We start from the raw sequence: 56,076 nt of genomic DNA on the forward strand, positions 1-56,076 counted from the left end.
GGCATTCTCAGTCAAACAGCATTGATTGATCTTTCATTCAACAGCGCAACAAAAACACGTCCGACCCAAACGGCATTCGGGCGAGAATTACTGACTACAAACTGTCAAATGATTTTACAATATCTTTCGCAGTATGCGAGAGTTAATGAATATGAACTAGCAGAACTATACAGTTTGCCTGAAGTTGGAGAAGACATGCCGATATTTTGATAATATTGAAGGAACACATTATTTTTGATACTGTGTTATCAGAGAAAAATAGATTTCAGCAGGAAATCGCAAAACCTTTTGGTTAGGGAAAGTGGAATAATTAGGTGGATATGAAAATGTCGACCCATTTTCCCGTCTACATAATTGTCACTTTTATACCACGGTATGTCTATTTTACTATACCGTATTATATATATCTAAATTGCTAGTAATATTCACCTCAAAACAATATTGTAAGAACGGTATCGGCTATTTTATGGTGAGTGGGCTTTGTTGGGAATTATATTAGCAAATTTTAGCAATGCGTCGTTTGGAAAGAATGACTTCGTCTGGTCATTGGGCCCCGAAGCTCAAGGTAGTCCGGAATACGGAGAGAAATTAAACAAGTCAAATGTTCCGTTTTATACTGCGAGGTTGAGGCATGTGCTAAGGCCATTGATATGTGATTAACTCCAGCACGATATTTACGAGATTTTTGAAAAATTCAATAGCAGGCCATGTATTTTAGATCTGGCGAGTCCGAAGACGTCTTTCAGTATTTACAAATGTGAAACAAGTCAGTGTAAAAGTTCGATATACTGTCAATATCTGGTTCAGCATACAGAATTAAATCGGCCAATTCGAATCTTGAAGTTATCATAATGGCCGAAACTCAATTGATAAAACTGTAGTTAAAGACAATATTATAGAATATTATAGCGTAGAATATCAGTATAAAGAAAATGCAAACAAAATCTAATGTTCTTAAATTGTTGTAGGCCTGGATTCTGGAGCCAGGTTCATATTAGGTTTTTCATTTATTTTAACGTCATGTATGGAGGTATATGCAAAGAGATCGAATCAAAGGTGTAACTAAAATTTGAAATTTTAGCCTAAGCAACGGAACCAACTTAATATTGCTAAATAGTTTTTCAATATTTCTATTTAAATGTAAATTGACCTATTAATTGCATCCGTCTCTACCGAGAATATTTATGCAATTTATTTGCTAAACTTTTTTAAATCGATTTATATTTTCACCTAAAATAGGTAAACATATGAACTTGAGATATGAAAAACAATGACGAATATCAAATGGAAAGTAATTGTCCCGACAATCTGATCGGAATAAATAGAAAATATCCAAATTATGATTTTGACACAGTTTTATCTGGAATTGGATCTATGGGAAAATATCAAATATTTTTAGTACTCGCTGTTTATTACATCACCATACCATCAGCTATGAATCAAGTCGGGAGTGTTTTCCTTTCTGCAATTCCGGATTACAGGTGTTATATACAAGAAGTTGACAACAAATTGTTTGTAAACCAAATCAACTGGAATGAAACTGTTTTGGATATGTCCACTTCGTTTGACTCCAATACTAAAGTGAGAGCTAAGTCTGCGGTATGCGTGGAATGCAAAGTATTTTGCCCCCATATACAAAAGGGTGTTTTATTTAGTTTAAAATGCAGTCATGTTCTAAACTATTCAGCTCCACTGTTGCGACTTGAAATATACCCAATTATGTTGTATTCATACTATAACAGTTGCCAAGAGTATTATTGATCTGCAATTGCATTGCCTTTGGTTGTAGGTGGAGACGAATTTCATTTCAATTTGAACACTTGTTTTGATTACCTACCTGAAGTTGACGAAATATAATAATCACATATTATTTTTTATTAAATAATATATACAGAAACATGATGGATGCAAGCAGTATTCATATAGAACAAATTGCACCCTGCCTATTTTAGAAGAATGCTTTACCAATGAAACAAGTTCGTGCATGAATGGACATGTTTTTGACAAGAGTGGTTACGAAAGTACAACGACGACTGAGGTATGTTTTCGTATACGCAATGGATCAACATCATAATTACGGTTCTAAGATCCATTTGTTTCTTGCCATTTTAAGTTAGTTAAGATTATTCACGTCTATCTTTGCGTATTTGGAGAATTATTCATATATAAACCAACAGATTTGGCTATATTCTGATAGTCACGAAAAAACAACACAAAGTCAGGGTGTATATGCATTGTAACCATGATTTGTCTTCCAAAATATTCATCTAAAGTAAAACTTTTTTTGATTTTTGAGAAAAAAGAAGCAAATCAAAAATGAAATATTGTTTTTATAGTGGGATCTTGTATGTGATCGATTGTATCTTACAACACTTGCATCAGTTGCTTATTTTGTTGGTGTTTTCTTTGGCGTGATTCTTGGTGGAAATCTAGGTGACAGGTCAGTGATTTTAAATTTTGTTCACGATTCACTAAGGCAAACTGTATGCACATACTAACGCCATTTTATTAGTTTAATTTGCAAAACTATTTGAAATATATTGTTTGTCATGGCAGGCGGCATTTTTATTGCACATGAAATGCACACTCCGATTTTTTTTATTCTTGAGTTTTCCCCATATGCATTCAACAGTTTGCAATCAATTGCAGTAGCAAGTCTGCATAATTCCTCATCGCACTGCCTCTATAACTTTTGCTTCTTTTATGTATATGAAGAGCACTTCATTGTGAAAGTGCATAAACGTTCATTTTGTTGTGTATATAGTATGAAGTAAGTACTATTTTGCTATCAATTTCTAAAACCAATTCCCTGTATATGAAATGCGATGAAAAAAATGCAATTTACTGGCTCAATAAAAGCTAATCCATATCATTTTGCCTATTATCGATATGCAAACTTATTCTTATGATTGGATCTTGCGCGAATGCTGCCAGATTCAATATGGTAAACGTGGCCCATTTAAGAAGAAGCCGTATATAAATGATGATAAATGGACAACTTTTTTCTGCAAAATAAACGATTCAAATGAATACAAATCTAGCATCGTACCTCCTAAATGCTCCTAAAACTTTATACTCGTTTGCTAATAAGTGTAGAATATTTGCTATGGTGTTCTCAATAACAAAATAATAAAATTTATGAATAGTAAAAATCCAACACACAGTTTTTGCACAATGGTCCTTAAATTTTATGATATGCCGTCGTCTACTTCATACATGAGGACACAGAACGACATTGAATAACGACCTCTAAAATATTACCAAGTCAATATTCATTATCAAATTTTACAGGAAATTTTTTTTTTCAGTTTCTGTATATTTCTTATATGAATCACAGGACTACGTTGAGATGTATACTTGTATAAAAACGTTAAAGCAAAAAACATATATTAAGTAGTATCAATACCTTTCCATATAACATATGTACGTTTCAAACCTTACTCGAGGTTTTGTTTGCTCTCCCGATTTTATAATCCATTTTATTTGCTTTTATCAATTACTTTATCGTCTATTATGCTGATTATGAAGTCGAAATAAACTTATATTTAGATACTTATACTTATTATCTGAAATATGGCGGTTTGTTGTTATAACCTAAAAATCAGCCAATTTACTATAGACCGTGCCAAAGTCGTAGTCCGTCATTATCTATTCCGGCTATAAAACCTATAAATACTGATATTCCATAGACGACTTGTTTGCTTTCAGATAGTCATCGCATTCATATCCAGAAAAGCACTTTGATGCAATTTTTCATCACAAATCATGTATATATTACAGCTATTCCACTTCTGTGCACTATTTGTAGTCTACGAAGCCTTACAATGGCACTACAAAACGATCTCGTGGTTCTCGTTGATAATTAGATTACTATTCCGACCCAATTAATAGCATTTCATTCATTTTTCGCACGTTGGAAAATAATTTTCACGCTCCATATATGAGGATATACATAAGACTTCTACCATAGCAAACGCTGTATTCAAGGTATATCAAATACAATGAATAAATATATAAAATAGTATAATATTATGACTTAAAGACAATTCGTTCATTGTTGCTCGTTCCGAGCTAATTAAAAAAACCTAATTTAGCTCGTTCATTTTATTTGGAATGGAAACAAATTATTTTATCAAATAAGCTATTATTATGTTTATGTGAGTTAACCACGGTTTATTTGATTCAGGTTTGGACGAACTCGTGTACTTATAATCGGACAGATTTTTGCGTTTACATTTGGCGTTGGTTGCGCGTTTTCACCTAACTTAGCAACATTTGCTGCAACAAGATTTTTTATTGCAATATTTTGCCTAGCGTCCGGTCCACCTTCATTTGTTTATGGTAAGCATTTAGGCATTATACCACCATAAAACAGTATAATTTTGCATAATTGTGCCTCACAATATAACTAATACATAATTCTTCTTAATTAGTTATATTAAGGGGGTTCTCAAACCTTTCTACCCATGCAGGCTGGCAGCATCAAATAAAATGAGCTCGCGGACCCGCAACAAAAAATTGGAATATATATTAAATCATTCCAAAATATATCGGGTCTTACGTGTTTTCACTATCAATTTGATAGTTCTGAAACGATATTTGTGAAATATTAGGCTCATCAGCTATCAAAAGAAAGAAAAACAGACACATAAAAAAAAGCAAGCACATAAGTAGCGTAGTTATGTATCGACCGATGTTTTGAAATTTGCGCGCTTCTACGCCTGCCAATTTTTACGCTTTACGCATCGCGAACGCACACGAACTGACCATTTCCTTCCTTCTTGACTTTGTGGGAGCCATCATTGTTTCTTTGTATAATGCCCCTTTTCCCGTATTTTACCGAGTGTTTGATTGAAATTCTCATTTTTGAATGTAATGCGTTATTTGCGGTTTTGTAATGTATTAAAAAAACCATGAATTTTCCATGTAATGTACCATATGACAATGCTCGGATTAAATTTGTAGAAAATGAACCTTGATGTTATTAGCCTTTGTTCGTATTTAATGAAAACGTAGTTTACTTTGTCCCAAGCGCAAATCCGGGTCAAACTTTTAAGTTGTCAAATATATATTCCAATTTAAATGTAAATCAAAAACATGTTCCATATTTTTGCTTCTTTTTTTAAGAATTGTTGATTTTGCTGTTTAAATACGATAATACTCGTATAAAATTATTCACCTTCGTGTTGGGCTGATGTGGACTAAAACTAGATTTTAGAGACCTGCGATAATTAACAAATCGCTTTCGATGCGTGTGATTTTCAATACAACTAAGCGTTTACGAAGGCAGAAAAATAACACAACAATAAAGGTTCTTGCGGACTGGCGAATAAACTTCGTCGATCGGCAAAGCGGTTGTGAAATACTGGGTTAGAATATTCTGCATTAGATGACCCTGAAACCTTTATTGTGCAGAGGTGTTATTCTTTAGTTGTCGGTAAGACACAGTCGGATTTTGAGTCCGAACTATGCAAACTCTTTCCCATCAGAGAATCACGATTGACTGTGAGCTTTCGCCCATTTAATCTTATTGGACACGAAATGGACCTATAGATCGTTTTGAAACTACTTTTTTTTAGAATTCCTTGTCATGTTTTTATTCTATTCAATTAAAGAGTCCTGCTGCACACTAACACAAATCTATTTCTGTAACGTTTCGTCCGACCAGAGTCAGACTTCCTCAGACAAGCAGTTTACAACAATCAATATATAAAGAAAATGCAAACAAAATCTAATGTTCTTAAATTGTTGTAGGCCTGGATTCTGGATCCAGGTTCATATTAGGTTTTTCATTTATTTTAACGTCATGTATGGAGGTATATGCAAAGAGATCGAATCAAAGGTGTAACTAAAATTTGAAATTTTTAGCCTAAGCAACGGAACCAACTTAATATTGCTAAATAGTTTTTCAATATTTCTATTCAAATGTAAAATGACCTATTAATTGCATCCGTCTCTACCGAGAATATTTATGCAATTTATTTGATAAACTTTTTTAAATCGATTTATATTTTCACCTAAAATAGGTAAACATATGAACTTGAGATATGAAACATTGTTGTAAACTGCTTGTCTGAGGAAGTCTGACTTTGGTCGGACGAAACGTTACAGAAATACATTTGTGTTAGTGTGCAGCAGGGCTCTTTAATTGAATAGAATAGTCATATTTATTCCAGCTACAGCATCCTTGCAGTATGCGCATACGGATCCACTAGCATAAAGGCATAGAGAAAAGATAGGAAGTTAGTCTCGCACAACCCAACTCAAATTCATGTTTTTATTGTTATGAAAATATCACTTCTTTCCTTAACTACTGGACCAATTGTTTTGAAGTTTCCAGTGGTTGAAAATTTATACTAAATTTTTTATGAGATCTTATATTTCATCCAAAATTTCACTGTATTATTTTCATTTAGGGAAACACGATTTTCAATCCGCAGAGCTTGACGACTGTCTTCCTCTTTGATTTGCGAAATGTTGCTTTGCAAAATTTTTTCGGTACCGGTGACGCACTGTCGATTAGGTATGGTAAGAAAGGTAAAGTACTGTGAATGATTTGATACTACAGTTGTGAGTCGAATCATTCAGCATTTTAATTCACGTTGGCACAGGGCGCACGAATCATCATTGTCACAGAACCTGGTCAGGCTATCATTAATATGACAGTGCGGGTACCGGTACCGGCTCGGCGGTGTGGCTCGTGTTAACCGTTAGGAATACGCTCGCCACCGCACCTCTGATTACTCTGCCTGGGTTCGCAACTTCGAATCCTATGCGGGGATGGTTATGTGCGAGAGGATTGCTGGACTCCTCGCCGCCGTGGGTTGGTTCAAGTAACCGCTGGTTGGTAACGGCTTCCTCCACCAGTCGGTCCGGGCTTTCAAAAAAACAAATAACTAACTAACCCCATGGAATGATAACCGGACGAGAGGCCGTGGTTTGCCGTCATATCGGGTTTCCTCTCCCCCGGGATAAACATGTAAATCCTATCCTAATGAGTTACGATGGTCCACAGTTTCAGCTTCGTCCAAGATATAATTTTTGCGTAAATTGTGAGTAAAATTTCCCGTTTTGGGCTCTGAATCCATATATTTGAGCATTGTCTTGTTTTGTTAGTCCCCATTTCGAGCAAACCTATTAAATTATCACACATGGCTGCTAGATAACACAATTCACCATTTCTCAAATTTTATTTTATAGCTATTGAAATCGTTGGTAGTGAATGGAGAACGTTCGTTGGAATCAGTATGCAGATAATTTTTTCAATTGGGTATATGATCCTATCAGGACTTTCATACAAATGGAGAAATTGGCGCCATCTTCAACTTTCTATCGCCATGTTTTCTGCAGTTTATTTCATCATATGGTTTTTTGTTCCAGAATCACCAAGGTATTACAAACCGGTTTTTATTTTGACTTTGTACTTTCATCAACCTTTTTATATTCAATCTGCTGTGATTCGAATTACTTGGAATGCCGCTGAATAATTTCTTGAATAAATTTTGCAGTAAAGCCAGTTATAAACACTTCGACATAAGTCATTAAATTAGGTGTAATTAAGGATATGGGAAAAGTTTCAATATATTAATGCTGAGTATAGTTTGAATTAATATGGTTTTAGATGGCTATTGTCAAGAGGTCAAGTCAAGAAAGCGAGAAAGATTTCTGATAAACTTGCTGAAAAGAACGGGCGAAAACTATCATCGGATATTTGGGAAAAAGCTGTTATCGATAATGAGGTCAGATATATTACAATTTATAAGAGATTACTTCTGAACCGACAAGCTTTGTTTAAATGATGCAAGATTGAAAAAATGAAATCAAGCACTAGGCTTGCACGTAATTGACAAAAATCAATTCCGTAATTACGGCAAAATCAATTACGTAATGACCCCGTAATTGTGATATTTTTCCACGCATTTAAACCTATCATAACAACCAATTGAATCCACTTCTTTTCCGAATGGGACATTGAAGTTGGGTTTTCATATTCTTGGCAGTACTACACGCCATCGGCAGATGTTAAAGACAAATATCAAGGAGTGAATTCAAATTAATTTTATTCTGATTTTTATCTTTTGTGTTAGCTTTGATTTCCTTTATCACCTTCGCAAATTAACCGTCCCATTTTTATGCGATCAATTTTATTTTATCATTACCGACACTGGTATACGGATATTTATGGAAACGATAGTTTTTTAAAACCACCTTAGTACTGAATAAAAATTAAGGGTTTCTAATTTATTAACCAACGACGAGCGTATTCACTCATTTGATTATACTTGCGATTTCCTCGCGACGAAGACTTGTTTTTGCAGCGTCTTCTGCATTATCCGACATTACTGCCTTGTTAGCATTTTATAATAATAATTATTGATGTCGACTTATTGACGATATTCTGATTACCATGCTTCATTTTACATTTAATCATTTCGCGGACTGAATGTTTAAAACATTATTTGCGATAAATTTAGATTAAATATTATTTATTTGAGTATATTTTAAATATCGAACTTATATGATATGCCTTCTCCGAAAATACAAAAGTTATATCGCAAAACAATGCATTTTGTGACATTTATTTTACACTCACGACATTAATTTGCTAACTCAAGTCGGCGATCCTATCGGCCAAGATTGACACAAGTTTGGTCGAGTGCCGGTGGTATTCAAGTAGACGATAAATCAAAATAAGTTGCCGCATTTGGTAAGACAGTTAATCATACATGGCCGAAATATTGAAAGGAATTGTGAAAAACATCATGCGCAAGGCCAAGTCCGGACTGATATATAACGATAAAACCGTTAACAGAACATCAAGATTTTGTAATAGAAAATGGATCTCGCACAGAATAAACACACTGGCTCATATTTGATTATATATGATAGCAGTTAAATTTTTTTGCGGTCCGCGAGGAATCCGTCGTTTTGCTGTTTCTCTGCCGTCTCAATCGCTTTACCGATGCCGAGAAGACGAAGTTGCGTTGGTTCATTACGCAATCTCTCTTTTGTCGTCATATTGCTATTTGATAAGCGCGACATTAATTATCACGGCGAGGTATTGGCGCGAGTGATCAATCGCTCTTTTGGCTTATTTGGTTCCAATTCGTCGCGAAAGCTCTTCGTTAAATTTCACAAAATCGTCGTGTTGAAAGGTTATGGATATTTTCCTGTTTATACCCTAAGTATGAAATAAAACAGCCAAAAACAGTATGATATTCCATGTTCATATATCAAGTGTTGATATTAACATTAAAGAATGATTAAGCATTGCTAATCCACACTTGGTGGGGAATTCCCACTATTTAAACGCGTGACTATAAAATAAAATGAGATAGAAACGGAACATATATACCATAAGTAACGGAAAACTGGAACAAGTAAATAATAAATAAAAGTAAAATGGATACAAATGTTTGATAGACCATGTTTGAAAGATTGATCTCCTGCGTTCATTAGTCATTTCACCCGAAGAAGTTGAAACCGGGCGTGTTAGCGTCCATCGGTCTTAACATAATTCTTCCCCCTATCTACGGTTATTATGTACATTGGCCATGGCCATGCTAGATAAGATGCGAGAGAAGTTGAAACCAGGTGTGTTGGCGTCAATCGGTCTTAACGCAATTCTATCCCTTATCTACGGTTAAGTTACGGGAGAAGTTAAAACCAGGTGTGTTGGCGTCAAACGGTCTTAACGCAATTCTATCCCTTATCTACGGTTAAGTTACGGGAGAAGTTAAAACCAGGTGTGTTAGCGTCAATCAGTCTCAACGCAATTCTATCTCTTATCTACGGTTAAGTTACGGGAGAAGTTAAAACCAGGTGTGTTGGCGTCAAACGGTCTTAACGCAATTCTATCCCTTATCTACGGTTAAGTTACGGGAGAAGTTAAAACCAGGTGTGTTAGCGTCAATCAGTCTCAACGCAATTCTATCTCTTATCTACGGTTAAGTTACGGGAGAAGTTAAAACCAGGTGTGTTGGCGTCAAACGGCCCTACTCAGTTCTTCCCCCTTAACTACGTTAATAATTTACATTGGCCATGCCAGAGAAGTTGATAATAGGTTAGTGAATGGCAACGCGTCATGCCCTCCTTCACCTACGTAACAAGAGAGAGAAAAACGGCTGCGAATACCGGAACTCTAACTTCTACTTGTTGAGCTTTCATTTTTCGCAATCGACGAAATTGACTGCTTTGAAGAAAGCTCGTTTCAATGCAATAATTACGACTTTACGGAATTCGTAACTTCCCTTCCGTAACTCAAAATAATTACGTAATTCCGTAAATCCGTAAATTACGTGCAAGCCTATCAAGCAATGGAAAACCACACTCTATAATATAAGTCCATGGATGTTTCCCCAAGCATCGACATTCGACATCATTGTTATTTCCGTGAAAATGGTCAAACAGGAACCGCTCAGAAACCCTTTACTCAGACAAAACATTGTGATCGTTTGTTGTTACGTTTCCAAATTTTTACTATAATACCAATCAAAAGACTGTACAAAAAAACGATATATACAGGCATTTCGCAATTTTAATGTATTTATTGAAACCGAAGTGGTCAGCCATATGGATCTTTTTGCTAAATCTTTGGTATCGTTGTTGGGCGTCTTTTGTCGTGCGGGATTTAACCTAAAACCAATTAATTGTACATGAGAAACGAAAAAAAACAATAATCAAATAAATGAATAAATGATTTCCCTTTGTTGCCGAAAAGGTAGAGGTCATGGGGCACTGGGAACACATATTTCTCATAGTAAAAGAATATTTTTCGTAAAATGTGTGATTAGTCAGAATGGAAACAAAGTATTAATTGTTACTAAATTCATAATGATGATAAGCATTTTAAAAGTGACCTATTTATCATGCGATGCCTACTTTAACCAGTGAGACATTCAATTGGTACTTACTACTTTCGCTTGCTATAGAAATTGAAATATGCTGCATTAATGTCAAGAAAACCGACTTGAAATTTTGATCAGAGGTACGGGAATTAATCGGTAGCGGTGAACGGGCGGTAGTAGTGTATATTTACGGGCGAATGCATACATATATTTATTGAAATAACTTTTCAGAATGCAGTTGGCAACATGTATCCGTACCCGTTCATTTTATTGAAAAGGCCACACATGAGACGCGTAACTATTAACATTGTATTCTGTTGGTTTGTTGTTTCTTTAGTCTATTATGGATTATCTCTCAATGTTGGAAGCTTGGCTGGTAAGTTATTGTTTTTATATCTTTAAAACAGGCAGTGCTTACAGTTTTATTACAAAACTACCCACAATTTATTTGGACAAAGTTCAGAACTAATGACCACTGAACAGGTGACAACTTACAACGGTAGGCGGCACCATCATGGCGTAACACGGTAACAATATGGATCAAGCACAACTATCGTAAGCAAGAACAAAGTGAGTCGTGAGACAAGACCCTCGCTGAAAGTTGCTCAGTATGAGTTTCGTAGCGCATATGTGGTAGCTAAACAATCCTTCAAATTTGTATGAAAAATGGACATATGCTCACTGAACGCATTCCAGCCTGCTGATACAAACAAGAGTTACACATTTCTTAAAGTTGCTTTAAAAACTGAGATGCAAAAGTTTGGTATACGGGGATTCGCAAAAAAACAACAACACATGTTTAAAATTACAACAAATGTATTTTTATGCAATAAAGTCAGAAATTGCGATCGTGAGCACAAAAAAGAATCTGTAATTTCCCATTCAGCGCGCTTGATCCAGTCAAATAACGCACATCATTAGCGAGCGACATGTGTTTGGATATCTACATTCATCCTCCGAGGTGAAAGGTATCCTGACACATGGGAATATTTTTTCGGCAGCTCTTCCTTCAATATATACACAAAAAGGATCAGACCCATGCCCAGTTGTCGAACAGGCAAATTTAATCTGCAACCTTGGTACAGGTTTTTTCACAGCACAATCATCTTCTCGACTATCGCAAAAGTGGAACCGCCACAAGGTTCGCAATTTTTGATCACGCCATCGCACATAAATAACAAATCCAAATAGAGCCCACAGACAATCGTCACGCTTATAACCGAATTGCGTAGGTAAGTCATTTTTAGCAGTTTTGAGAAAAACGTAAAAAACTTTCTAATGATATTGTTATGCCATTGAAAGTCAATAATTTGACATGGTTCAATTTTTTGATCGTATAGCCAGATTTAAGTCAATTTGTATGACGCAGGTATGTTACGCCATAATGGCGCACTGTGACTTGGACAGAAATGTGTCTATGACTTGGGGACATATGCAATTTTGCAACTTGACTATATGCACCTGTCCTGAAAACCAAACATTCCAAATACAAATGTAATTATCAGTATCTACGATGTCTCATTCCAAAAATAGCTAAGCTGTTTCAATTACATTATTTTTTATGTTTAAAAATATATATATCATCTATATAACACGCTCTGCACACCCACTGAAATAGGACTAAGATTTAATAAAAAAATAAAACAGCAATGCACCCAATATAAAAGCCAACCAAGGTGAATCAGACTCGGACAGTGAATATCACAAGTGCACGCCTTCCTATACTGTTGTATAAATTCAAATTTATAAGCGCTAAGCTAGAATCTGAGATGCAAAAAATCTAAATACTTCGCCGAGATTATTTTGCTATTGTGACGTCCCAATAGTCCTGCGATAACAATGATAATTCATCATGACGAAACAATTGCACAAATGTGCATGTCATACAAAATTTTCACTTTTATGGGTTTCGGAATTCTTAAAATAAAATCTTAGTTAACAGACAGTTGCGCAGCATTACATAAATACCTATTTTACAAAAAAAATCTAAATCGCCAAAAATGACTTATGCAATTCGGTTATTAGCCTGACGCAATTTTGAAATAAATAAGAGTAATATCCTCCTAGGGAAAAATATAATCTTTAACCACTTCAAATTTCAAAACAATTGGTCCAGTAGTTCATGAGAAAAGCTTATTGTTCTGAATTTTTTTTTATTATAACAATAAGAAGAAAGATACCAACAATAATAAAAGAACCAGAACAACATCGATATAGTAACAAAACGATGCACTTTGTGTCCAATACCTGAAACTGACGATGGGAACGCATCCCAACTCAACCCAAAAGCGAGAGAGAACTATTCATGAACATGAACTTAGTTTCATCCGACCAAGGGAAATTGATTGTCATGCAGAAATCTGCGTTGATTTCCCTTTGTTGCCGAAAAGGTAGAGGCCATGGGGTGCTGGGAACACATATTTCTCATAGTAAAAGAATATTTTTCGTAAAATGTGTGATTAGTCAGAATGGAAACAAAGTATTAATTGTTACTAAATTTTTAATGATGATGAGCATTTTAAAATTATTTCCAGGTAGTTTACCTCATGTGCGCTACGAAACTGAACGATAGATGTCCTCGTCATGCGCCTCATAACAATGATTACATTATTGTATCGTGTTGATATACATTTCTCTGTACCAAATGTAGAAAGAAAGCAACCAATTTATTTGGGGCCAAATGACAAAGAAGTTCATTTAGCCTCGAATCAATTCAGCTGTCGAATAATATTTGTAACGATAACGATAATATTTTTGTTTTTGTCCGAATAAATAATTGATAATGGTGGTTTAATACCGAGGTTGAACGGATAACCATATTTGTCCTAGTCCAAGACTAACAACAGGTTTATTCCAGTTTCATTCATTATACTTCTCTATATGCATTTTTGAATCTACTAAACAAACTATTGAGAAATGGCCCTGTAGTTTTGGTAATTTAACACAACAGGTGACGACAGGGTCAATAATTTACTTGGAGGAGTTTGTGAGATTGCATCTTGTGTTATTGCAATATTAACAATGGATAGATTTGGAAGAAGACCGATTGTATCCATTGGTTTCTTACTTGGAGGAATATCCTGTATTTTGTCAACCGTTTGCAATTACTTTTCATCAGATATAAAAGGTTTGACGAACATACTCTTGAATTGTTTGAATAATTAACCCTAATAACACACTTGCTATCCATACCTTGTAAGTTACAGACCAATTCATTAGCATCAACATAGGATTTGATTTTAATAAGCTAACTAAATATTGTTATACTCGTTTTGTGAAGTGGACGAGAGTTCAGGGTACGTAAAGTGAAGAAAGTGTGATTTATATCACATTACTTGCTGTTCCGCATTACTTGCATACTCATCTAACAAACTCATCTAATACTCATACGGTTTTATTTAAAGGCATTCTGTGACACTAAATTTTTTACAACAATCAATTTAGAGCTTGGATTCGTTGGCTTGGCACTCGCCCTACTAGGAAAACTGGCCGTGTCTGGTGTGTTTGCAGTTATATATAACTTCACAGCAGAACTATTCCCAACTGCTTTAAGGCAAGTTGACTAGTAAACTATTATGCTTTGATTTATTATTACAATTTCAACTGCGTTTTATAAATTAAGGGCTAAAGACACTTTTAATTAAACAGATGATGCGGAAGTTCACATCACAAATTAAAATTTAAAAATTTGATTAAATACAATTATTTTTTTATATTCTATTTGTTTCGTTGGGAATCGATTTGTGTCAACATCATTTTAAATATATGTTCTTATTACATATTAAACATAGACAATTAGCTGTTACCTTTTTAGGGTTGAAATGTTGCTGAGGTTACAAAATATAATATTGATTGGTTGTTTAAGGCAGTGTTTCCCAACCTATGGGTCGCGGAAAAATTTTCTTTGGTCGTTTTTTTTTCAACAAAAACCTAAAAGTTACTAATTTTCATGTTTAGGGAATTTTATTGTTTATTTTATATTTGGTATTGAAGTGTTGTTCAATTGTAATTGTATACGGGGGAAGTATCACAACGTAAAAACTTTGCATTATTTACTTTGTTTTGCTTAATTAAGGGTCCACTCCCTAACGAATGAACATTTTTTTAAACTAAATATTTTCAACAGAGCAACAGCAATCGGGTGCGGTTCAATGGCTGCGAGACTTGGTTCGTTGATGTCACCTGTTATTATAATGATACAATACCACGTCCCTTGGTTTACAGGAGTGAGTTCAATATATTATAGATAGATTCAGTAGACTATTTTTGACATTTGCTTCTAAAGGGTTCACTAATAGCACCCCCACGAATGGGTAGTAATAATAATGGCATCAGACCAATTTCATTTAATTTTATAACGCGCACTGTTTGAATTTAAACAGTATTTTTCACTGTTGCACAGCATCTATCAATTAGATGAATATGTGAATTTGACAGATTGTTCTTCACTATACAGGCCGTCTTTGGTATCTTTTCGTTCATAGCGGGACTGACATGCTTACTTTTACCTGAAACCAACATCGTTCCTCTCACTACGACACTAGATGAAGCAGAAAAATTTTATTCAAATGCAAAGTAGGTCACACTTTCGTAATACCACGACAGTATATGTTTTTTGTGGATTCTGTGTGTCACTTTGTTCACTTGAACATTTTTCAGGAAAGAGATTAAAAGAGAATCATCAACTGGAGAAGTTCTCATTGCCAACGAGTATAATATGCGAATGAAACACTGAACAACGTTCAAAAAACTTTGCCAGTGACCAATTCAATTCCCTGTTACATCGATCGATGTAATTGCTAATGAATAAATAAATTTATGCAGCTTTTTTTTTTAAATAATTCTACCACAATTGAATTGTAAGGAACTGTATTGAACGAGAAAATTTGCGAATTTTTAATTTTACGTCTGGGAAGTTGGATAAATGCTGTCTCGGTTATATAGAATTTCGATTGACAAGTTAGCAGTACAGAAAAATTCGAGATTAGTATGGAAGAGCTAAAAGATACGGGTCATCATAAACCGAAACAAGTGAACAATTTACATGTGTGGATGGTGATATTGTTACTGATAGGATGACAAAATTTAAAAAAAATGTGCAGTGAAAGGAGTCTACTTCTAAAAGATTTTATCCTAAATTATTGTTGCTGGATTGACACAGTTGCCATTTCTCATCACTGAAACTGATTTCAAAGTGATTAGTGATTAATGAAACTCTGGATGGACACAGGTTATTGATATTCAATACATCGGAAAAGAGAATTAAAAAGTTGTTCCTACTTTCTTGATGATTTTCCGCGTGTTCGTGCAGAATATTATTAAAATTGGATAAATGGCTTACAGTTTGTCGATAGGGTTGGTAGCTTACCATACATAATATACTGCCAAGAATATGCATATACCGACAACATGCATATTTATACAGCATAGCTAACTCAATATACAAGTACTGCAGTCATTAAGGTGATGTACAGCAGAGTTAGATCAAATACATTAATTCAGTTCAATTACAAATACAATTACTCCGTGAAAAGAAATATAAATTACATTTACAATTATAACGTTTTGGTTCGTACATTTTCCCTGGCTCAAAAACTGTTGGATTGCACTTGATGAAGATTAGGCTACGAAAAGTTTCTGAACCCAATAAATTACTTCTTGTTGTATAAAAGTTACCCGCAATTGAAAAAATTCTTTCTGACTGGGATGATGTTGCTGTTAGTCCTAAATAATCCTTGGCTAAAGACGCAAGCGTGGAAAATTCTTCTGATTTCTTCTTCCAATACATTTTGGGTTTTCATCAAATTGCAAAATTTCTTCCCCCAAATAGCTATCTACTTAACTCTCTGATTTTCTTGGTATTTTCTTTTTTAAATCTTCTGCAATCGCTGGGAAGAAGCAGTTTGAAAAAATGACTTGATAGGTGGTTGGCTATGATCAACCTTAGTCTTCATCGTGTTTTCCTGATTTATTTTTTATGATTTATGTAATTAGGATATAGATGGGGAGAACATCTCTTCAAGGGCGTGATCAAGTTTGACGAAGCAGTTGTTGCAGCATGCCTCAGTGCTGCTCAAATATTAAAAAAACTCTGACAATGGTGTAGGAAGTGGTTGTGTGATGTTCATTCATTGTTAAAATACTAAGATTTAGTATAATTGAAAGTGTAATTGAGCCAAAATTTTAGCAAATTACAATTACACAGAATGAAAATGCCTCCATTACAATTACATAAAAAACTGTAATTAATTACATCAATTACAATAACAAATTACAATTGATCCAACTCTGATGTACAGACACTGCCAAGTCATATGCATATATAGCCAACTCAATAAACAAATACAGTCAATAAGGTACTGTAAAATCTGCCAAATAATTTAATAAGAATAAAATTTATATATATGCGTTTGCATATACGAATTATATGCACATTGGGGTCGTTCATATAATAAACGCATTAAAAAGCGTAAAAAACGTCAAAGCGGCTAGTGATAGATACGATATTAGCATGCAGGGGTAAAGCTTGACTTACATGTTGATTGAGCACAAAAACAAAAAAACTACCGGTGTTACCGTAGTACATGATAACTATACAATAGGTAACAATCTATAATATCATAATACGCTAAACAGCTCGTCGTTGATGAAAATCTCTTCTCAGTGAACTAGTCTTTGGCTATTGACAATAAACTGTCCACAAAATAATCAAACTAACGCTTGGTGTAAAATATAAAACATAAAACTGCCGCTGCGCGTAGTTATTGATAAATAGGCATCAATCTATGATGTTACAATATCCCACAACAGCTCATCTTGGATAACATGAAAAATGTAATTCAATTGAAACTGAGTTCTGTAACTTTAATTTTCGATAATAACAGCTCCTTGTTAAAAAGGCCATAAACATCAAACACGGGTTTTGATCAAAAACCGAAAGTATATTTTTTGATTTACTGTAATTATGACTGTGTTCAATAAAATAATAAAATCCACATTTATATATTAACAAATAAAATGTCCAATTTCGACCAAATGAAAATAATTTACTCTTCTGAATACTCTGTGGAGAAATATTTTTGAATCTAGAATATATTTTGAATTGGGCCATGGGTCGGAAGAAACCCTAATATAACAACAAACAAAACGAATTTCTAGGCCTCAAAGCATTTAATAGATAAATCACTATCGTGTTGTTCGAAGTGGAGCATGTCCCATTGAACCCCGGACCCATTGTTCCCCACAACCGTCAAACATTTTCAGACTGCTTCATGTCAGAATTAAAAAGGTACATCCACTCGCCAAACGTTATTAATATTTCACGGTGAACTAAAGCTAAAATATGCCCAATAGTCGTTTGCCCTGAAGAAGAAGTGAAGACTGAGATGGCGGATTTTTGTTTCAACCCCCTAAAACGAATTTCATCTCATATCTTGCGTTGCTCTGCAGTCCGTTAGTGGAGACGTTACAACTCACCGAAAGACGGAGTGAAACTTTAAAACGAATGACTGATTATGGATATAGTATGAGTGCGAGAGATCGTTTTCCACTGTACCCCATGTCCCACCGTTGCTCACCTTTATCTAATGCAGTGGTTCCCAACGTTTTCATCTTAATTTCGCACTTCCGATTTAGGCTGAGTTTTCACTCCCCACAACATATCGACTTCCCTTCAAAATAATAATTTTTCCGTCAATAATAATTGGTAGGACTTTCTTTATTTTATTTCATTTTATTTATTTATCTATTTTTGAAAATGCGCATTGTTTAAAAAGGACAAGGAGTTCAGCTTCAACTTTGACGCCGCAGACTTGCTCAGCAGAATATCAGCACACCCTACCAGGCAACGATTTACCAATGTCTCACCGGCTTTTTGGTACTCGCTATTCGCAGTGCAACTGCATAAGACGCATTCACTATTGACTTTAAACTTAACTGATATTGTCCCATGTTGTGGAATGACGCATGAAATAATCCTGCGTCAAACTGAAATCATTATAACTATCTATACATGATTAACATTCGTTTTGTAAGGTTTGAAGATTGCTGAAGAATTCTTTTCCAATTCATTGAATATCAATAAGCTGTATCCATCCATCGATTACTAATAACTTTGAAACACTTTCAGTGATGAGTAATGACAACTTTGTTGCACGCGATATCTCACGAAAGCGAGGTTGAATCTGCTCCGAATTTTGCATGTGCATTCACCATAGCTTGGATTGATTTTCGATGAATTATGTCGTATAATTAGCAAGTTATTAATTAATTAGTGCTGGGACACACGGTGCCACTATGGAGTAAGAGCGCTGTTTTGGGGTATCCCCTAACCTCCGATCGATAAGTCTTCGGTCTCCGACCAATATTTTCGTTTGCATATTATCTACTTGCTATTTCTGTACAAACGAAAGACGACGAAGAATTGACAAAAATATTTTTCGTCTTAACTTTTGTGGGCAATAAGAACTTCCCCAGTTGATGATTCTCTTTCAATCTTTTTTCTGAAAAATGTTCAAGTGAACCGAAATGAAAAACAGAATACAGAATCCAATACAAATCGATACTGTCGTGATATTACGTAAGTGTGACCTACTTTGCATTTGAATAAAATTTTTCCGCTTCATCTAGTGTCGTAGTGAGAGGCACGTTGTTGGTTTCAGGTAAAAGTAAGCATGTCAGTCCCGCTATGAACGAGAAGATACCAAACACGGCCTGTATAGTGAAGAACAATATGTCAAATTTACAAATTCATCTAATTGATAGATGCTGTGCAAGCAGTGAAAAATACAGTCTTATACTTTAAACAGTGCGCGTAATAAAAATAAGTCAAATTGGTCTGATGCAATTATGATCACTACCTATTCGTGGTGTGGGTGCTATCAGAGACCCGTTTATTAATCGAATGTCAAAAATAATCCATTGAACTCACCCCTGTAAACCAAGGGACGTGGTATTGTATCATTATAATGACAGGTGACATCAACGAACCAATTCTTGCAGCCATTGAACCGCACCCCATTCCTGTTGCTCTGTTGGAAATATTTACTTTCAAATTTTTTTCAAATTATTGTAGATACACAAGTAGCTTCCTACATATCGTTAGATATCAACGTCAACATCGTTAGATTGATTCTTATATAGGGTCTTGTTAGACGCGAAAGGCGTGAAGCAGCGTTGTATAAGACAAAAGAAGTTGAGTGAACCCTTAACCCAGTGGTTCCCAGCCCTTTTTTCAAGTTCACTTTCTAAAAAATGAATTTTGTGAAATCTCGCGACCCAAGGGTATGCTTAGATACTAAATGACATGTAGTAATGTTATGGTCGCAAAATTGAATGACTAATATAAAATAAAGTGAGTAAGCTGCGCTTGTTTGCCTTCAGCGATGTTTTGAAATCGGAGGTGACTTTACCTAAGCAAGACAAAGTAAATGCTGCAAAATTTTTACGCTGTGATACTGCCCCGTATACAATTAGTATTGAGCAACACTTCAAAACCAAATATAAAATAAACAATGAAATTCACTAGAAAAATAAATTACTAATTTTTAGATTTTGATGAAAAAAATACGACGACCTAAGAAAATTTTCACGCGACCACTATGCTGGAAAACACGGCCTTAATTAATAAGTTAATTAATTGTCTATGTTTAATATGTAATAAGAACATATATTTAAAAATAATGTTGACACAAAACGATTCTAAAAGTAAAAAATCAGTTTTTTAAATCGTGTACGAAAGAAAAAGTGAAAAAATACTGTATTGTATGTAATTCGATTCAATCAAATTTTTTGAGTTTAATTTTGTGATGCGAAGTGTCGCATCATCTGAAGTAATTAAAAGTGTCATTTGCCTTAATTTCAAACACGCAGATGAAATTGTAATATTAGATCAAAGCATAATAGTTTGCTATTCAACTTGCCTTACAACCGTAGGAAATAGTTCTGCTGTGAAGTTATATATAACTGCAAACACACCAGACACGGCCAGTTTTCCTAGCAGAGCGAGTGCCAAGCCAACGTATCCAAGCTCTAAATTGTTTTTAATATAATTTAGTGTCACAGAATGCCTTTAAATAAAATCGTATCAGTATTAGATGAGTTTGTTATATTATGCAAGTAATGCGGAACAGTTAAAAAAATGCAAAATCAGTGCCGCCCGTTCAATACAAACGACGAAAAAAATGGTTTCGTTATTTGATATCAATCAGCAGGTTTTTGAAGTGGTAGATAGATCCGATGAATATACGATATAAATCACACTTTCTTACTTCACGTAACATGAACTCTCGTCCACTTCACAGAACGAGTATAACAATATTTAGTTAGCTTATTAAAATTAAATCCTATGCTGATGCCAATGAATTGAATTGGTATGTAATTTACAGGGTATGCATAGCAAGTGTGTCATTAGGGTTAATTATTCAAACAATTCAAGAGCATGTTCGTCAAACCTTTTATGTCTGATGAGAAGTGATTGCAAACGGCTGACAAAATACAGGATATTCCTCCAAGTAAGAAACCAATGGATACAATCGGTCTTCTTCCAAATCTATCCATTGTTAATATTACAATAACACAAGATGCAATCTCACAAACTCCTCCAAGTAAATTGTTAACCCTGTCGTCACCTGTTATGTAAAATTACCGGAGATACTGGGCCAATTCTCAATGCTTTATTAAGTGGATTCGAAAACGCATATAGAGAAGTATAATGAATGAAGAATGACACTGAAATAAACAAGTTGTTGGGCTTGGACTAGTAAAAATAATAAACCACCATCATCAATTATATTTATTCGGACAAATAAAAATAAATATTATCGTTGTCGTTAAAAATATTCTCTGGTATTCGATACTTAAATTGAGTCGAGGCTATATAAACTTCGGTGCTCCCGAAGTATGCGAACCAAGATGGCGGACATCGGAATGTACTATGTGTACTATGTTAGGGTTAGGCCATAATTTTAGGTATAAATACTACGGGACGCTCTTGGCTAGTCTTCGAACTGATAATAGGACTAAAATAAGGAAAATTGGAAAAAAATTATCGCCTAACCCTAACCTGTTACCCATGTTACGTTCCGATGTCCGCCATCTTGGTTCGCATACTTCGGGAGCACCTAAACTTCTTTGTCATTTGGCTTTAAACAAATTGGTTTGCTTTTTTCAACACGATACAATAATGCAACCATTGTTTTAAGGCGCGTGACGAGGCCGTCTATTGTTCAGTTTCTTATCGCACATGAGGTAAACTAGCTGGAAATAATTTCAAAACGCCCATTATCATTAACAATTAATAGTTTGTTTCAATTCTGAAAAATCGCACATTTTACGGGAAATATTCTTTTACTATGAGAAATATGAGTTGCTAACGCCCTATGGTCTCGGACTTTTCGGCAACAAAGTTGCAATCAACACAGATTTCTGCTGCTTTGAAATTTTAACTGGTTACAATTTGTATTTTTCCCTAGAAGCTATTACTTTATTTATTTCAAAATAAAGCTCTATATGGGATTTGTTATTTGTGTGCGATGGCATCATCAAAAATTGCGCACTTTATGGCAGTTCCGCTTTTGCGATAGTCGCGTACCCATGTTTATCACGTAGTCGCGTACCATCTACTGCGTCAGATGGATACCCGTACTACTTCGTTTTGGCTTTAGTGTCCATATATTTTAGCATCGCACTCTTGTGATTAATTTAAGCTTATCTAAGATGATGCAAAAAGTAGAGGTATCAGTTACGTGTAGACCTTTACTATGATTAGAAACTTTAATCAGATACCATCAGGGTAGGCTGATTCAAAAAGAAATGCATCAAATACCGATAATGATACTTGTATGTTCATGTGGAATGTTTGATTCAGAGAATAATGACTTTCTGTGTGATGCATGTTTGTGAGGAAGAAGTAATCAATTTTACTGATGCTAATTGGTATAAATTCACAGAGTTGACAAAAAGTTGGGCAGCGATGACAAGCTATGCAGGGGTTGAAAGAATTGTAGCATAGGAAGTGACGGGGAGCTGAGAAATCCCGTATGTGGTTGTAGACGGACAGCGGAGTATATAATGGTACTTTTTTATTTGCCCGAAGACGTCTACTATGTTATTCCAATTTGTTTTATATATATTTATATATATTTATTTACATTATTATTTATTTTATTATTATTTATTTATATTTATATACTTGTAAGAATGAAATGAATCGAAGAAGACGAAGGAAAAGAGAGCGCGGTATGCTTCAGAATTCAAAATGTTTTGCGAAGGAAAACCCCAAACACCCTGTTCAAGACATACATCAACACGCTTAGCTTGATTATGTTTCAGGCGAAATAACATTTGGAAAGATAACTTACATTCATACAAGTGGCATTTGTGCAGTGAACTGAGTTTTGTGGATGTCATTTCAGTCAGCGACGTCATTGAAGCCAAAGTAAATTTTGAATCACTTTCATATATCCGAATGTATCTAAAAGATTTTATCAATAACTACGGCCCTTATTTTTAGCATCGGTCTCCCACTTCGGAAGAGTTCGATGATGATGCTGTGAAAAAACCCGTACCAAAGTTGCAGGTCAAATTTGCCGGTCCGATAACTGGGCATAGGCCTCATCCTCTGTGTGTATATATTGAAGTAAGAGCTGCCGAAAAAATATTTATATGTGTCAGAATACCCTTCATCTCTCGACCGAAGTATAGATGCAGGTATCCAAACACATGCCGCTCGCTATTGCAGTGCGTCATTTGATTGGATCAAGCGCGCTGAGTGAGAAATTACACATTTTTTTTTTGTGCCAACGATACTAATTTCTGACTTTATTGCATAAGAATAGACTTGCTGTAATTGTAAACCTGTGGTTGTTGGTTTTCCCGAATCCCCGTATACCCAACTTTTGCATCTTAGTTTTCAAAGCAACTTTTATAAGAAAAGTGTAACTTTTGTTTGCATGAAACAAGCTGGAATGCGTTCAGTAGGCATACGTCCATTTTCATACAAAATTGAAAGATTGTTTAGTTACCACATGTGCGCTACAAAACTCATTTTAGGCAACTTTAAGGGAGGGCCTTGTCTCACGACTTACTTTGTGGTTCTTGCCCACGATGCCTGTGCTTGCTTATTATGCCATGATGGTCTACCGCTGTAAGTTCTTGTTCACCTGTTCAGCGGTCATTAGTTCTAAACTTGGTCCAAATAAATTGTGGGTAGTTTTGTAATGATTTTGTAATCAATGCCAGTTTCAAAGATATAAAAACAATAACTTACCCGCCAAGCTTCCAACGTTGAGAGATAATCCATAATAGACTAAAGAAACAACAAACCAACAGAATACAATGTTAATAGTTACGCGTCTCATGTACGGCCTTTTCAATAAAATGAACGGGTACGGATACATGTTGTCAACTTCATCCTGAAAAGTTTATTCAATAAAAACATGTATGCATGGACCCGCTGATATTGTAACCTTAGAGTCGATTGAAGAAGCTGAAATACAGCCAGTGTACGCAAATCTGACAAATTGATTCTTGTCGATTCGAATTTATTAATTTTTTGTTCAACTTTTTACTGAGTCCCATGTGATCAGTTTTTTACTCCAAATTGCAATGTTTTACTTAAATTTATAGAAACATATTTTGTTTTCGTCAGACATGACCGCCTCAGTCACCACGTCGGTTTCAAGAAATACATTAAATTGCAAAATGCCTGTACCGATTCATTTTGCACCGTCTTTGTATTGGCATTCATAATAAAAATCCTATTTACTGACAGCAATGAATGTTTCCCCGATCCTTTACCCCAGAAAGTTTTTATACTTATTCTCTACCATTGCAAAAAAATCTAAATATAAAGACTATTTTTGGGATTGGGCGAGTGCAATTTAATCCACATGTTCAAAAAATACATGTCATTCCAAAATTTACGAACAACTGCTTTTTGGAAATACTGACAGGTTATTTGGAGCTAAGTCCATTCCGTTTTGGGGTCGTTTTCATCAGTTAAATTAATTAAATGTCCATTTTCACGAAAATAACAATGAAGTCGTTGCTTGGGGAAACATCCATTGGACTATATAGATAGAATTTTTCAGTGCTTTTTTTCAACTCAATCATGCATCATTTAAAGTTGAACAAAGCTTGTTAATTTCAAGGGTAACTTCTCATAAACTGTAATATACCTGACCTCATTATTAATAAGAGCTTTTTCCCAAATATCAGGTAATAGTTTTCGACCGTTCTTTTCAGCAAGTTTATTAGAAATTTTTTTGGCTTTCTTCACTTGACCTCTTGATAGTAGCCATCTAAAACCATAATCATTTAAAATATACTCATCATTAATTTATCGAAACATTTCACAGATCCCTCATTACTCCTAATCTAAAAAGTTATGTCCAAGTGTTTATAAATGGCTTTTAAGAAAAGTTTATTCAAGAAACTATTCAACGACATTCCAATTAATTCGAATTACAGTAGATTCAATATAAAAATCTTACAATATAAGGAATTTGGTTGATGAAAGTAGTCAAAATATAGGCTGATTATCAATACCTTGGTGATTCTGGAACAAAAAACCATAGGATGAAATAAACTACAGAAAACATGGCGATGGAAAGTTGAAGATGGCGCCAATTTCTCCAGTTATATGAAAGTCCGGATAGAATCATATACCCAATTGCAAACACTATCTGAATACTGATTCCAATGAAAGTTCTCCATTTATCACCAACGATTTCAATAGCTGAAAAACATATTTTAAGAAGTTTTGAGAAGTGAATTGTGCTGTTTCACGGCAATCTGCGAACATAATAATGTGAGAATATATTGCTCGATTATATTTAGTTTTTGCGTTCTTTCGAATTTGTTATCGCCGTTAGAAAAATCTTACTATCTGCTATAAATTTCCAGAGAGTACAACGTGATATTGTACTTATTAAAATATTTATTTAAAGTATATTAGTAAATCAAAAATACATATTCATCGTTTTGCTTTATTACTAATTTAATTGTGATCAATTTAATCTGTGGTTGTGTTGAGGAAATAAAAGCAATACCACTCAGAAAATACTATGACAATCCGTGGACACGAAAATGCGTGGTAAAGTGCCCGCTTATATTTTGTTTTGATTCGTATTATTGTGAATTCGACAAATCTGAGCTGTTCCTACAAAACTTACGTCGCTCCAGTACTGTACGTACCAATGTGAAGGCATGCAGTAAAGCAAAGAATCCTAAGGGAAAATGCCCTGGTACGTATACTACGGTAGCATCCGAAATTTGCAATGTCTGAAAAGCGTTTTTAATCGGTCGCGGACCATCATAGAACAAAAGTTATGGTGTTCACCGTTTTATTTTTAGTATTTTGTATTGTCGCTTTTCAATTTAGAAAATTTGGGTTGCCACCATTGTCACCTACCTGAAAAAAAAAAAATTAGTCCTCATTGTTCGAACTCGCGAGAAACACCAATGTAGGTAACTATCGAAGCGTGTACAGACTCGTGTGTTTTCGTCGGAAATCCGCAAGTGAGTTGTGAAATCCAATCGTCTGTGACCTGTCGCGTCACGTGTTACCAAATTTTAGAATAATAAATTGCTATTCTAATGGTTGAATATTCGAATATATTTCCAGCCCTGCTCAGTAACCAGAAATTATTGACTCGATTAATGCTATGTAAATAAACTTGCTTTTTATGTTTTATGTAAATTCTAACGTAAATCGTACCTTGGCTGATAGTTAAGTTTGGCAAAAACGTTTGCGGCCCGCAGTGAATTTCTGGCTCGTTGCGGACTCATTTGCGTTTGAATGAGTCCGCAACGGACTCGGGTTGGGAAACACCGTTTTACAGTGACCGTACCTGGTTCACAATACATCGCGTCACCGGTACGGGATAACTTTCTCGAATCAAGATTTCGTAAATGAAGAAAGAAATCAGAGATGAAGAATAATACAGTGAAATTTTGGATGAAATATCAGATCTCCTGAAGGATTCATAGAAAATTTAGGAATAAATTAAAGTAATACCGTCCTAGCGAAAAATACAGTCTTTTAACCACTGAAAATTCCAAATCAATTGGTCTAGTAGTTAAGGAGAGGAGCGAGTTATCATAACAACAAAAACATGACCAACAATAACATAATTTTGAAACGATCTATAGGTCAACTTCGTGTCAAATAAGATTAAATGAGTGAGAACTCATAGCCAACCGTGATTTTCCGACGCGGAAGAGTTTGCATAGTTCGGACTCTAAATTCGAGTGTGGCTCACCCAACAACTATAGAATAACACTGCTGCACAGTAAAGGTTCCAGGGTCATCTAATACATAATATTCTAAACCAGTATTTAACAATCCTTGTTACGGTCCCCGCAGTTTATTTACCAGTCCGCAAAACATTTTACTGTTATGTTATTTTTCTGCCTACGTAAACGCTTGGTTGTACCGAAAAGACTAAGTTATATTGCTTAATTTGGGCGATTTGTCTTCTGTCTGTCAAATACTTGTTGCTATTTGAGGCCTTTGGTCGACGAGTAATCACACGTATATATCACGTTCGAAAGCGATGGTAAATTATTGCAAGTGTCGAAAACCAGGTTTTAATCCACATCAGCCCAACACAAAGATAAATAATTTTATACGAGTATTATCGTATTTAGGCAAAAATCAATAAATCTTGATTAAAACAAAGGCTAATATTTTATTTGATGCTACCATTACACCTGGGTATGGGAAGGTTTGAGAATCACTGTAATATTACTAATTAAGATAAATTATGTATTAGTTATATCGTGAGACACAATTAAGCAAAATTATACTGATTTTTTTTATGGAGGTCTAATAATACCTAAATGCTTACCATAAACAAATGAAGGTGGACCGGACGATATGCAAAATATTGCAATAAAAAATCTTGTTGCAGCAAATGTTGCTAAGTTAGGTGAAAACGCACAACCAACGCCAAATATAAAAGTAAAAACTTGTCCGATTATAAGCACACGCGTTCGTCCAAACCTGAATCAAATAAAACGTAGTTAATTCCAAATGAACTTCATAATAGCTTATTTGATAAAGTATTTTGTTTCCATTCCCAATAAAATGAACGAACTAAATTAAGTAAATCTTTTTAATTGGCTATAGGAACGAGCAATAACCAACGAATTGCCTTTAAGTAATAATATTATACTATTTCATATATTTATTCATTGTATTTGATATACCTCGAATACAGCGTTCGCTTTGGTAGAATGTATATACTTATGTATATACTCATATGGTACATAAAATTTATTTTCCAACGTGCAAAAAATGGGTGAAATGCTATTAATTGGGTCGGAATAGTAATCTAATTATCAACGAGAACCACGAGATCGTTTTGTAGTGCCATTGATCACATTGTACGATAAGGCTTCGTAGACTACAAATAGTGCACAGAAGTGGAATAGCTGTAATATATACATGATTTGTAATGAAAAATTGCATCAAAGTGCTTTTCTGGGAATGAATGCGATGACTACCTGAAAGCAAACAAATCGTTTATTGAACAACTGTATTTATAGATTTTATAGCCGGAATAGCTATTGATGGGCTACGACTTTAGCACGGCAAACCGCCATATTTTCCACTGATAAAACTTAATAAATGTTTTTCGCTTTAACGTATTTATACGAGTAGTCATCATAACGCAGTTCTGTGATTCATATAAGAAATATACGGTAACTGAAAAAAAAGAATTTTCCGTTAAAATTTTCTAATGATATTGACTTGGTAATATTTGAGAGGTAGTTATATAATTTCGTCCTGTGTCCTCATGTATGAAGTAGGCGACGGCATATCATAAAATTTAAGGACCATTGTGCAAAAACTGTGTGTTAGATTTTTACTATTCAAAAATTTGATTATTTAGTTATTGAAAACACCATAGCCAATATTACATGGCTATTAGCAGAAAAGTATAAAGTTTTAGGAGCGTTTAAGACGTACGATGCTAGATTTGTATTCATTTGAGACGTTAATTTTGCAGAAAAAGTTGTCAATTTATCATCATTTATTTGCGGCTACATCTTAAATGGGCCTCGTTTAACATATTGAATCTGGCCGCATTCGCGCAAGATCCAATCATAAGAATAAGTTTTATCGAAGTCAACAAAATATAAAATCACTGACCTGTCACCTAGATTTCCACCAAGAATTACGGCAAAGAAAACACCAACAAAATAAACAACTGATGCAAGTGTTGTAAGATACAATCGATCACATACAAGATCCCACTACAAGAACAATATTTCATTCTTGATTTGTATTTTTTAATCAAAAATCAAATGAAGTTTTACCTTAGATGAATATTTTGAAATATAAAGGATAGTTGTAGTGCACGTACACCCTATCTTTGTGTTGTTTTCATGACCATTAAAATATAGCCAGATTTGTTGGTGTATATATGAATAATTCTCAAAATACGGTATTATATACGTGGATGATATTCTAAATTTTGGCTAACTTTTGAGGATGATAAATTGCAAGACAGAAATGTATCTCAAAACCGTAATTATGATTGCTCATTGCATATGGCCTATTGCGTATACTAAAACATACATCAGTCGTCGTTGTACTTTCGTAACTGCTCTTGTCAAAAACATGTCCATTTATGCACGAACTTGTTTCATTGGTAAAGCATTCTTCTAAATTAGGCAGGGTGCAATTTGTTCTATATGAATACTGCTTGCATCCATCATGTCTCTGTATATATATATATATATATATTATTATTATTAACTAAAAAATACTATGTGATCATTGTATTTCGTCAACTTTAGACAGGCGAATCAAAGCAAGACGTGTTCAAATTGAAATGAAGTTGGTTTGCCAAGTCTCTACCTGCAACCAAAGGCAATTCAATTGCAGACAAATAATACTTTTGACTATTGTTATAGAATGAACACAACGCATTTTAAGTCGCAACAGTGGAACGAAATAGTTTAGAGCATGACTGCATTTTAAACTGCATAAACTAAAATTTTGTATATGAGGGCAAAATACTTTGCATTCCGCGCATACCGCAAAGACTTATGCCCTTACTTTAGTATTGGAGTCGATCGGAGTGGACACATCCAAAACAGTTTTGTTCCAGTTGGTTTGGTTTACAAACAATTCGTTGTCAACTTCTTGTATATAACACCTGTAATCCGGAATTGCAGAAAGGAAAACACTCCCGACTTGATTCATAGCCCCTGGAATGCTGATGTAATAAACAGCGAGTACCAAGAAAATTTGATAATTTCCCATAGCCCCAATTCCAGATAAAATTATGTCAAAATCATAATTTGTATATTTTCTTTTTGTTTTGACAGGACTGTTAGTACAATGACTTTCCATTTGATATTCGTCAATGTTCTTGATATCTCAAATTGATATATATATATATGTTTACCTATTTCGGAGAAAATATAAATCGATTTGACATTTGGCAAGGGAAATTGCATAAATATTTTAAGAGGAGATGGATGCAATTATTTACATTTATTGTACATTTGAATAAAAATATTGACTAACTATTAAGCAAGTTTATGAACAATGGCACCGTTGCTTAGGCTGGATATTTCAAATTTTAGTTACACCTTTAATTCGAACGTTTTGCACATACCTTCATACTTGATGTTAAAATGAATGAAAAACCTAATGTGAACCAGGCCATTAACAATTTAAGAACAATGAATTTTGTGTGCATTTCGTTAAACCGATATTCTACCCTATAATATTCTCTTCAACTACAGTTTTAGCAATTGAGTTTCGGTGATTATGAAGCCTCCAAGATTTGAATTAGCAAATTTAAATCCGTATGCTGAACAAAATATCGACAGTATATCTGAGTTTTACACCGGTTTGTTCATTTATATGTGACATACTATGACTATACATACTGTGAGGCATCTTCGGACTTCCCAGATCTACTATATACTACTACTGCTATAAATTTTTCAAAAATCTCACAAATATCGAGCGATAATCGCATATTAGTGGCCTTATCCCCAGATTACCACACGCTTCAAACCCTCAGTATTGAACCGAACATTTGACGTGTTCAATTTCTCTCCACCTTCCGGGCTACTTTGAGCTTAGTGGTCCAATGAGCGGACGAAGTCATTTTTTTCAAATGACGTATTGCCAAAAGCCTGTTACAATAGTTCCCGACAAAGCCCACTCATCGTTAAATAGCTGATAACTTTCTTAAAATATTGTTTTGAGGGAAATATTACTAGCAACCTATATATATTGCAAATGCCTTTACTTTTCCTACAATATTTTTTTGGTAAGATATTACTAGTGTCCGCACTGAAAACAAGTTAATCCATCCGTATTATTCAAACTATCTCGTGCCCAGTGACCCGTTTGCTTACAGTGGGAACATGGCGTATGGAGGTCCAAAATCTTCTTGATAATAGAAGCTCCGGATATCATCTCAGCCTCATCCCTAGAAACTTTTGCTACAATATTTCTTGGTTTGGTTGCCTCTTTTGTGGGTTGCCATGGCCTTTCATAATATTGATATCTGGTAGCCAACGATATTGCATCTTCCAACAGAGCGGTTGCAAAAGACCAATGCTCAAACGAACCTTGTTGTCTAATCCTCGCAAAAATTGCGATTTTGCATAGTCATCCCTATCCAAAAGTATGGTTAAGCTCGACTAGCCAACTGTCTCGACGCAGCGCCAGATTCAATATAGGTTTCTCTTGCCATCTTCACACGCTGACTGAAAGAGGCTCAAAGGGCTTAAATACCACTTTCCACTTCGAAATATTTTTTAAAATGGCGTACGATAGACGCAAAGCATTCACCCTTCGCTCATAGTGACTTAGAGCAGGGCTTCCCGAACTTTTGAGCTCGCGGCCCCTTTTTAATATATTACATTTTTTCGCGGCCCTTGTCCACGTTAAATAATGCCGAACAGTTCGAATTATGCCTTTTTGATGTTTTATTGGCACAGCTAATTCTCAACTTTAACATGTCTACTCAATAACAAAAACAAGCACATATTTATTCAGATTAACGTTTCTCAATTATTCAGTGTATTGGGTACGAATGCTTTTTTCGGCATAGCAAGGCTCAATGTATGTTTATACGGGCCTAAATAGTGAATTACGATGTCTGGCTACCGACGGCATGGTCCTTATCTCGAATTGTTCACTCTTATTGATCAAACTTAGCATAAGGCAGCATTTTGTGCGACGCCAAATTATCAGGGAAAAAACTCATGGCGCATTCACACGAAAAATATACTGCCTCAGAACAAAACACAATTTTGTCATCGTTAATAGGTACTAAATGTCTATTGAGGTTTTCAATCATGTTGGCCCGAGGAATCAAGGCAAAAAGTTAACGTTTCTTTTTTTTTTATCTCTGCCTGGGTTTTCTTTAAAATGCTAAAAAAATCACTCAAGTTTGATGAATTTGGTTCAGCAAATGAATAAACTGCGGCCTATACGAAATTGCATCATGTAGGGTTTATCTCTTATATTACGTAACAATAGACCCTACGTACAGAAAGTAAACACATAGAACGGCAAAATGACTTTGATTCATAACACGTCATTTGAAACAATAAAACATTTAGAATAAATATGATGTGTAATATGATTAAGAGCACTCAGCAAATCGTCTTCGGAAACCGCTAGCCCAATGATTAAAGCCGTCATTGTTATGCAAACCGTAAATCGGGTTTCGCGATCAGAATATGCATTGTTATGCAAGTGCGATCATTCTACCGTGTTTCCCCGAGGATAAGACCAAGCCTGAATTTTGAAAAAGATTCCAATATAAGCGCTCGCTTTTAAAAAAGACTTAGTTGATAGCGCAACTTTTTTTTGACTCAATCTCGTGGAAGTGCGTCGTTTTAATTTTGCTAGAACGTCGCAAAATTTCGTGATTCGTGAACCTTCCAAACAAACCATATATTCTACTTTCACTGGGAAAAAGAAAGATTGAATCGATTTTATCTGTGATGTTGCTATAATAGAAAAGTTTAATTCTGAAAAATTCGGTTTTCTGTAGATAAAGGTTATTTGTCCTTGGTTCAAAAAGCGTTGTGCACTCCTATCTTCTTTGCGATTTCGTATTCATATAAAGCAGGCTTTTCTACCAAGGTTCATTAATTGCGATTTCACTGACTGTCGTTAAGTTTTGTTTGTTCGTTTATATGAAACTCATTGCGAAAAAGATCTTTTATTAAAAGGTATCAATACGTATTTTCACGGGCTGCAACTTGAGCATATTTTTGAAGGGCGTCACAATACGATGAAGTTCGAGAACCAATGCGTCCCAGTCGATCGCAAGAAATATTTTCTACTTTTTTAAATGGTTAATAATCTATACTTAGTAGTTATTTTAAATAATAAACGTGCTATTTATAAGTAAATGAAAATCGGTATTCATATTTTGTATAATAAAAAATCTCATTATTCTCTATCCCAAAAATAAGCCCTAGTGTTATTTTCGAAAGAAAATTGAAGACAGTGTCTTATTTTCGGAAAAACACGGTATTATGATGATATATTCACTTGGAATCGTGAAATCTTTGTTTTACACTATTTGTATAATAATTGTATTTTGAATCAAGAGTCTGAAAAAGTACAATATATATGGTACTTTGTGTAAATTTGGTGTTCTCTTTGCGGCCCATAAAATTCGTTTCGCAGCCCCTTCCAGGGCCGCGGCCTCTAGTTTGGGAAGCCCTGACTTAGAGCATTGTCTACCACACAAATGCCTAATTCACTTTCTATCGTGTCCGTATCCGAACCATAAGACTTGGCTTTAGTCCTAAAATTTTACAGAAAAGTGCCCCAATTTTCCGATCTATGAAATTTTTCCGGTTGTCGTTCCGGCTTGAACATAACCCCACATTCACTAGCGGAACCCTTTGTCAAAGGAGTAGAAAAACTCATCGGGTACATGGGCATGGCAGGTGGAGTCTCCATTTCCGGCTTCGGCCTATTTCCGTAGTTGTTGCGTGTGGTGTCTTTTCCGACACAATTTTGTCACAGATCATCCATTATCTCACTACGCTGAGGTGTCTATTCGCTTACCTCACTAGTTGTCTCATCATAAACTGACATGGGCGCTCTGGCTATTAACCATTGTTTTAAACACATTCTCCTGAATTTAATGTAGTGTCGTTTGCAGCTCCTCTCGCCAACTCCTCACATTTTGATGAGGTACCATCGCACTGTCACGTCACTGTTTTACATCAATCCCAAGTTCGTCCACTGCTCCTTCGATTCCTTCTACTCGTGCTGCCATTGTTGTACAATTTGCTTCCATTGTTATAAATTTAGCCTCCAGTGTATTTATTTTACCACTGAAGTCTTTCTCTCTTTCCATTTTAGTGTTCTTTCTATTTTTGCGTGTCATCTCTAGAACAGTGGTCGGCAAACTTTATGTACTTGCGGGCCAAATATACACATTTCGGGTAGAGTGCAGGCCGCATTATTTTCGCTTCTGAACAATCGAGACATTAAACTTCAAATTATGGCGCACTTGCACTTTCTATTGTTGTGTTAAATTCTGTCACAATGAGAGGTGTATATGGCCTTTTTGAATATATTATCAAACAACACATTGTTTTTATTCACTTATCATCAATGTGAGGGATAATGTTGTTTCTGTGTCAGGGTCAAAGCGATAAAATTAAATGCCAACTTCGTTGACACCCAGTGCATCGTCCAAATGACGATCTGACCAGCGAGTACGAAATTTATTCTTAGTGTCATACATTTTACATAAAGCTACTTACAGCAATATATGCTTTTGAATGTACACATCGCACATTATGCACTGGCGCACATATGAGCAGTAGCGCAGCCGTATTCCGAATGACACGTTTTGTAAGGACGATTAACATTAAATATCATAATAAATGTGATGCCGACTGTGCATATCAAGTGAACTGAGTTTGGAACGGGCAAAAAAGAAAAAGTTTTTTACGTTCAAGCACTTTGGAATGCTCTACCTTCATAGCAAAATTACCTCTGTTTTACAGACATTATTGAATTTCAAAAATGAAATTAACTTTTAATTACAGCGATGGTAAACGAAATAGAACGGATGCTACCTATTACAAAACATGCGCCGTACAGCAGCACTTGTTACCACATAAATCTGGGCGCAGGCAATATTTAAGTAAGGATAATTTTTGCTTTATGCATTTAAAAGTCGGGTCGTTCGAAAGCTACAAAAATTAGTTCGCGGGCCACAGTTTGCCGGTCCCTGCTATAGAGGATATCATGGTGTGCTCTTGCCCATAATGAATTTTCCAATTTCAAAATATCTTCTAATATGCTCTGATGTCAATCTTCAATTAATGATATTTTAAATCTATTTATTTATTATCAATATGAAAACCTAATACAACCAAATACTCTAATAAAATCAACAAAACAGAAAAGGTACAATGAAAATAACAAACACAAGGCATCACAATGAAAGAAAACAATATACATATACAATAACCAAGCTAATACAAAACGAAACGAACTTGTATACTGGGCTTTTATTAGCTCAAACGTCAACTAAGAGTCCTAAAGCAGCACAAACCAAAAAATGACTTTCAAATCAAAACAGCATGTTTTATTAGAGGACGAACAGTATACGTTAGCAGGGTCGAATGTCGTGGCCGTTTTATGCGTTGCTAGATTTCAAGACATTAATCACCAAACCTATTACAAACAATCAACCACAAAATCAAAAACAAACGCACCTGGCATCGCACTCAAGAACCAGCAACAACCCAACAGACATAAAAAATACCCCAAAACACCGGGAGTCTAATCGAAACAACCACAGCCGCAAATCGGTAGATTAAACAGCAAGACCGAAAAATGACGGGTTTGAACTGTTGTGCAAGATCCTTAATGCTTGAAATCATGCAACAAGCTAAAATATCAGGAATCTTTTTGAGCGATTTTCTAATTTATGTCCATCTTTTATCAGATATTGGAACATATTCATTCGGTTCTTACAATTTTCACTGGTCCTTGGACCCCTTGAAAATATATCTCGGACCGCATGGGGGTCTGCGATACCCAGTTTCAGAACTCCTGGTCTGTGACGAAATGAAAAATATTTTATAAATAAAATAAAACGTCCGTTTTGTTTTGACATACTTGAATCACTTTCATGGGACTCATTTTTACTGTTCGCGACTTATAGCCTACTTGGGAACCGCTGCGATGTGAAATTACTGGCTAGAATATTGGGCTTTATGCTTATATTACTGGCTTTATGCGAGATGATATTTAAATGTAAATAAGAAGACTTCAGGCTTGACCTTGTCGATCGGAAGAAATGGACTAATTTTAAGCCAAATTATTAAGCAATCTTTCCAGAGTTGCATCGATCACCAATCACTTTGAAACAGTTTCAGTGATGAGCAATGACAACTTTGTCAATCCAGCAACTATTTAAAATAATATCTTAAAGAAATAGATTTCCTCCACTGTACAATTTTTGTAATTAATAACAATTTCATAATTCACTCATGTGAATTTATCACTTGTTTTGGTTTCTGATGACTCGTATATTTTATCTCTTCCATCCCAATTTCTCTTTTTCTGCGCTGCCTACTCGTCTATCAGAAATCTACGACAGCGGGACAGCATTTAAATAATGTTAAAGACGTTGAATTGAAAAGTCCCAAATATTCTCGTTTGATACAGTTATATTGTAATTGTGGTAGATTTATTCCGAAGAAATGCTATATACATTTATTCAATCATTGTCAATTACATTACCGATAAAACTATGAATTCAATTAGTCATTGGGAAAGATCAGTGTTTCATTTGCCTATTATCTACTTGAGATTTCTATACAAACAAAATAACGACGAAGAATTGACAAAAATATTTTTCATCTTAACTTTTCTGGGTAATGAAAACTTCTCCAGTTGATGATTCTCTTTTAATCTTTTTCCTGAAAAATGTTCAAGTGCACCGAAATAAAAAACAGAATATAATGCAAATACTGTCAGTGCGGTATTACGAAAGTGTGACCTACTTTGCATTCGAATAAAAATTTTCCGCTCCATCTAGTGTCGTAGTTAGAGGAACGTTGTTGGTTTCAGGTAAAAGTAAGCATGTCAGTCCCGCTATGAACGAAAAGATACCAAAGACGGCCTGTATAGTGAGAAACAATTTGACGAATTTTTATATTTAGCTAATAGCTAAATGCTGTGCAACAGTGAAAAAATACCGTCTAAATTCAAACAGAGCGCGTAATAAATATAAATCAAATTAGTCTGATGCCATTATGATTACTACCTATTCGTAGTGGGTGATATCAGAGACCCCTTTAAGGGCGAATGTCAAAAATAGTTTAATGAACTCACCCCTGTAAACCAAGGGACGTGATATTGTATCATTATAATAACAGGTGACATTAACGAACCAATTCTTGCAGCCATTGAACCGCACCCGATTGCTGTTGCTCTGTTGAAAATATTAAGTTTAAAAAATGTTTCATTCATGTGAATTATTATAGGTACAGAAGTAGTTTCTTACATATCATTTGATATCAGTGAATGATTGTAAAGGGCATTGTTGGGAGTGAAAGTCGTGAATTAGGGGCGTATAAAAAAAATGAGACCGTTGAACACAGAAATTTTTCACTTTAACACGCCAACAGCTAATTTTCTATGTTTATTATGGAATACTCTCATGTGTTTAAGTAATGTTGGCACAAAACGATACCCAAAGAAAAAAATCCATTTTTTTTGTTTATTTTATGGCAAAAAGAATGTATAATTCCACAAGAAACAATTTTATTCAATACTATTGTTAAGAAAAAGTCTTTTGAGAATGAATCACAATTGACTGATCTACTTGCCTTACAACCGTAGGGAATAGTTCTGCTGTGTAGTTATATATAACTGCAAACACACCAGACACGGCCAGTTTTCCTAGTAGAGCGAGTGCCAAGCCAACGTATCCAAGCTCTAAATTGTTTTTATTTTAATTTACTGTCACAGAATGTCCTTTATATTTTAAAATGGTATTGGTATCAAATGAGTTATTTTATTATGCAAAGTAATGCAGAACAGCTGCAAACTGCAAAATCATTGTTAAACGACAGAAAAATTGGTTTCATAGTAATCAGAAAGTTTTTAAAGTAATAGAATGGTTTCATATACGATAAAAATCGAACTTTCCTGCTAGAAATTTTTCTGTTTTTCAGAGATTGATATAATATCGATATTATCGGCGAAAAAATTCGGTTTAAGATTAATCAGTAAGTTTTTGAAGTGAAAGATCCCATTTACGATAAAGATCACACTTTCATGTTAGAGAAATTCTTTTGTTTTGTACCAATTGATATATTATCCTTTATGTATGAAATAAGCGGGTTTCAATCATTGACATATGTTGGTGTGGGTTTCCGAAACAATACGGTAAACAAAACATACAAAATAACAATTTTGTTTTTTTGACTGTTGCTAAAATATCGGATAGTTCTATATTTTGCATCCAAACACCATGAAGTTTAAATCGAAAACAAATTTCCTAAACCGTGATCAAAAGTTTTATTAGTGTAAATTCATAAAATTCTCTCAAAATGGTATTTTGTTGATTTGACATTCTATCGATTTCGAGAGGAAGTTAGCGGTTAATTTAAAAATAGAAACAAAATCATTCTTCAGGTTGCGAATTCTGAACTATAGTCCAATTCACAGCAGTAGTACAAAAACATTAGGCTAGTGACTCAAAATCAAATTTCATTTTGATGCTAATGAATTGGTCAGTAATTTACAAAATATGAAAGTGTGTCATTGGGGTTAATTATGCAATAAATCCAATGGAATTCATCAAACCTTTTATATCTGATGAGAAGTAATTGCAAACGGTTGACAAAATACAGGATATTCCTCCAAGTAAGAAACCAATGGATACGATCGGTCTTCTCCCAAATCTATCCATTGTTAATATTACAATAACACAAGATGCAATCTCACAAACTCCTCCAAGTAAATTATTTACCCTGTCGTCACCTGGCGTATAAAATTATCGCAGTTGACAAAAGCTACTGGTTTCTTTAGTGGATTCACAAAAGCATATAGAGAAGTATAATAAATGAAGAATCGAACTGCCAATAATATATTTAGTGGATTGAAAAAAGCTTCTGGAGAAGTATAATGAATGAAGAATGGAAATGGAATAAACCTGTTGTTAGTCTTGGACTAGGACCAATAGGAATATCTGTTCGACAGCAGTATTGAAACCATCAATTACACACCTTTATTTTTTTGGTGAGTTATGAAAAAGTACTACAATGGCCAAAATACATTAGTTTTGCTCAGCATTGATAGCCTGAACAATTATTCACTCGGAATAATCCAGAAATACTATAGTTGTCGCTACTAATGTTCGACATTAATTGACGAAGGTAAACAAACTTCATTGTCATTGGGCCATGAATAAATAGGTTGCTTTCTTCCAACATTTGGCACAGAGACAAGCAAATCAATATAATATAAAAATGTAACTATTGTTATAAGGCACAGAACGAGGCCGTCTATCGTTCAATATCTTAACGCACACGAGGTAGCTAACTACCTGGATATATTTTAAAATGCACAATACAAATTTATTAACAATTAATACTTTGTTTTCATTTTAAAGAATACGGAAAAAATATCTTTTCAGTATTAGAAATATGAGTTCCCATCGCCCCATGTTTTCTGCCTTTTTGGCATCAATGGCCAATCAAAGCGGCTTCTGCATGAGATAACAATCAAAATTTTCTTGTTTGGCTTAATCTCTGTTCATGTTCATGAACAATTGTGTTGAGTTGGCTTTGTACTGAGTTGGGATGCGTTTCCACCGTCACTTTTTGAACTTGAAGTGTACTTATGGATCGTTCCGTTCTCATGCTGTAGTAGTTCTTGTTGGACACGAAATGTACTTATGGCTCGTTTGTCGTTTTTGCCAGGTTAAATGATTGTATTTGTCGCCAGCAAGCTATTACTTTTATTTATTTCAAAATGCTCGTGGCCTATGCGATTCTTTTTTGTGTGCGACGACGTCATCAAAGTCGTAAAAAGTGACCGACGGATAGTCTACTGAGAAACATTGCATACCCGTTTGTTTCTTTTTATTTGTTCCTACATTTCTTTGAAATTTGATATTTCCCCAAAAATTCCTCTGTTTTCATTTCGACAAGCGTGACGACTGTCTTCCGGTATTTTAATTCACGTTGGTACTAGACGCATGAATCATCATCGTCACAGGACCTGGTACAGCTACGACAGTCCAGGTACTACGAAGTTACGATGCTTTACAGTTCCAACAGTCCAGGATATAATTTTGGGGGCAATTGTGGGTAAACTGTTTCGTTTTAGATTTCGTGTCCATATACTTGGACATTGATCACTTGTTTGTGCTAACGATCCTAATTTGTGACATCATAGCATGATAATAGTTGTGCGTTCAGTATATTCATTTTCTTACAAATCCAAATGATTTTTAAGTTACCACATGTGCGCTACGAAACTCATTTCAGGCTATTTTGAAAATATCACGGCTTATTTTGTGTTTTTTGATTACGATACTAACGATATAGTCCGGCAGAATCGGGCCTTAACATTGTTTTGGGACATAAAGTTTTTTTTATTGTTTAGATATAATATATATGACATATATAATGATACCCAGGTGGGTGTGGAGTATATAATGTTGAGCAATTTTTTTTTTAAGTGAATTTAAAGTATTCGGTCCAAGATGACGCACATCCTGAACCCCCACCTGGTAAGCATACATTATTCAGGTTGTGCGCCATCTTGGTACAAATACTTCAGGAGAGCCCTTTTGTTAAAAACAATTATTTCATAACTACATGGTTTAGTTTTGCATACATAGTAACATTGAATCTCCCTACAATGTCAGAAATTCAATTTTAGTAGAATAAATGGTAGTTTATTTCGCTAATACAAGCCAAGATCCATCGACAGTATCTAGCCACTTTCTATTGCGCTCTTCAAACTACATTTGCGTTGCCGCGCGCATTTCGTTTTCCTAGTTTAAGCTTAGGGACTTGGGAAATATTTTATTAGTTGAATTGGATTGGAATATTTGACCTCGTCTTTCACTCCGAACAAGGAACAAGGCCATGTAAAACCATCCACTGGTATCTAAAGATGTGTAACGTGTTTTCTTTTGGGAGAACCGCAACCTTTCAGAGCTACATTGATTTTGGCAAAATTAATATATCCTTGTGGAGGGTGACCGTACATTTGAACCCATGTGTATATCCACGGGTTCAATCTATATGCGGGTGCTAAAACCCATGGGTTAGGGTTAGTGTGGGTTCAACTATCCGAAAAACAAAAAAAATTCCATAGGTGCAATAGCATACAGGTGCAATTGCCATGGGTTCAAATGTACGTGGGTTCAAATGTAATGGAACCCCTTGTGGAGATAGAAGGTATGCGTATGCGAAACCGAGATGTGCACCTGTTATGCCAACATAGTTGAGTCAAACGTTTTGAATACTAGTACATCACACACATTTTCCTGCGTGCTTCGGTTGTACGTAGTAACGCGCACATTTTTGCGCACATGCATCAAATTCCACTTGATTATTGAGCTATAGGTTTTTGACGAGTTTTTGTGTATGATTTCATTCCATAGAATTTGTATGCTGTTCTAAAGAATATTAGTTTCAGCTTTTTCATTCATTCAAACCGCGTGTTGAAAGTAAGTTTTGTAATATTGCGTGTTGGTTTCCAACATCCTTAAATCGGTGATGCCAGTAAATCTTTAATACAAAAAGATCAGTAACATCTGCAATAAAAACAGCAGTACCCACTCAAATGACAGCTGGGGGATGGATACTCTTAGTATCTGATCCATCGCGTGCCTCTTACAGTCTTACCAGTTTACATAAGTGCCAATTGGTATATGCGCTCAGCCTGAGAAAAAAAGTTTCGGACTGCAGTTGGCGTGACGAAATGTTTTTAAAGTTATATTCTACAATAAGATTATTTGATTGCATACTACTGAAAGTTCCGCCTCATATGTCTTTTCCCATTGCAATATTCCTTTACTGATATTCGATAATATGACGCTCATCTGACATAGTTCTTAAAGTGTGTAGATGGGTATAATCTTTTCCACGCTGTTCAGATGGGAATGCGCGAATATATATAAGAATTGCTAATATTGGTTTGCAATGCGATGAAATCCCATCTTGGCATTTCTGCTTCTCGCAATTGCTGCGTATACTTATCGGGGAAGTTCTGTGGCGTGGTTATCAAATGAGAAAAAAAAACATGGGAGTATTTTTCTACTTCTCTACTACTATCAAACCTTGACATTTTGTGAAACCTTTTTTCCATGCAACCTTTTTTTAAAACATCCCCAACAACCACAATTAATTCTGTTATTAAACTTCCGAAACAAACACATAAAATCATCAACAGATGCAATATCACCAAGTAGATATTGCTGAATTGATCTTTAATTTACCATTTTTCATTTTCATTTTTCAATTCTTTTTGGTAAACCTGTTATCTATCGTAAATACAGCACATTTGACAATGTTGTAGTGTGACTTTTTTGGCCTCACATTTTTGATATTTGTAGTTAGGGCTCTTGGGGCTTTGTCAAACAAAGTTACATACAAAATATTGGTTGTAAATTGCAAAAACATGATCATGTTGTTGGAATAACTTGGCATTTTACCACCCGTATATCATTCATTGTTGAGAATATTAATAAAATTTAAAAATCCGTTTTCATGAAATTTTTGTTGTAGCTGAATTCCAGGGACAGCATGACAACAGGCAAGAGAAGCATGGTTGCCTTTTTTAGCTTATGACAGGGTTTCTTAATAGGGGACCCCGTCCTCCTTGGAGGCCGCTGATCGGTTATCTGGGAGCACGAACAAACATATGGAAATGCGAATATATAATAACATATACATAATAATATAATGTTTTTTTATAGAAGAGAAGAAGTAAAAGTGTTGAGAGTCTTTGGTAGTTTGAAAAGCATTGGCATGGAACATAAGAATGAACTACATTCTTTCCCAGGGATATACTATAAAATGTAGCAATTTTCTCATTCTTGTTCTTGTGATATCATTATCTTTCACTGCTTCGTCGTTATCATCCCGCTGCATAACAATTCTCGCTAACAAATAATTGACTGTTCTCCACCGGGTGTATATCCACTTGAACCACTGGCGACTGCATTACCAGGCTTGTATTGTTAATTACAACAAAAACGAGTATTTTGAAATAGTACTCTTTATTTTACGCGTATGTTTCGACAGTATTTTCATATACTGTATATGGGTCTCGACCCAAAGCTGGGCTCAACAAATACCTAAAAGGTATTGATTTTATTTCCTAGTAAATTTGGTGCTTGCGTAGTTTGTGCACCAAGATTGCGCACAACCTGAACATAGTATTGCAACAGGTTATGGTTCAGGTTGTGCGTCATTATGATGCACAGGTTTGACGAAAAACACTGTTACACATATCGAGCCGTAAAAAAAATTGCTCAAGGCTGCAAACTCCACACCCATGTAGAAATGATGGGCAATGACCCCCAGATGAATAATCACAGATAAACAAAAACTTTATGTCTGAAATCAAACTTGGGCCAAAAAGGTCCCCTTATCTGCCGGACTAATACTTCCCCATGATGGTGTCAACCGTTATAAGTTGTTTTTCACCTGTTCAGTGATCATTAGTTCCAAACTTTGACCAAATAAATCGTGTTCAGTTTTGTAATAAGTCTGCAATCATTACCAGTTTCAAAGATATAAAAACAATAACTTACCCGCCAAGCTTCCAACATTGAGAGATAATCCATAATAAACTAAAGAAACAACAAACCAACAGAATACAATGTTAATAGTCACGCGTCTCATGTATGGTCTTTTCAATAAAATGAACGGGTGCGGATATATTTTCCCAACTTCATCCTGAAAATATATATACATGAAGGTAGAATGACTACGTCAAAGAGCCTAACTTCGGAAGGAAATAAACTATAACTTCGTATGGCAGCGGTTCCCAAACATTTTGTTCGTTCGGCGCCAAATTATCAGGGAAAAAACTCACGGCGCACTTACACGACACGAAAAAAAAAATTGATGCTTCTAAATAAAACTCATTTTTTGTGATCGTTAATGTGTACATGTATTTAAAATTTGCTTCCCCACGTCTGCCAGGTTTTTCTTTGAAATGCTAAAAATATCATCTATGTTCGCTTAACTCGGTTCAGTAGAAAGATAATCAGCTCACGAAATTGCAGCAAGTAGTGGCTATATCTATTGTTAAGGAATAATAGAGGCACTATGTGACAAAAAGTAAGTAAACTACATAGAAAGGTAGAACGGAGTTATTGATTCATATACACAGTCTTTAAAACAAGAGACGATAAAACATTCATAATAAATACAATGCTGTATGTAAAATAGTCAATCGTATTTGATTACGTTTAACACAATTCTGTTAATTTTCGCGGCGCACTTAGCAACCCGTCTTGTGGTAAGCGCTGTGGTATGGAATTATCGTATTTACAACAATAACTCCACCATTTGTTGCGGAAATCAGTGATTTTAAACCGCTGTTCCGCTGAACACTGGTGTTCCGTAAATACCTTCAGGTATTCCGCGTCGAGTTTAGGTTCCGCAGTTTTTTTTATGATTGGCATATTCTATGATAACAAAAAGAATTCAAAAGTCAGTAAACGCGTATTTGGGGTTATGGAAAACTTGCTGGGTGATTGTTGCAGACAAAGTTTCATTGTCTTATTTTTATATATTTAACCCGAGGTTATTTCGTGAGATCTCGCCATTGCATTTATTACAAATGACCGCTTGTAAACTACTCTCTTCAGGGATATTTCACCATCTGTTTGCGGGCAGAAATATAGGAATGTCGGCGTAAACAAAATCTTTTATCGCTCCTGTGTTTTTCTTCGTTCTCGTTTATTTATTTCGTGTTAGAAGTTTGCCGTTTAAGTAGTCTTATTAACTCTTTGAACCCTAAAAGCCGGTATTCCAACTTTCCGAAAGGCCAGAAACGACAAAATAACATAAACAACAAGAAGAAAAAGAGTACCAACAACAACAACAACATAATTACTAAACGATCCATAGGCCTTCTTCGTGTTCAATAACAATGAAGTCGGTGCTTTGGGTAACGTCCATAGATTTATATAAGGTGGAGTTTTTCAGTGCTTGTTTTCAACTTTTCAATCCATTATCATTCAAACAAAGCTTGTGAATTTTAAGAGTGGCCTTTTATAAACTGTAATATACCTGACCTCATTATCAATAACAGCTTTTTCCCAAATATCAGGTGATAATTTTCGTCCGTTCTTTTCAGCAAGTTTGTTAGAAATCATTTTTGCTTTTCTGACTTGGCCTCTTGAAAGTAGCCATCTGAAACCATATTCATACCATCATTCAAAATACTGAACTCGAATTCATCAAAACATTTTCCATCTCTCCCATCCCTCCTAATCTAATAATATATGAATATAAAAATCTTACAACGTAAAGAATTCGGTAGATGAAAGCAGCAATCAAAACAAAAGCTGATAAAATCAATACCTTGGTGATTCTGGTACGAAAAACCATATGATGAAATAAACTGCAGAAAACATGGCGATAGAAAGTTGAAGATGGCGCCAATTTCTCCAATTGTATGAAAGTCCGGATAGGATCATATACCCAATTGCAGAAACTGTCTGTATACTGACACCAATGAACGATCTCCATTCATTACCAACGATTTCAATAGCTAAAATAATTTGAGAAGTGGCAATTGTGTTAACCAGCGCTCATGAGTGGTAAATAATATGTTTGCTTGGAATGAAGACTTATACAAAAAAATTATTCGTCGTTCATCAAAGCACTGACTGTACTGTCTCTGCTCGTGTATACGGAGATGACATCCTAGCAAATTTACGGGTGACCACCAAAGTGCCAAATACATCTGAGACTGAGACTACACAAAACAGCTAATCATGAGGTGGTGAGTACCAAGATATAGAGGTTCTTGGAAACATGCTTTGGTTAAACACTAACAGCAAACAGATGTGAGATCACATCCAACCAAGTTTCCCCGATGGGAAAGAATTTTCATAGTTCGGATGCCAAATTCAACTAGCTTTACCCGATTATAAAATAACACTCTTGCAAAATAAAGGTTCATGGTCATCTAATGTAGAATTTTTTAACCCAGTAGTTACCAACTGCTATTCTACTGAGCAGTCCGCTGAGAATTAAATAGATGCAGAGCCAACCTGAGGCCGCTGCAATCTATGTGGCCGTGTGTCTCACTTCGTAAGGTTCGCGTTGATTGTTAGTGCAAATGATCAAATTTAACCACTAACAATTATAATCAAGTATGGGTCAGCGCTTTCATTCTGTGCGAGCAAGACTCGTGAAGCACAGATACGGTAATAACATCTAAAGACGAATTTTTTTTTTTCTATTATTATCGTTATGTATGTAACCGGACTTGACCCCGTCAATAAGTTTTGCATAATGTCCCGCTAAATTAATGAAGGCCCGATACGATTAACTGTCATAGCCACATGTGGCAACTTTTTTAATCTCTCTTCGACTTATACCTGTACTCGACCAAAAGTTGGGTCAATCTTGGATGATAGGAGCATCGTGGATTTGAATACCGAAAAATATGTAGTTTTTTCGAGAGTGGAAAATGAATGTATCGCCTTGTTTTGCGATATAACTTTATATTTTCGCAAAAGGGGTGTCATAGTACTATTGAAATTATTCGCAAATAATTTTTGATCTTAATTAATTGCAAATAATTTTATAGCATTTAACATCTGGCTTTCGGTTTGTACCATTTTTTCAAGAGAATTAAAGGCCGGTAAAAATCATTTAAAGTAAAATGAAGCGTGCTAAATCTGTAACAAATTAAAGACTGTTGCAATCAGGTAATTGGAAAATCTCCAGTAAGTCAGCACCAATAATTATCATTATATGCAACTATAGATATGCCGGCTGAGATTACCGCGCTGATGTCTAACGCTTTTTACGGGTTCTTTGAGAGAAAGCGCAAGTCAAATCTAACGAGAGAAAACGCTATTCTCGGTTTTAATACATAAGAATCCCGAAATACAAAAACCGACACTTGGCGCCGGAGAGGCGAAAACCGAATCTTGTTACCCGGATTTGTCCTTGGTAGAAAGTAAACTCAAATTTTTATTTCAATATAAACAAAGACTAATAACTGCAAGAATTTAATTCACGTTATGATAGTCCTCATACCATGCTATACCGTGCATTTTTTTTTATATATCACAAAACAGTAAATAAGGCATTAAAAAACTAAGATGTTAAGCTGATTTTCAGTAAAACAACGGGAAACGTGGCTTTATTCAAAAAAATAAAATAAAATACCGCCGAGGGCTCCCACAAAACCAAGAAACGAATTGGTACGTATGCTTTCAGGAAGCGTAAAATTGGTCAGATGTGGAGACTCACAAATTTCAAAATATCAATTGCATTTTGATTCTAAAATGGAAACTTCTGCGACTTTATATATATATATAACTACGCTAATTATGTGCTTGGTTTCATGTGCCTGTTTTTCTTTCTTTTGATAGATGATGGGTCTATCCTTTCACGAATGTCGTTTAAAAAGGTCGATTTATTAGTGAAAACACGTGAGACCACGATATTATTTGGAAAAAATAAATATTTTAATTGTTTCCGGACCGCGGAGTCATATTATTTAATATGACAGGTCCGACTTTGTAGAAAAGGTCGATGATCCGTGTAAGCTATAACCAATTGAGAAGAATCATTTATTAGTCTATTGTGCTGCACAATTAAGAAAAATTATACTGTTTTTTCATGGAACTGTACAAACTGAATTCTTACCATAAACAAATGAAGGTGGACCGGACGATATGCAAAATAGTGCAATAAAAAATCTTGTTGCAGCAAATGTTGCTAAGTTAGGTGAAAACGCGCAACCAATGCCAAATATAAATGCAAAAATCTGTCCGATTATAAGTACACGAGTTCGTCCAAACCTGAATTACATTAAATTTCAGTCAACTCAAATATATTAATTAAATAATAGCATATTTGATAAAATAGTTTGTTTCTCTTCCAAATAGAATGAAGGAGCAAATTTGAAATCATTTTTTCATGTAAAAATAGTATTTCTCCATAATTATTTCTCCACGTTAACCACTCTTTCGTTTTGACAATCCCATTGTATGATAGGACTTCGCGGACTACAAATAGTGCACGTGAGTGGAATAGCTGTAATTGAGGATAATATGCAAACAAAACATGAAATAATTTTATGGTTTAATTTAATACGGATAACATTTGCAAATTAATATGATAAAATGAGGATATACGGTAGTTTGTGTGTACAGTTTGCCTTAGTGAATTATGAACAAAATGTAAAATCACTGACCTGTCACCTAGATTTCCACCAAGAATCACACCAAAGAAAACACCAATAAAATAAGCAACTGATGCAAGTGTTGTAAGATACAATTGATCACATACAAGGTCCCACTGCAAATTTAAATAAGTGTAAAACAATATTTAGGCTTCCCGCTGCTTGTCAGCAGGGAACCTATTGTATTCCTGTGTTTTATTATTATTATTATTTATTTATTATTATTATTATTATTATTATTTATTATTATTATTTATTTTTATTATTTTTTTTTCAAATTGGTCCTACAAACTTGAAATTCACCTCAAATGTGCAGAAGTTCTCAACTAACAATAAAATGCAAATTTTATGCATGACTGACCACGCTTTCACGCTTCAGTGAGCAAAACGCGTTTTCAGTTTTTTTGCGATTTCTCAAAATTTATACATGGTATTGGGTTGCAATTCATAACAATGATTAATGGACATGTTCCGGATACGATATGTCAAGGATACGCATGAGTGACCTCGGCGATACGCTCCAGTGAGCAATATAGGATTTTACATTTTCATCTTCTTCTCCAGAATGACACTACTTAGAGACTTGAAATTTACATCATACGCAGATAATAAGTCCCCCATCATAAATTGCAAATTTTATGCATGACTGACCACGCCTTCATGCTCCAGTGAACAAAACGCGTTTTCAGTTTTTTTTGCGATTTCTCAAAATTGATACATGCTATTGGGTTGAAATTCATAACAATGATTAATGGACATGTTCCGGATACGACATATCAAGGATACGCATGAGTGACCTCGGCGATACGCTCCAGTGAGCAATATAGGATTTTACATTTTCATCTTCTTCTCGAGAACGACACTACTTAGAGACTTGAAATTTAAATCACATGCAGATAATGAATCCCCCATCATGAATTGCAAATTTTATGCATGACTGACCACGCTTTCACGCTCCAGTGAGCAAAACGCGTCTTCAGCTTTTTTTACGCGGGAAGCCTGTTAAAGCTGCACGCAGCTCTAGTTCATTATTGATTTGCTCCTTTTTTCTCAAAAATCAAATAAAGTTTTACTTTAGATGAATATTTTGGAGTCAAAGCATGGTTACAATGCATACACGGCACCCTGTCTTCGTGTTGTTTTTAGAATATAGCCAAATTTGTTGGTTTATATATGAATATTTTCTCAAAATACGTTATTATAGACGTGAATCATGAACTACATCTTAACTAACTTTTGAGGATGATAAATTGCAAGAAACGAACGAATCTTAAAATTGTAATTATGATTGTACATGACCCATTGCGTATACCAAAACATACCTCAGTCGTCGTTGTACTTTCGTAACTGCTCTTGTCAAAAACATGTCCATTGATGCACGAACTTGTTTCATTGGTAAAGCATTCTTCTAAATTAGGCATGGTGCAATTTGTTCTATATGAATACTGCTTGCATCCATCATGTTTCTGTATAATTTATTTAGTAAAAAATATTATGTGAACATTACAGTTCAGACAAGTAAATCATAACAAGCTGTATTCGAATTGGAATAAAATTTTCGTGATAAAAATTTACCTGCAAGGAAAGGCAGTGCAACAACTATTCCTTATTCAGAAAAATGTGGTGTTTCGCAGAGCAACAATACTTTTGACAAATATTATGATGGTAATGCAAAGTAATTGGGTATTTGTCAAATCGCAACGGTAAATTCGAATTGTTCAGAATAACACTACATTTGAAAACAGCATAAAACAACATTTTGTGCATGTCAGCAAAATACTTTGATCTCCGCGCATAATACAAGACTTTACTCTTACCTTAGTATTGGAGTCAAACGGAGTGGACACTTCCAAAACAGTTTCGTTCCAGTTGGTTTGGTTTACAAACAATTCGTTATCAACTTCTTGTATATAACACCTGTAATCTGGAATTGCAGAAAGAAAAACACTCCCGACTTGATTCATACCTGATGGTATGCTGATGTAATAAACAGCGAGTACCAACAAAAATTGATATTTTCCCATAGATCCAATTCCAGATAAAATTACGTCAAAATCATAATTTGTATATTTTCTTTTTGTTTCGACAGAATTGTCAGTACAATTACTTTCCATTTCATATTCGTCATTGTTCTTCATATCTCAAGTTGATATATGTTTACCTATTTTATGTGAAAATATAACTCGATTTGACATATGGCAAGGTATGCATATATATTTTCAAGAGATAGATGCAATTAACAGTTTCGTTTATTGTAAAATTGAATATGCATAATTATTAAGGTAATTACATAAACCTCCATACGTGAACATTAATCTGACTCTGATTTTTTTCCAAGACATGCTCACAATAAATGTTGCATACGAATATGATGCCCACAGAAATTAACTTGCAATTCGCGTGCAGTAGAAGCACATTATAAAAAATCTTTGGTATTAAAATTTATTAATTAATGCAAACGTAATGTGAAAGTAACCTCATATAATCGAAAATTGAATCAATTAATTTAAGAACAATGTATTTTGTGTGCATTGTCGTTGAACTGATATTTTTGCACTATAATATTCTCTTCAACTACAGAAATTAAGTTTTGGTTATTATGATGCCTTCAAGATTCGAGTTTGTAGATTTAAATTCTTATGCTGAACCAGATATCAACAGTACAGTATTTAAGTTTTACACCAGCTTTTTTCACATTTACATGTGACATTATACCATTCTGCAATTACTCTCTTACAAAAATGTTTCAATAGGTTTTTCTATAACAGATGTATGCCATATATTCATCTCTAGCACGTTAAATTCGTAATAAAAACCCTATTTAGGTAGATCTGCGGGATCACCAGATTTACAATACATAGCTGCTAATCAATTTTCCAAAAATCTCTTAAATTTTAAATATCAAGCGGGACATGATCGCATAATATTCATAGCCTTATCACTCGATTATCACACGCTTCAACTTCAGAACGGAAAATTTGTCTTGCTCCAATTTTTTAATCTTTCTCCTTCTTCCTGACTACCTCAAGCTCATGTCCAAATGAGCGGACGAACAAGATTGATGATAAATTGATGAAACAGTAAATTACTTTACTTTTTGCGTTAGATGTTCGCGGTCCCAGAGATTCCAAGTAGAGTGACAATTTTGCAATCTGCACTCCTACTAATTTTGAGCTTTGACGGGGGTGTTTTTATTGGCGGGGCTTTGTACAAAAGATCCGACTGCGCTGCACACGGTGCTTTAACCCTGATTTTGTACACAGACAAAAGTAGTAAAATATTAAAACGAATTCATTTTTATTTCAAAATCTCAATTTCAGTTATTATTATCTATACCAAAATTACGCACGGCGCAATGGTTTCGAAGTGTCACACAATAGTAGCTAAGTGGATGGGGTTTCTTGATATACCAAGTGTATACAAATGTTTATTAAAATATCTACAATACAAATGTAAGAAAGTAATTTTTTTTGCAGAAAATAGCAGTATATATATAGATAAATATTAGAATTCATTGTTATTTTTCGAAATATCCTCCCCTTGCCTTCACTACACGCCTCGATCTTATTGGAACCTGACTGCACGAGGCACGTATGGCTTCTTCTGAAATTTTGTCCCAACAAGTGATCAATCTATGCTTTGTATAGAGCAGTTGTTCTCAATCTGAGTTACGCGCACCACTAGTGAATCATGGGAGCTTTTCAAGTGGTACAAAAGCAGCTTTGAATTCTTGCCATAATTAACTTGTGTATTCACTAAACGGCGTTATAGCGATACCAGTTCTTGTCTTTTATCACTCCCTACCGTTACTGTCCATCTAAAACGAAACGGGCATGTTTTTGCCATTTTGCGCGTTATTTCACAATACATCTTATCCAAACAACAAAATTATCCGAAACCACGAATACACTTTGATCAGTGCTACCCGCTATCACTATCGCTTGTAGACGCATTGTAACGTAACACGCAAAACGTTGAAAACATAACGGGCGCGGGCGATCTCCAAAGACAAGATTGGTAGCGCTATAAATGCTGTTCAGCGAATACAAAAATTATTTGTTGCAATAATTCAAAGCTGCTTGCGTGCCACTAGTGGTGCGTGTACCACAGGTTGAGATCAACTGCTCTAAGCAAAGCATAGATTGACGACCTGAAGGTGCAAAATTTCAGAAGAAACCATACGTACCTCGTGCAGTCAAGTTCTAATCAGATCGAGGCGTGTAGTGAAGGCAAAGGGAGGGTATTTCAAAAAATGAATTCTATTATTTATCTATATAATGCTATTTTCTGCAAAATAATTTTTCTCTCTCTTACATTTATATTTTAGGTATTTTAATAAACATTTGTCTACACTTGGTCTGATCACCCTGTATATACACATCTCACAAAACTTTAATGAAATGTTAAAATTTCAACGAATTTACTGAATAAAAGTCTTAGTCGAAGCGTGGCAATTATTGACTTTCTTCAAATAGCTGATTAAACGTACAACATATGTGCTGCTGTCCCCATCTCCCACCTTGAAGGGAAAAACCTTTACAATTTTTATATGATTTATGATACTGATCATGTATTTGCCAGTTGCCACTCACAATTAAGACGCAACTACTGCTTTGTTTGTCGTAACAGCTCATCGACAACACCAAATTTCATTATCAATTCAATAATTTTTCGTGCTGTTGCTTTTAGACAAGATGGTGATGTCACAAAGGGCGACGAATACAGGTACACAAATAACATCAAGTAGTTATCTAACTTCTAGATAATTAGTTACTAACTGCGCCGTGATTATTCTTGCCTTGTGTGTTTATTTTGCAGATAAAACACACACCCGCATTTTACACACCCGTGGACTCTAAACTAAATTTTCGAAAGCTCACAAATATACTTGCTATTTCGTGAAAGAGATTGTGGCAACCATATAAACTTAATATACAACCATATTCAATAACTACTATATACAATCAAGGGCGCTCCAGAAGTATGTGTACCAATATGGAGATAACAGATAACTAATTCTGTTCGCTTTTTTACATCAAGTCGTGTAAAGGGACGAGAACCTATGGGCAGGGGTATATTTGCTTGCCTAACACAGACAGTCCCCGAACTCGACTACGTAGGCTAAGTACCCAATTAAGATCGCGAAATTACCGGGGCATTTGGTTAGTAGTACATTGATGGCGCATGGTACCCGTATATTTGTACCACGGTGTTTACCATCAGCATATGAATTGCAGGCACCTATGCACCCACGGCCATCCAATAATTTATTAGATACTAAAGGTTTGGGCAAACGCAAACCGCTCATAGTTTCATAATCTCTACCATTCACTAAATTGGTAACACTTCCTAAAATACAACGCTGAACTCAACGAACATACTATATATATCCAAGACACGTGTCAGCCTTTCATCAAACTCAGCGGCCACGTGAAACATCGTCGAGCATATTGCGTCTGCGGATGGCCTTGTCTGGGCGGTAACGTGAAAACAATTTCACCCGAATTGAAGCAGAAAATAGTAAATTAATTTGTGTTTGGGTTAGGTCGTGCTATACAGTTACACGAAATTTTATCCAAATACCTATCCGCCGGACGATTTCCCTATATCAAACAGTAAATATACAACAAAAACTTGATTCAGATTGACCTATCAACTGAAATTTTACAAGTTATCAAGTCTCGTTTTTCACACACGAAAAAATGTTTCGTTATTTTAGTAAATATTAGCTTGATATTCGTTATCAGGAATCTAATATTTGTTAAATAATTTGAAAGTTATTTGAGTGCTGACAAAAGTTGTCGATTGTAAACTATTCTTTGCATCCCCATTTCACTTGAGAGATGGGTCTGGTGAACACTTACTTTTTGTGCTTTGAGTCTGTTGCTATTACTACACGGACCAAAGGCTCGTTCGCCTTGCGACGCTAACCTAAAAACTAAAGAGTTTGATACACGCCGAACACATAACCTTTCTTCGTTAGTACTCAACTGTGTTGCAGAAATGCCACATTGGTCGCAAAATTTATGATTTTGAATTTAAACTGGCATCGATATCCCTCCCCACGAATAAAACGACACGATTAGCTATAGATATTCAAGCTAATTTACCAACTTTAAACCTCCACCGTTCATTGATATGGATCCACTTCAATTTTTTTTTCAAAACATGAAACAAATAATCATAACATCAACCTGACTAACATGACTTGTAGCTTATACTCGACTAATTGTCGAATAGACTTGGCTTGGGACTCGTAGATAATTTCGACTGAGTCATTGTTATAACAAAAATTCTCTGTTGAATACGATTACCCGTGAAATAATATTGCACTGAATTAATCGAAAATGTAGTAATTTGTTACAGCTCAAGCAAGATAGGTCGTGTTAGTGCCGATGTTAATTGTTATCAATTCAAGATACTATGATTTAGGCCTTAGAGGTCGGTTTTACGCGAGATGGGAGACTTAGTGTCAGCGTGTAGGATAATTATCCATCTCAATGCTGTTCTGTTATTCGCTACAGCTAGAATTTGATTCTAGATTCCGATGACCCGTGGTTCAATTAGCGCTTGGCTGAGGGATTTGAGGGTATGTGATACTTTATACCTTTGTCATACATGAGACGGCGGACGCCCCGAGCAGCTCGTTATAGGGGTGAACTTGTTGTTTTGTTTGATGATTTAAATAATATTAATACAAACATTTCACTCATCCTTGACCTTTCATTTATTTATTCTTATGTATAACAACAGCTATAATATATTGGCATCATTTTTTGAAACTCGACCCGGGCAGCAGAAAAGTTCGACATGCCCGCCCGCTCGTGCACTCAAATGAGAATACGTGTCGAAGTTTTCAAAATAATAATTGTTAGTATTTTTAACGCGCCTCCGTTGAACACATAACAAACCAAGCACAAAGGCTTTTGTTTCAATTCAGTGAAGAGATCGGAGTCTTGATATTCACGAGTGGTCTCATTGCGGTTTCTTCTCAAGATAAAGGTTTCGATCATTGCTACAATCAGTGCGAATTTTAGTGGTATTATTACTATTTGAGTCCAAATAAAGATAATGGTACTACTACCATTCCAAACCAACAGGAATATGCAAAGGGGTTAACAAAATGTTGCAAATCAAACATTAGCACTAGGAAAAAGGGGGAAGGTTGGGACACTTTTTTATTTTTCGGCCAGTGGCCACCATAACCTGCGCATTCATTTGGCATTACGGGAATGATGCATATAGGCCATAGGGGTAAATGTTGTTTCTATTCAGCGGCTAGGGAATACCCAAGCGACTGACATTCAAACACCAGAATGCTTGAAAACGCCTGTCAAGGGTGGTACCCATTGTACCCCGCTGGTGCGACGCATTTGCACACGCCTCGGGACACAGCTAGGCAGTATATTAAACTGAAAGCGATATGTAGTTAAAATTAGCAACGAATCAGCATCATCATCTATTCTAAAGTCTAAACTATAAAGATGTGGGACTTCAAGATCTTGTTGTTTTTAAAAACATGTTTTTAAAAACAACAAGTATTTCAATTTTAATCAAATGGAAATGGGTTTGAAACTTCTATATTCGGCAATGACAGTACAGCAGTTTTTAGTTAAAGGGGTCAAAAATATCAAATACTATTTTCGAGCCAACAGAAAAAAACGAAAGTGTACATTTTTTCAGTAACTAAACTGTTCAAATGTGTTCAAAAAAACCAACAGATATATTGACAATTGAAGTGTCTGATTCCGCAAAAAAAAAACAAATATTTACTCTATTGCA

General features: G+C 35.0%; 3 protein-coding genes and 1 long non-coding RNA gene across 5 annotated transcripts; 2 read left to right on the plus strand and 2 right to left on the minus strand.

Annotated features, from left to right (window-relative positions):
* Nucleotides 1-1,245: 1,245 nt before the first annotated feature.
* LOC120347424 (organic cation transporter protein-like) lies at nt 1,246-14,413 on the plus strand. The gene is made up of 9 exons (XM_039417385.2): nt 1,246-1,581; nt 1,895-2,038; nt 2,337-2,440; nt 4,187-4,341; nt 7,201-7,390; nt 7,622-7,739; nt 11,079-11,223; nt 13,798-13,974; nt 14,292-14,413. Exons 1-9 carry the CDS (start codon nt 1,261-1,263, stop codon nt 14,411-14,413), a joined length of 1,476 nt encoding a protein of 491 aa, XP_039273319.2. The 5' UTR covers nt 1,246-1,260.
* A 564-nt stretch (nt 14,414-14,977) lies between these two features.
* Nucleotides 14,978-15,666, plus strand: LOC144429588 (solute carrier family 22 member 6-like). The gene is made up of 3 exons (XM_078117681.1): nt 14,978-15,073; nt 15,304-15,422; nt 15,507-15,666. Exons 1-3 carry the CDS (start codon nt 14,999-15,001, stop codon nt 15,580-15,582), a joined length of 270 nt encoding a protein of 89 aa, XP_077973807.1. The 5' UTR covers nt 14,978-14,998; the 3' UTR covers nt 15,583-15,666.
* A 12,062-nt stretch (nt 15,667-27,728) lies between these two features.
* On the minus strand, nt 27,729-29,542 carry LOC120347863 (uncharacterized). The gene is made up of 3 exons (XR_013478926.1): nt 29,434-29,542; nt 29,005-29,108; nt 27,729-27,852 (listed from the first exon to the last, which is right to left on the minus strand). It is a non-coding gene; the product is annotated as an uncharacterized LOC120347863 (long non-coding RNA).
* Nucleotides 29,543-36,237: 6,695 nt separating this feature from the next.
* Nucleotides 36,238-50,448, minus strand: LOC120347611 (organic cation transporter protein-like). Of its 2 annotated transcripts, XM_078117972.1 has the most exons (12): nt 50,112-50,448; nt 49,617-49,760; nt 48,307-48,410; nt 47,757-47,911; nt 45,450-45,639; nt 45,161-45,278; nt 43,667-43,811; nt 38,695-38,871; nt 37,713-37,821; nt 37,216-37,315; nt 36,885-37,003; nt 36,238-36,800 (listed from the first exon to the last, which is right to left on the minus strand). In XM_078117972.1, the coding sequence occupies exons 1-12, from the start codon at nt 50,430-50,432 to the stop codon at nt 36,743-36,745; spliced, it is 1,740 nt and encodes a 579-aa protein (XP_077974098.1). In that variant the 5' UTR covers nt 50,433-50,448; the 3' UTR covers nt 36,238-36,742. The 2 variants fall into 2 exon arrangements, 1 of the variants encoding a protein (XP_077974098.1); XR_013479066.1 differs by lacking the exons at nt 36,238-36,800; nt 37,713-37,821.
* Nucleotides 50,449-56,076: the final 5,628 nt, after the last annotated feature.

This window comes from Styela clava, chromosome 11, assembly GCF_964204865.1.
Source record: "Styela clava chromosome 11, kaStyClav1.hap1.2, whole genome shotgun sequence".
NCBI lineage: Eukaryota > Metazoa > Chordata > Ascidiacea > Stolidobranchia > Styelidae > Styela > Styela clava.

What these genes read in the sequence shown, in the direction of transcription:
- LOC120347424 (XM_039417385.2), top strand. Translation starts at nt 1,261, where the DNA reads ATGAAAAACAATGACGAATATCAAATGGAAAGTAATTGTCCCGACAAT. An exon ending in TCCACCTTCATTTGTTTATG is followed by an intron (nt 4,342 to 7,200) that starts GTAAGCATTTAG and finishes TTTATTTTATAG; the next exon opens with CTATTGAAATCGTTGGTAGT. An exon ending in CAATGTTGGAAGCTTGGCTG is followed by an intron (nt 11,224 to 13,797) that starts GTAAGTTATTGT and finishes TTAACACAACAG; the next exon opens with GTGACGACAGGGTCAATAAT.
- LOC144429588 (XM_078117681.1), top strand. Translation starts at nt 14,999, where the DNA reads ATGGCTGCGAGACTTGGTTCGTTGATGTCACCTGTTATTATAATGATA. An exon ending in ACGTCCCTTGGTTTACAGGA is followed by an intron (nt 15,074 to 15,303) that starts GTGAGTTCAATA and finishes TTCACTATACAG; the next exon opens with GCCGTCTTTGGTATCTTTTC. An exon ending in AAATTTTATTCAAATGCAAA is followed by an intron (nt 15,423 to 15,506) that starts GTAGGTCACACT and finishes AACATTTTTCAG; the next exon opens with GAAAGAGATTAAAAGAGAAT.
- LOC120347611 (XM_078117972.1), bottom strand. Translation starts at nt 50,432, where the DNA reads ATGAAGAACAATGACGAATATGAAATGGAAAGTAATTGTACTGACAAT. An exon ending in AAAGTACAACGACGACTGAG is followed by an intron (nt 48,411 to 49,616) that starts GTATGTTTTGGT and finishes TTAAATTTGCAG; the next exon opens with TGGGACCTTGTATGTGATCA. An exon ending in GGTGGAAATCTAGGTGACAG is followed by an intron (nt 47,912 to 48,306) that starts GTCAGTGATTTT and finishes AATGTAATTCAG; the next exon opens with GTTTGGACGAACTCGTGTAC.